Source organism: Sapajus apella, unplaced genomic scaffold (assembly GCF_009761245.1).
Source record: "Sapajus apella isolate SASKATOON/1434 unplaced genomic scaffold, GSC_monkey_1.0 scaffold35, whole genome shotgun sequence".
Classification (NCBI taxonomy): Eukaryota; Metazoa; Chordata; class Mammalia; order Primates; family Cebidae; genus Sapajus; species Sapajus apella.
In genome coordinates, this window is record NW_022436975.1 from 22,295,907 (window position 1) to 22,367,995 (window position 72,089).

The following is a 72,089-nucleotide window of genomic DNA, read 5'->3' on the forward strand; positions in this document are numbered from 1 at the left end:
TAATTTACTTAACTAATTAACTAATAAAATCTTTATTTAAACATTTATGTCCTTAAAGAGTGCTTACAAGCTCCATGCACCCCCAATGCCAGGATTTGTGAGGTTATGCAGCCCACCATTGAGGGTTCACTTTGGCATTGCATCTGCCAGGCACATGAGGCAACCAGTGAGACACAGGGAAACAGGAGAGGAAAAGAAGCTTTATTCTTTTCTACCAAGAAACTGGCATCCCACTAGCCTGTGGGTTGCATGGTTATTCAGGAAATGGGCAAGATGAGATAAACTGACCATTCCTGTTATGAGCATTGGCATGAATCCCATCTCCGTAGGTTTATACATATGACCTCTATAGTTTGTCATCAGTTGAAGCGTGGCCTCTTCTTTGATATATTTTATCAGTATAACAATGTATTAGTCATAAAAATTTAAAAAGGAATAATCCAGTAGAAAAAAAACAGGTAAATTGTCATAGACAATTGCTCAAAGATTATACATGGCCAACAAATAAATGAGAATGATTCAAATAATGGAAGCATGAAAAACATGAAAGAAAGAAAATAGAAAAGAAAATTTTTTAAAAAGAAAAAAAATGACACCCATGGCTAGTGAAAATTCCAGAAAACAGGACTGCTGATAAAGTGAATCTGATGGGATCTTTCTCCATTTCAAACTGGCAATATGTAACTAATATCCTGAAATTGTAAATGTACTTTGAAGTAGTATAATACATTTTAAAACTTGGTCTATGAAAATGACCCTGTGGATGTTATCTACACAAACATTCATCAGAACACTGTTTCTAACAGTATAAATTTGAAAACATCAAAATTTCTAATAATAGGAACTCGATTACATGTTAGCTCATCTATGCAATGAGTTAGTATGTTGTCATTAAAATTATAGGTTATGTAATAATATAGGAAATATTTGTGGCATTTTAATAGTAAAAATGCAGGTTATAAAAATATAATTTATATTTATAAACTGTATAAGTTTATATACAACGATGATGCAATCATACAAAGATGCACATGGCGATTTCATCTGGAGATGGTTTTGGTAGTTTATTTTTTTCTTTGTGCTTTTGTTTTTCTTCCCTTTTAAAAACTTTTTCTAAATAATGAGGAATTTCAAAAGCACAGAAAAAAGAAATACAACATCCTTGCCTCTGCTAATCAAAACAAATAATCATTAATTTTTAAAATTCTTTTTCCTAAAGAAATTACAAAGCTTAAGTCCTTTTTGTGTCTCATCTGCAACTTTTATGTTTCTTCTACCCATGGACAAATGCTGTGCTGAGTTTGGGATGTACTCCTTACATCATTTTTCTTCACCATTTTATGTTAATGCACACACTCAAAACAACTTATGTTATTGTTTTTGTGTGTACTATGTTCATGTCAATTACATGATGATTTCAGCAATTTACTTTTTTTACTCAATATGGTATATTTTTGAGATGGATTTGTGGTGATGCATAGATCTAGTTTATTTCACCTATCATTCATGTGAATTTCTTTAAAAATTTTTAACCCTTTCTTAGCCATATTTAGACAGTCTGTCTTTTTATTTTGTAAGATATAAATATCTGAACAAAATCAAGGTTTGTTTGAAGGAGATCCTTTGTTTACAGAGCATTAACAATGTTCAACACACATCTTTTAATCAATGTGTTGTTCAGTAATATGTTTGTTGCTATTCCAAATGGGATTTTATTCCTATTACCTTTCGTCATGAAATTCACATCATATAGAATGGGGTCTCCAGTCCGCTGGCTGCAGACTGGTACTGGTCTGAGGTCTGTTAGGAACCAGGCTGCACAGCAGTAGGTGAGCGGTAGGTGAGCATTACTGCCTGAGCTCCGCCTCCTGTCAGATCAGTGGAGGCTTTAGTTTCTCATAGAAGCGTGAACTCTTTTGTTAACTGCACACACAAGGGATGTAGGCTGTGTGTTCCTTATGAGAATCTAACTAATGACTGATGATACAGGTAGAACTGTTTCATCCCAAAACCACCCCCACCCAACATCTCTGTTGAAAAATTGTCTTCCATGAAACCAGTCCCTGGTGCCAAAAAGGTTGGGGACCGCTGGTATAACATTACAGAGGGATAGAAGTCTAGTATATTCCTACTACCTAGATTAAAACATTGCATTACTAGTTAAACATGTTTGCTTTTGATTTTTTTAAAGGAAATAGTACTTTGTAGAACTCGTAATTGAACCCTGTTTTCATCCCTCCCTAAATCTATCTCCTCCCTTCTACTCAAATCGTGGTACTACTCACCCGTGATTTCACAATTGTACTTCATGTGTATGCATTTGCCAACCCTATATATTATTACTTTATTTAAAATTTTACCTAAAGGATATAATTCTCTCTACATTTTGCTTTTTATTTCACTCATCCTTATGGTTTTTTGTATAGGTATAAGTATAGATATCTTTTATCTCCTTGGTTAGAAGACACTAGTATAGATATAGATTGCTCTGTATCATTTTATAAATGTTTTTCAATTTATTTACTCCTTTCCTTATTGATGGATATTGATTTATTCTCAAATTGTCATTGCTACCTTACTGCAAAGAAAATCCTTGTATAAGTCTCCTTGTACATGTTCAACAGTCTCTTGATGCTGCATATCAAGAAGTCTAATTTCAAGAATCCTTGAGTGTAAATATTTTTAGCTTTACTTGATTTTGCCAATTTACAGTTCCACTATATATACTGCATTCTACTAACTTTATAGAAGAATGTTCGTTTCACAACATACTTAGTGTCTATACAGTGTATAGTGTGTGTGTATAGTGTGTATGTATATGTATACAGGATAGACATACATAGTACATAAATTTGGGCATTTACCCCAAAATGTAATAATCCTAATTTTTTAATTCTTTTCCTTTTTGTCCTCATCTTTTAGCTTATCTCTTTAAAAAAATATATATAACTATATTTTTGAAAAATTTCATCTATGACTCCATTGTCCTTTATCAAACAAATATAACCTGTCTACTTTCACTGGGATTGCTAATATGTTTAGATTTATTTCCACTGTGTTGTTTGTGCATTCTATTTACATGCCTGAATTGGCCTTTTACTTTCTTTTGTTTTTATTTCCTGCTTTTTATTGAATTATTGAAATAGTCATGATTTCCTTTTATTCCTCACTATTGGTTTCAATATTTTTGTTCTCTTAATGGATATAACATTACTTTTCTGCAGCCAGTATTTAGATTTACACATTTCTTTGCTCACTATCAGTTCTTGTACTTGGGTTTCTTCTTGCTAAAGTCATCCTTTTAAAAGTTATTTCCTGGAGGGCTTATGTATAACAGACTTTTGTACTTGAACTATGGTTTAGTTGTATATAATTCCATTTTAGGTTGACACAATACTACCAACATTATTATTATGCATGTGTATGTCATTTACCTTTTCTCTTTACTGGCCTTTAAGATTTTCTCTTTATCTTTACAATTCTGTATATTTAATACATTGTGTCTGGTTGTAAGTTTTTATTCTTTATCCTGTTTTCTAACTAGTTTACCCTTTCAATCTAAGGGCTTCTACCTTGCTTCTGTTCTGGTGAATTCTTAGCCATTTATTTCACTGAATATTACCTTAGTCTCATTCTACTTATGCTCTGTATGGTTTAGGGTTTCTCCCATCCTTTGTTCACAAATTTTCTCTTCAACCCTGTCATGCTAAGGGACACAGGTTTGGACTAGGAGCCAGAAATGGGCAGGGGAGTTGATGAGACTGGTCCTCAAGTGCAGGCAGGGGAAATAGAAAATTAAAATTTCAATTAGATGTTTCCTGTATTTTCCTAGTGGAAAGCCTTAATCTATTTATGAGGGTTCTACAGGAAAGAGACAGATTTCCATTACTACTACTGGGGCTGTGGCTTTCACCACAAATTACAGATACGACTCCAATGTATTCTGTACATTATATTCCTTCTCTGTGTGGTGGATTCCCTGGTCAGGGAATATGTGGTCTAATGAGGAGGGCAGGCTAAGTTTCCATTAGTCATATAGAACAGGTGCACATAGAAGAGTGGGTACATTGGCTTGGAGGGTTATTAGTGTGATCACCTCTGTCAAGTTGAAAGTCCCCAGATGATACACTTTCAGCTTCAGCTTCTACCGCCAGGGCATTCTATGTATGTTCTAGGAAAAAAGCCATCTGGCATCTCCATCTCAAATATTTTTTCTTCCCATCATTTGTTGCTCATTGTTCTGGTGCCTAATACACTGGATGGTATACTAAAAATCTGATTGGAGTTCTGTAGTCTGCTTACATACTGACTTCTGTCTGGGATATCAGTGTTGTAGAGGAATCAAGTAAGTAGTGAAAGTAGAAACAATAATGGCAATGGTATAGTGTGTTCAATGCAGAAGAACAAAGCATGTTGAGATACCAAAACTGTAGGGTTAGACTTACTTGACTATTGATAGAATATGTAGCAACATCAAAGTAATTTAAGAGCTTGCTGTTCTGTTTTGCTGACACTCTGTGGATGATGATGGTATATAGGTGATTGTGGAGTTGAAAAGATTTCTATTAGAGTTCTTAATTTTTGAGAATAATCTGTGGCTAAGTACTCAGTGTGGGTCAAAGATTATGCTAATAAGTAGGCTGGCAGTTACTTGTAAAAAGAGGGACCCAGTGCAAGGGATGAAGCCTGCCCTTTTGGAGAATTTATCTGCTATCACCAGGCTGGCGTTTTATCAGTTTGAAAAGATAAACAAAAGATATAAGTCAAGGGTGTTATGTTTCAAGGGTATTTGAGATAGAATGAAAATACAGTATTTTTTGAGGATGATGAAAATGGTCTCAGGTAGTTGCAGAACACACACACAAAATGTTACTCTACAAGATTGCTAGAGGTCCCTGAGCCCCTGCTCAATTTTTTCAATAGGCCATAGTAGCAAGCTGGAGTGGCCTCATATAGTGCAAAATGTCCACAGGTAATTCCACCTGAAATGTACCTCTTCAACACTTTCAGCAATCTGAATGGAACACATGTTCTCTACCTATTGCCTAAGGTCGAGTGGGATTCATCCTTTGGACTCGTCTAAAATGTACCTCTCTCAAGGAAGCAGTCTCTGACTCTGTTTCTCCTGTTCCCCCCCAACCCAGAATGTGAAGCTGCCTTCCTATGTGAACTTCCAATAAACCCTACTTTTGTTGCCTTTGAAATATTTATTATCTTTCTGCTTATTTGTTTCATTTCTGGCTTTTCTACCAGACTGTAAGCTCCAAAAAGGCAAGGACAATGCTACAATGCTGTTGGTTTTTGACTTTTCAATAATAGACATTTTTGCTGGTGGGAGATGGTGTCTCCTTATGACTTAGATTTGCATTTCTCTGATGATTAGTGATGCTGAGCATTTTTTCATATGTTTGTTGGCTACTTGTATGTCTTGTTTTGAAAAGTGTCGGTTTGTGTCCTTTTACCATTTTTTAATGGAGCTGTTTTTTGCTTTTTGACTGTTTAAGTTATCTATGGATTCTGGACATTAGGTTTTTGTTGGATGTATGATTTAGTTTGGCAGTTTTTAATAACGATAACCTACACCTATTGTGTGACTCAACAATTTTACTCATAGGTATTTACCCATGAGAAATGAAAACAGATGTCCACGAAAGGATTTATACATGAATATCGAAGTATATCCAGCTTAATTTACAGTAGTAAAAAACTAAAAACAGCCCAGTAGCCATCATAGTTGAATGGATCAACAAACGATGATATATTCACACCATGGAATACTAATCAGCAGTAAAACAAGGCAAACTACATTTATACAAAAACATTGGTGAATCTCCAAAACATTATATTGAGCAAAAGAAACCCAAATGAATACATTCAGTGTGGCTCTATTCATATAGAAACGGGAACAATGGTTGTCCCCCGGGCAACCTTTATAGAATGATGAAAATGTTCTGTATCTTGATTTGGATGATAGTTACTTGAATACAAAATTTGTCAAACTTCACCGAAATGTAAATGTAAGATCTTTGCATTTTATTATATATAAACTATATCCCATTAAAATTTTTAGAAATGGTAATTTGAAAAGAAGAAGAGATCCACCACCTGTCTGTAATCAACTGAGTTTCTAGGTAGTTCTAGCTCAATTATCTGCAGTGGCAGAACATATTACCCTTAAATTATGGAAACCTTCAAAGGTACAAGTCCTCTTTAAAGCAAATAATTCCCATTTTTCACTGGGCTAGTTGATCTTTCTGGAGACCACTCTACCAAAAAAGTACTTATGCCAATGCACTAATGTGGGGACAAAGGTCTCAGCCAGGACAACTTGGATTGTGGTCAGCCCAACTAGAAGAAAGCCACTGGACTGACATAGTGACCTTCAAGAACAAAGCAAGTTCTTTCAATCCACTTAGGGAAAAAGTTCCTTTACCTTTTTTAGGCAAAAAGACTGCCATGGCAGGAAAATGGGGAACAAACATCAGTAGTATACAGGGAAGTCCAGGGTCCATATCCTGGGCAAAGTAGAGACTGTCTGGATTACAGAGGGCAAGAAAAGAGTTAAAGTGAAATGTTAACAATGGAGAGTTAGAAAAAAAATTGAGATAAGAAGCTTTAGGCCCCAGAGTAAGAAATTGCACAGCTCTTAGTGGAGGGGTGTATTAAAATTCCTCATACAGCTGAGCTTGTGAATGAGAATAGAGCTGTTCAGAAGGCTTTAGGTTGTCTTGGATGGTGGCAGGAGGTCATTTTGACGGAACATTTTTTTTTCTTTTAAACCTGTGATTGTGTCATGCTGCTGTAGCCATGGTCTGTGTTTCGTGCACACTTCAAAGTAATATTTTAAAAGGAAAGACTTATACATGCTAGAGATCTGGAACCTTCCTTTGAAAAGTAAGCTAAAAGTAATTTAAATTAAAATACACTGATTAAAATCGCCCTGTTTTAGATTTTAAGGTAGGCTGTTTCTTTCTGATTATTATCTCTCGGTTAGTTAATATAAACCACTCCAAGATCAAGAGAATCAGGCAGAAATTTTGTGATAAAATTCAGGAACTATTCATGAACAGCCAAAAGCAGCTTCACAGATAGCCTTCTGAAGACATTTAATAAGTCCACCATAATCAGCACATGATCCTCAAGAAATAAGAATAAGAAACAGCTGCTTTGTAACAAATCCCAACTACAGTAGGGATTAATTCTAAACTCATGTCACATTTAGTCAGTTTTCATTTGGGACAACAGGGAAAATCCTTACCAGGCTAAGGGCAATTATGTATTTGTCAAAACAGATGAAACATAAATTGTTAATTCTGTTTTTCTCTCAGATAAGTATTTCTGTGGAACATGGAATCTTTTAATGTTAAAATAATCAGTGAGGAAAGACTCTTGACAGTTCTTTCTGTGTCTTGCCTTTTCTGCCTTAACTCACTGTTATAAATCTGGTCTTAACTCCTTTCAAAAATTCTTTGATGGTGATGATAAATCTTCTTTCCTTTTTATTTGCTCCATAACATGTTCATTCTTCATCATTAAACATAATGCTACCAGTGGTGTTTCTGCTATTTCTAAGAATAAGACAATTGTAATTAACAACTCTTATTTTAGCATTCTAAGGAACTGGGTTTGAATCCCATTTCTACCATCTGTAAGCTGTGTGATTTTTCCATGCTTTCATTTTTTTGTAATTAGCTGTTTCATCTCTTAAATGGGAATAATAGGGCCAGGCACAGTGGCTCACACCTGTAATCCCAACACTTCGGGAGGCCAAGGGAGGCAGATCATTTAAAGTCAGGAGTTCGAGACCAGCCTGGCCATTATGGTGAAACCTCATCTCTACTAAAAATACAAAAATTAGCTGAGCATAGTGATGTGTGTCTGCAATCCTAGCTACTTGGGTGGCTTGAGTTGGGAGGATCGCTTGAACCTGGGAGGTGGAGGTTGCAGTGAGACAAGATTGCACCATTGCAACCCAGCCTGGGTGACAGAGTGAAGCTCTGTCTCAAAAAATAAAAATAATAAATAAATAAATAAATAAATAAATAAATAAATAAATAGATTTAATTGAATAGGAATAATAATAGTGATTTCTTTGCATGGTTGCAATCAGATAATTCATGTAAAGCACAGTATTAGCCCACGGTAAATGCTAAATAAATGGTAGCTATGCCGCTGGTGAAAGCTCTAGGAGTGCTTTCATGCCTTAATTGCTGCTGAATTGCCTGGGCAGGGGTGGTGGAATGTGTTTTCATGCAGTAGGTCTAGTGATAGGCCTGAGATCAGTATACCTAACAAGCTCCTAGAGGACGCCCAGGCTGTTGGGTCATGAACTATACTTTGAAAAGCAAGAATCTCTTTTCCTTCTTTTGGTCTGTTTTCTGATCTAGTCTGTTTCTGATTCTTGTAAGTCATGTGCTACTTTGCCTCCCAATTCTTGATTGTGTGATTTAGTAAGCTTGTGTCTTCATGGGACCAAAACAACCAATATAGAAGTATCGTTTTTAAATTACCCAGATGTTCAGTCTATCCCATGGGAAACATGTTTAAAATTTTGAATTAGATGTATTGGCCTTACCTAAGAAGAGACTGAGTACTTAGCCATTTTTTTCCCCACTGATCTGGCCTATCACAAACTATTTTGCTTGCTCTCTAATCTAAGTTTATAGTTAGCAGTTCACCCCTCTGTACTATCACCAACTAGCCCAAGTTTCAAAAAGGCAAAACCCAAGTTTCTTCTGGTGTTAGAAGAGCCCCATAGTCAAGTCAGGCTCCCTTATCTCTGCTTTAATCAGAAATGTGTTGATCCTGTCATCCCTTGACTGTTCCCCTGATTGCATTAGGCCCTTTCGTCCCACCTCCTGCTGGTCCCAACTATCACCTAACATATGGAAAGAAGAAATAAGAGGGCAAACATCCTCTCTGTCAGTCAGGCTCATCCATCTCCTCACTTCTTTCTGGTGGTGCCCTGTCTACAACCCCACAGCTGTGCTCTTGCCTACCTTGACCATGGCATCTCTAATTCAAAGCCTACAATTGGCTATTTATCACTATAGACTCTAAACCTTCCCCAGCCTCCCTCTTGACCTCTCAGAGCCTTTATGCCAGCTGCAGGAACCTACCAGCTATGTCCTGATACCGCTGTCTAGATAGCGTTGCTGGAAGATCTGGGCCACAGTAGACCAGCTGTTGGGGAACCACAGGGGTCTGGAATGCATTGTCTCTAGAGAGACATCATCTGATATGGGGCAGTTGTGGGTGGTATGACAAACAGCCATAGACCCTACTGGTATCCTCTGCAACTCTGACCAGAAATTCCATTAGGGAAGACATCCTGTCTCTTTTAGAGTCTGCCATTGATAGCTTGGTGAGGTGGAATGAGTTGACAGACTCTGAAGGGACATTTCTCATCCATGTTTAGAGTCATTATAGCGTATTCAATGTAGAGAACAGGGAATCTGGAATTAGATTATAATTTGAATTTCAGCTTCATTCCTTGCTATGAGAACTTACACAAGTTATTGTATACGTGCACATAGATGTATGTGTGTGTATATATATTCTTTTTAAAAGGAAAACATTCTCATAATATAAATATTTTTAAAATGTGCAGCTAACAAATCCTAAAATACTTCCGTTCTCATAACTGTTTGAACAATTATCAGCTTAGGGCCAACCTTGTTTAATTTCTACTTTCATCCATTCCTGTCCCTGTATTATTTAGAAGCAAATGTAGGGTATCAAATGAGTTCATCAATGAATATTTTAGTTTATCTCTAAAAGAGAAAGACTCTTTTTAAAAACAAGCTTAACCATAATATCTTGACTGACAAAGTTTAGAATTCTCGAATTTAATCAATAGCCAGTAAATGTTCAAATTTTTAATTATCTTTTAATTTCTTTATATTTTCTTGAATGAGAATCTAAATAAAATCTACATAAACAATAATCCTTTCTTTGTTTCAACACTGAATTATGAGTAAACCTTTTAAGATATTTTAATAGCCTGAATCCAATATGCTACACAGAGCTCACCTGAAGCCTGGAATAGCTATGACCACGTTTTTACGAATGCTGGTAAAAACAACGTCACATGTGACAGTGACTGCAAGATGACATCATGGGAAAGCTGCATCCCAATCTCAGGGATGTGAAAATATGTGCATCTCAGAATTGATTAAATACAATATATAGCCTCACTGTGCTGCTATACACAATTCCCTATCTACCTCTACATGCATATTTCATCCATTCCTTCCCTCGCCCCTGTATTCCAGCCATGGCAAATCTGCATATTCAAGCTGTTTGACCCCTCTGTGCAGTTCCACATGAAGTAGCCACTCTCAGAGTTCCTCATCCTTCTTCCCCTTGTTTGTAACCACAATTCTTATTCATCTCTCGAACTAGATCTTATGTATTTCCTCCCTTATCCATTGGCGTAGTCCACCTCTTTCATGCTCCCCATCAAACCTTGAACCCAAATCTCTTTCTGCACCAACACAAAGATGGGGACTTTTTTTCTGCTCCACTGGAGCTCCTTAAAAGCAAGAGTTGTGTTATTTATTTTTTGAGCTCCTGATGCCTTGTATTATATTGTTAGGTACTGATATGTAATGAGCAATAAAAAGAGCTTCCATAAATGACTGGTAGTTACTTAGACAGCCATCCTCCAACGAGAAGGGTTAGTTGTAGAGGGCAGTAAGAACACATGGAAGTCCTGTGTGACAAGAATGGGGAGAACTGTGAGAGGTTAAAAGACAAATTGATCTACAGACAAATATTTCAACTTGTTCAAGATATACATGAGTCAACAGCATTCTCTTGGGTCTGATTTCAGCAAAATTGCTTTTAATAGCTAAGCAATTACTATTCTGGGCATACTTAGTGGCGAGGTTAGGAAAAAGAGAGGTTACAGTGTAATGAAATCTTATCAGTTAAGATCTTCTGTTAAGTAGGACATGTTTATAATTCTGATTTTCATGCATAGTTTAATATCGCCTTCATTAATCTTATCAAGTTGTTTTCCTTGACCACCTGCTTGCTGTAAAAGAACTCTAAATGGACAATGTATTTCCACATCCCAGAAAATGTTGTTCTTTTGGACGTAAAGTGTATGTTTCAATGTTACTTCACTGATTGGAAAATGGTAATATCAAATAAGACCTAAACAATATAAATGTGAATGATCCCTAGTTTATAATAAGTATTCTGCATGTTATTATGAAGATCAACTGACAGACCAGTATTTATTTAAAATTTTCATTGACTGTTTTTTATCCACTTTTGAAGGGTCCAAAGTGCTCAGAATATCTGCTGTTAGGTCTGGTGTCTCTTTCAAATAGAAATTGCATAGTACAGATCTCATCCAAAGTAGCTGTTTGGATGAGATAAATTGAGTTCAGAAGAGTTTATGTTTTCTAAGCTATTCTGTTCTGTTGTATGTACTAAATATGACAAGTTTAAGTAGATCCAAAGTGGATAATATTTTTAATCTTCTGGCAATTTAAGTAGAAACTTTACAGCCTGTGTTTTAATTTCAAGCAGAGAATAACATAAAATATAGATTTAATTTACATTTATTACCATAAAAGCACGTATACTTCACCAACCCATTTTATTTATTATATGGGATAAACATTTAGGAAATGCTTTTCTCAGTACTATTGGTACGTATTAATACTTGCATCCCATAGATGACTTAATGTATATCATACAACCATTTTCTTTTAGGTGGTTAATTACATAGACAGAACTAAGTTTTCTATATCCCTAAAATAAAGTTATTCATAGGTATGCAATAAATATTTCATTTGTCTGCTACTCTTATATGGGCTTAACTGAATTGAATTTAAGAGAAGTCAACTTAAAACATATGAATGAATTGGGAGACATGTGATGTGATTTACTGATGTTTAAATCTTGTGTACCAATTACACAAAGAAAAAGGCAGCACTGGGTTGTCAATATTGACAGTCTGTCTACAGACCCTGTGTAGAAATGCAGAAATGAACACAAACGCATGAACACAAATCTCTGACATTGAATAATTTTAAAATGCAATTAATTACTAGCGACTATGCAAAAAATTTATATTATGGTATAATACATTTATTAAAAAATTAAGTATACATGCATAATGTTTTACATAAATGTAAAGAGAAGTAGATTGAAGGAAGTGCAAAAGGTCTATGTAAGAGTTTAAGGTGAGGACAGTGATGGAGAGGATCACTTCAGAATATAATTATCATCACTGTTATTCTTTTGTCAGGTATATATGAAAAATGTAAACAAAAGAATGGTAAAGAAAGGTAATAACAATATTATTAGATGATAAGTGATGCTATTATTGAATATAAATGCTATTATCTAACATATGCTATAATTTAGTGACACAAAGCATCAATATGTGCTCTGGCCCATATACTGGGTGACTTGGAGGCTCCCATTTTTGAGGGGTCACAAAACATTAAAGTGCTGTAGCAGCTGTAGGCTGTGGTACCATCAGCCTTGCCCCTAGACCGTACAATTTTGAAGTCCCTATGGTGTTAGACGTATCAGTAGTTGGAAAAGATGCAGTATGAAGCTCTTCTAAATACTTTTTTCTTGGCAAAGAAAATGGCAAAGATCTTTGCAAATCTAAGCAAACATTGACTATATACACAATAAGAATTATGTTCAATATGGGAGGGTTAAGAAAATATGTGAGAACCAAAAGATTTATGTAATAACACGTATGCTGGAATGTAGATGATCAGAGTTAACCCATTTTAAAATTATCATATTATTTGGTATGAGAAGAAAGGTTTTGAATAATTTTATATTGACATCAGTGTTCATGTTAGAATTTTAAGAATAACCACTGAAAAAATTATAATAGATATGAAACTTGTTTACTAATAGAGCAAAAATATGAAATAAAAAATGTAAAAACTCTATATCAGAGAATAATTTAAAAGTAGGATAGATTTAAAAACTGCAGTAGAAACAAATCAAAATATATCAGTAATTATAATACATTATTTTGAGATATACATACACATACATAAAACTATGAAGAAATCAAGGGAATGATAAAATTGCATGATAATATTTTCTTGGGAGTGACAAACTTGAATGCTATCAAGGAAAAGTACAGAAAGAGATTCAAACATTATGGGAAATCTTTTTTCTTTTTTTTTTTTTCCCCTTTATTTATTTTATTGCATTTTACATTTTGGGGTACATGTGAAGAACATGCAAAATTGTTGCATAGGAACACACGTGGCAGTGTGATTTGCTGCCTTCCTCCCCATCACCTACATCTGGCATTTCTCCCCTTGCTATCTCTCCCCAGCTTCCCACCCCCCACCCTCCCTCCCCTATTTCCCCCCAACTGACCCCAGTGTGTAGTGCTCCCCTCCCTGTGTCCATGTGTTCTCATTGTTCAACACCCGCCTATGAGTGAGAACATGCGGTGTTTGATCTTCTGCTCTTCTGTCAGTTTGCTGAGAATGATGGTTTCCAGGTTCATCCATGTCCCTACAAAGGACCCAAACTCATCGTTTCTGATGGCTGCATAATATTCCATGGTGTATATGTGCCACATTTTCCCTATCCAGTCTATCGTCGATGGGCATTTGGGTTGGTTCCAGGTCTTTGCTATTGTAAACAGTGCTGCAATGAACATTCGTGTACACGTGTCCTTATAGTAGAACGATTTGTAATCCTTTGGATATATACCCAGTAATGGGATTGCTGGGTCAAATGGAATTTCTATTTCTAGGTCCTTGAGGAATCGCCACACTGTCTTCCACAATGGTTGCACTAATTTACACTCCCACCAACAGTGCAAAAGTGTTCCTATTTCTCCACATCCTCTCCAGCATCTGTTGTCTCCAGATTTTTTAATGATCGCCATTCTAACCGGCGTGAGATGGTATCTCAGTGTAGTTTTCATTTGCATTTCTCTGATGACCAGTGATGATGAGCATTTTTTCATATGTTTGTTGGCCTCACGTATGTCTTCTTTTGAGAAGTGTCTGTTCATATCCTTTGCCCACTTTTGAATGGGCTTGTTAGTTTTTTTCTTGTAAATCTGCTTTAGTTCTTTGTAAATTACGGATATCAGCCCTTTGTCAGATGGGTAAACTGCAAACATTTTTTCCCAATCTGTTGGTTGCCGATTCACTCTAATGATTGTTTCTTTTGCTGTGCAGAAGCTGTGGAGTTTGATTAGGTCCCATTTGTCTATTTTGGCTTTTGTTGTCAATGCGTTTGGCATTTTGGTCATGAAGTCCTTGCCTACACCTACGTCCTGAATGGTTTTGCCTAGATTTTCTTCTAGGGTTTTTATGGTGTTAGGTCTTATGTTTAAGTCTTTAATCCATCTGGAGTTAATTTTAGTGTAAGGTGTCAGGAAGGGGTCCAGTTTCTGCTTTCTGCACATGGCTAGCCAGCTTTCCCAACACCATTTATTGAACAGGGAATCCTTTCCCCATTGCTTGTTTTTGACTGGTTTGTCAAAGATCAGATGGTTGTAGATATGTTGTGTTGCCTCCGAGACCTCTGTTCTGTTCCATTGGTCTATATCTCTGTTTTGGTACCAGTACCATGCTGTTTTGATTACTGTAGCCTTGTAGTATAGTTTGAAGTCTGGTAGTGTGATGCCCCCTGCTTTGTTCTTTTTGCTTAGAATTGACTTGGCTATGCGGGCTCTCTTTTGGTTCCATATGAAGTTTAAGGTGGTTTTTTCCAGTTCTGCAAAGAAGGTCATTGGTAGCTTGATGGGGATAGCATTGAATTTGTAAATTACTTTGGGCAGTATGGTCATTTTCACGATATTGATTCTTCCTAACCATGAACATGGGATGTTTCTCCATCTGTTTGTGTCCTCTCTTATTTCGTTGAGCAGTGGCTTGTAGTTCTCCTTGAAGAGGTCCTTTACATTCCTTGTTAGTTGTATTCCTAGGTATTTTATTCTCTTTGTGGCAATTGTGAATGGAAGTTTGTTCTTGATTTGGCTCTCTTTAAGTCTGTTACTGGTGTATAGGAATGCATGTGATTTTTGCACATTGATTTTGTATCCTGAGACTTTGCTGAACTTGCTTATCAGTTTCAGGAGGTTTGGGGCTGAGACGATGGGGTCTTCTAGATATACAATCATGTCGTCTGCAAATAGAGACAATTTGACTTCCTCCTTTCCTATTTGAATGCCCTTTATTTCTTTTTCTTGCCTGATTGCTCTGGCTAGAACTTCTAATACTATATTGAATAGCAGTGGTGAGAGCGGGCATCCTTGTCTGGTGCCACATTTCAAGGGGAATGCTTCCAGTTTTTGCCCATTCAGTATGATATTGGCTGTTGGTTTGTCATAAATAGCTTTTATTATTTTGAGATACGTTCCACTGATACCTAGCTTACTGAGTGTTTTTAGCATAAAGGGCTGTTGAATTTTGTCAAAGGCCTTCTCTGCATCAATTGAGATAATCATGTGGTTTTTGTCTTTGGTTCTGTTTATGTGGTGAATTACGTTTATAGACTTGCGTATGTTGAACCAGCCTTGCATCCCCGGGATGAAGCCTACTTGATCATGGTGGATAAGCTTTTTGATGTGCTGTTGCAATCGGCTTGTCAGTATTTTATTGAAGATTTTTGCATCTATGTTCATCATGGATATTGGCCTGAAGTTTTCTTTTCTTGTTGAGTCTCTGCCGGGTTTTGCAATCAGGATGATGTTGGTCTCATAAAATGATTTGGGAAGAATTCCCTCTTTTTGTATTGTTTGGAATAGTTTCAGAAGAAATGGTACCAGCTCCTCTTTGTATGTCTGGTAGAATTCAGCTGTGAACCCATCTGGACCTGAGCTTTTTTTGGGTGGTAAGCTCTTAATTGCTGCCTCAACTTCAGACCTTGTTATGGGTCTGTTCAGGGTTTCGGCTTCTTCCTGGTTTAGGCTTGGCAGGAGGCAAGTGTCCAGGAATTTATCCATTTCTTCCAGGTTTATTAGTTTGTGTGCATAGAGTTGTTTGTAATAATCTCTGATGATAGTTTGAATTTCTGTGGAATCTGTGGTGATATCCCCTTTATCGTTTTTTATTGCATCAATTTGGTTATTCTCTCTTTTCTTTTTTATTAATCTGGCTAGTGGTCTGTCTATTTTGTTGATCTTTTCAAAAAACCAGCTCCTGGATTTATTGATTTTTTGAAGGGTTTTTTGTGTCTCTATCTCCTTCAGTTCTGCTCTGATCTTAGCTATTTCTTGTCTTCTGCTAGACTTTGAGTTTTTTTGATCTTGCTCCTCTAGCTCTTTCAGTTTTGACGATAGGGTGTCAATTTTTGATCTCTCCTTGCTTCTCATGTGGGCACTTATTGCTATATATTTTCCTCTAGATACTGCTTTAAATGTGTCCCAGAGATTTTGGTATGTTGTGTCTTCATTCTCGTTGGTTTCGAAGAACATCTTTATTTCTGCCTTCATTTCATTGTTTATCCAGTCAACATTCAAGAGCAAGTTGTTCAGTTTCCATGAAGCTGTGCGGTTCTGAGTTAGTTTTTGAATTCTGAGTTCTAACTTGATTGCACTGTGGTCTGAGAGACTGTTTGTTACGGTTTCCGTTCTTTTGCATTTGCTGAGGAGTGATTTACTCCCAATTATGTGGTCAATTTTAGAGTAGGTGTGATGTGGTGCTGAGAAGAATGTATATTCTGTGGATTTTGGGTGGAGAGTTCTGTAAATGTCTATTAGGTTTGCTTATTCCAGGTCTGAGTTCAAGTCCTGGATATCCTTGTTAATTTTCTGTCTGGTTGATCTCTCTAATGTTGACAATGGGGTGTTAAAGTCTCCCACTATTATTGTGTGGGAGTCTAAGTCCCTTTGTAAGTCGTTAAGAACTTGCCTTATGTATCTGGGTGCTCCTGTATTGGGTGCGTATATATTTAGGATCGTTAGCTCTTCTTGTTGCATTGATCCTTTTACCATTATGTAATGTCCCTCTTTGTCTCTTATGATCTTTGTTGCTTTAAAGTCTAATTTATCAGAGATGAGAATTGCAACTCCTGCTTTTTTTTGCTCTCCATTTGCTTGGTAAATCTTCCTCCATCCCTTTATTTTGAGCCTTTGTGTATCCTTGCATGTGAGATGGGTTTCCTGGATACAGCACACCGATGGGTTTTGTCTTTTATCCAATTTGTCAGTCTGTGTCTTTTGATTGGGGCATTTAGTCCATTTACATTTAGGGTTAATATTGTTATGTGTGAATTTGATACTGCCATTTTGGTGCTAGCTGGCTGTTTTGCCCTTTAGTTGAGCTGGTACTTGTTGTTCCTTTATATGTGTAGAGCCTCTTTCAGGAGCTCTGGTAGAGCTGGCCTGGTGGTGACGAAATCTCTGAGTACTTGCATGTTCCCAAAGGATTTTATTTTTCCTTCACTTATGAAGCTTAGTTTGGCTGGATAGGAGATTCTGGGTTGAAAGTTCTTTTCTTTAAGGATGTTGAATATTGGCCCCCATTCTCTTCTGGCTTGTAGGGTTTCTGCTGAGAGATCTGCTGTGAGTCTGATGGGCTTCCCTTTGTGGGTAACCCGACCTTTCTCTCTGGCTGCCCTTAGTATTTTCTCCTTCATTTCGACCCTGGTGAATCTGACGATTATGTGCCTTGGGGTTGCTCTTCTTGACGAATATCTTTGTGGTGTTCTCTGTATTTCCTGGACTTGAATGTTTGCCTGCCTTGCTAGGTTGGGGAAGTTTTCCTGGATAATATCCTGCAGAGTATTTTCCAGCTTGGATTCATTCTCTTCGTCGCATTCGGGTACGCCTATCAAACGTAGATTAGGTCTTTTCACATAGTCCCACATTTCTTGGAGACTTTGTTCGTTCCTTTTTACCCTTTTTTCTCCAGTCTTGCCTTCCCGTTTTATTTCATTGAGTTGATCTTCGACCTCTGATATCCTTTCTTCTGCTTGGTCAAGTCGGCTGTTGATACTTGTGCATGCTTCACGAAGTTCTCGTGTTGCAGTTTTCAGCTCCATCAATTCACTTATATTCCTTTCTATTTTGTCCATTCTTGTTAGCATTTCGTCAAATCTTTTTTCAAGGTTCTTAGTTTCTTTGCATTTGGTTAGAACATGTTCTTTAAGTTCACAGAAGTTTCTTACTACCCACCTTCTGAATTCTGATTCTGTCATTTCATCACACTCATTCTCCATCCAACCTTGTTCCCTTGCTGGCGAGGAGTTGTGATCCCTTTTAGGAGGAGAGGTGTTCTGGTTTCGGGTGTTTTCATCCTTTTTGCGCTGGTTTCTTCCCATCCTTAAGGATTTATCCACCTGTCGACTTTGTAGTTGCTGGCTTTCAGATTGGGTCTCACATCTTTCAGATTGACGTTCTGTTTGTTAATGATGAGGTTATTTCTGCTTCTTGGTTTTCCTTCTGACAGTCTGGCCCCTCTGCTGTAGGTCTGCTGAGGTTCACTCCAGGCCCTGCTTGCCTGGGGTTCACCTGCAGCAGCTGTTGAACAGCAAGGGTTGTTACCAGTTTTCTTCTTCTTCTATCTTTGTCCCAGAAGGATACCCGCCTAGTGTCAATCTGATCTCTCCTCTATGAGGTGTCTTTTTGGATATATAGGGGTCAGGGAGCTGCTTGAGGAGATGGTCTTTTCTTTATAGGAGCTCAAATGGTGAGCTGTGAGCTCTGTTGTTGTTCATTCAGAGCTGCTGGGCAGGTACTTTTAGGTCTGCTGCAGCAGAACTCATAAACTGCTTTTTGTTCCCAGGTGCTCTGTCCCAGGGATTTAGGGTTTTATTTATGAGTTTCCGTTATGCTGCTGCCTTCTTTTTTTTTTTTTTTTTTCTTTTTTTCCTTCAGACCTGCCCAGCCCAGCAAGGAGGCAGCCTAGTCACTGTCGGCCTATAGCAGCTTTGCTGAGCTGCTGTGGGCTGCGCCCCGCTGCCGAGTGATCTTCCCTGCAGTCCTGTTTATATGGGTGTAGTTAGAACTGCTTTGGCGATGGTGGCCCGCCTTAGAACTGCTTTGGCGATGGGGCGGAGTCTCTGCTGTGGCGTGTTGCCTTGGCAACGGCGGGCTGCCTCGGTAATGGCGGACGCCCCTCCCCCACAGAGCTGGACTGTCCCGGGTTCAGCTGTGCTCACTGTGAAATTCTCAATCCAGAGTTTCTGGTTGCTGTTCTTTTGTGGGGGTGGGGCCAGCCGAGCCTGATCACCTGGCTCCCTGCCTCAGAGCCTTTTTTAAGTTGGTGTTCCAGTCGCCTGTTGAAGAGGCGCCGGGGTCTGTTTGTTTTCCCCTGCGGCCACTCACTGCGCTGGCTTAAACAGCGGCACTGAGGTTTGTGGCGCTTTTTTTTCTTTTTTTTTTTTGCCCTGGAATCTACTGTCCTGGTTCTCTGCTCAGTCCCCTTTTTGAACCAGCATATGGGTGACTTCCCGTGGCTCCAATCGCCAGCCAAAAGGGCACCCGGACCGGTGTATTTTGTACGGAGAACCGCGGCTCCGCGGCGCCGACAAAGCAGCCGCGCGGGGCAAAGCAGCGGCACCAGCCGGCACAGCCGCGCTGGCCGAAACAGCCGCGCTGGCGACCGTGGAGCACCTCTGCCCGGGAATTTCCTAGTCTGTGGGCAATAAAAACGCGGCGTCCACTCACCCTCTGCGCTTTCACTGGGAGCTGCAATCCTGAGCTGTTCCTAAACGGCCATCTTGCCGGGAAATCTTTTTTCTTAAGCTAGGTAGTATATGCATAGATTTTTTTCGCTCTTTCATTATATATAGATATATACACAAATTTCTTTATTCTTATGTGTTTTAAAATATTTCATTATTTTACAATGCATGCACATATCATAATCACATTGTATCCTATAAATGTATAAAATGATCATTTGCCAACTAAAAAGAAAATAAAATTTTAAAGATAGATTAAATACAAATGGTCCAAGCACATCAATTTTAAAAATTGTCAGAAAAATATAATAAATGTTAAAAAAGAAAAACTGTGGATACACTTCAGAGAAAAATAATCATGCAAGAATTAATACAGGATGGACAGCTCATTTTATGAGGAACGTATTCAGAATTATCATTAAGGGAAATAAGGCTATTTTGGTCCTCAGTGAAGAGTTATTAAACTTGACGAGCTTTGTTTGTTTTGGGAGTTGCTGTTTTAGATCTTTCTTAGCTTCTCTTCCAGTGTTTATTTATACTTACTGTCAAGAACTTATTCTATAAATCTAATTGAATCATCATCTTAAGGCATCTTATAACATTTTATTGTTTGTAAGAAGAGCAACTGAAATATCTCTCGTTAGTCTTTCACATCAAATCAGTGGCATTTCCTCCCTAAGCTGAAGCTCTCCTGGTCGCTGTTGCCCAGTATATCCTAAAACTGCAGCTGGGGAGAGTTGAGACATAACCATACCAGGCAATTATTGTTTATATTTAAATGCCATCTCTTTCTTCACAGAGAGGTAGAAGTGTTCACATAAATATCCCTTATTTTGTTTCTGCTCTGCCCATTGCCTGCATGGTTTTCCCCTCCCCTAAGATAAGCAAAATTAGAAGTCCTTGTTATAGTTTGGACTTCTCATGGTTTGATAAGATGAGTCTTCTTGGCCTTCTGTGGTCATGGAGTGTATAACTAGTGTCTGAAGAAACAGCAGTAGTGATAGTCAAAAGCAGTTCCACTAATAATCTCAGCACTTTGGAAGACCAAGGAGGGAGGATTTTTTAAGCCCTGGAGTTTGAAACCTGCCTGGGCAACATAGCAAAACCCCGTTTCTTAAAAAAAAAAAAAAAAAAATAGCTGGGTGTGGTGGTATGTACCTGTAGTCCCTGCAACTTGGGAGGCTGAAGTGGGAGGATCTCTTAAGCTCAGGAGTTTGAGGCTACAGTGATCTATGCTGGTGTCACTACACTCCAGCCTGTATGATAGAGTAAGACTCTGTCTTTAAAAACCAGACAAAAAAAAGGTTTGAATGCAGCTGATTTTAACAGTTAAAGGAACAGTTCTCCAAGGTGAAACCCATGAGGATAAATGATAGCAGTAGCAGAAGAGTGGCAGAAGTGGAACCTAAAACTACATAGATGAGGCCCAGGCCTAAATGATGTGCAGATGTAATGCTGCCCGGGAAATCACCCGAGACTTTGTGAGGTTTGCTTCTCTCTGAATGGTCGCTTCTCTGAAAGAACCTCCCTTTGTCTATGCTTTGAGGAAAATCTTTCTGCTCTTGGTGATGCATTCTAATTCCTCATACCTCATAGTTATAATTATGTGTGTGAAACTCAGGGCAGCTTCTTCTGAATTGTGGGTCCAACTTGTCTAAACATCTTTTTCCTATCAGTAACATGGGCCAGAGACAGCACTTATGATGTCGTGTGCTGGGAAGAATTTAAAAAGATAATGTAGGCCTGACCAACATGGAGATACTCTACTAAAAATACAAAATTAGCTGGGTGTGGTGGTGCATCCCTGTATGCCCAGCTACTCGGAAGGCCGAAGCAGGAGAATCACTTGAACCTGGAGGCAGAGGTTGCAGTGAGCCAAGACGGCGCTATTGCACTCCGGCCTGGGCAACAAGAGGGAAACTCCACCTCAAGAAAAAAGCAAAAAAAAGATAACGCAGGTAGAATTCACAAAAAATATAAGCTAATCTCATCACTAACCTGTTAGGGCAGTGTTTTCAAACTTCATATATAAAATATATAAAGAAGCATTTCAAAGAAAATCAATTCTGACAGACTCCACATTTTTATTTATATTATTTTTATACGTTTCAAATAGGTACAAATATAAAAGTAGATATAAACTCTGTATTTCTATAGCTCTTACACATCTATAAACAAAATGTGTTTATAGATTAAATTCAAACCCATAAAACAGTAAAATTCAAATTGATGATACTCATTTAATGTTGTTTTGTTGAAAATGATACTGGGTGCCATAGCACCAATTCTTTTGACATGTTTTGAGTTTGGCATGCTTTAATTACCATGTGCTGCATGATACCTCAGTTCTTTCATTATTTAAAATCTGAATTATTTTTAAACTGCGTGTCTGAACACCTTGTTAGCGTACACCTTTTCTTCCTTTCTCATTAGCCTGAAGTTTAGTTTTAATGCATTGAGTACTGATGCTATCGTACAAGTGAAGGCAACCAGGAACACAGACACTGAGAGCTGCAGATGCTCAGTGAAAGGCGGTCCTCTAAGTGATCCAGAAAGTGCTTCATTAACTTTCTCTATATTCAGATAAGTAAATGAAAACACAGAATTAAAATATTTTCATGGAAATTTTGCAAACACCCTAGATGAGCTACATGGATCTCAGTTGAGAAATTGTTTTGAAATGATCTTATTAATTTTATTATTTATTTACTTATTTAGATTGTACTTCAGGTTCTAGGGTACATGTGCAGATCATGCAGGATTGTACATAGGTACATGCATGGCAAGGTGGTTTGCTGCCTTCCTCCCCCCATCACCGATACCTGGCATTTCTCCCCACATTATCCCTCCCCACTCTCTCCCCCTCACTGTCCCTCCCTTAGTCCCCCTACAACTGACCCCAGTGTGTGATGCTGCCCTCTCTGTGTCCACATGTTCTCTTTGTTCAACACCTGCCTATGAGTGAGAGCTGTTAATATTTATTTGTTAAAGCTGGGTAATAATTTCTGAAAGTGCTGGAGAATAGTGTTAAGAGAACAGTTAAGCAATTTTCCTGGTAAATTCACTAAGATCTACCAAGTGGAAAGCATCATTTTCTGTTTTATACCTTTTTACTGAAGGCAAGAGATATTTCCTTCCCAGGGTAATAATAGCTTTTCTGGCATAAACATTAATCTGAGAACTTAGAAACTTTGGCTGGGAATTCTGAATACTAATGGTCGTGGGTGTAAAATGAAGTAATTTATGTGTCATAGCTAATTAAGATTACAGTATTTCAGGGCACTTAAAATTCAAGTTCAAAGAAATCTTAGTGCTTTGGTCTGATAGGTGGTGTCAAGGAGTCCTTGAAAGGGCTTCCTGCCTACAGCAATAGGCATGCAGTCGCTCATTTACCACATCCTATAATTAAAATAGAATAAAACTTCACTCATACTTCTTTTGGGTACTAAATATTTCAAAGAAAATTTAGTCATTATTTGCTGCAATTTTGTTTAGAAATAAAAAGCTTTTGTAGGGTTTATTTTATTAGTAAATGGCTTTGATTGATTTGAGCTATTTTTCTGATGTAGGTGAAATAGGAAATTATGAGGAGAAAGGAACAGAAAACAACCACACAGAAAGCGTAGCTTTATCTACTAGAACTGAAGACGTTCATATTTATGTTCTAACAATTCTACTCCGAAGTGGAGTATTGTATTTACTGCAACAATGTGTACCCGTGTGCCCTGAGAACTAGATATGAAAAAAACCTTACAGCAATATGCATAATAGTAAAAAAAAACTGTAAACAAAAACATTCATTGACCATATACAATGGTAAACGTGGTACACTCGTAGAATGGAAAACTACACAACAATGAAAATTAGCAAACTAAAACTGTCCACAGCAACATGAATGAATTCCACAGACAATTTTGAGTGAAAGATACCAGACATCAAATAATATCCCATATGATTTCATTTATATTAAGTTGTTTTTTTTTTTTTTTTTTTTTTTTTTTGAGATGGAGTCTCATTCTGTCATCCGGACTGGAGTGCAGAGCCACAATCTTGGGTCACTGCAATCTCCACCTTTCAGGTTCAAATTATTCTCCCACTTCAGCCTCCCCAGTAGCTGGGACTACTGGTAACCACCACAACACCAAACTAAGTTTTGTATTTTCAGTAGATATGGGGGTTTCACCATGTTGGCCAGGCTAGTCTTGAACTCCTGGCCTCAAGTGATTCACCCGCCTCAGCCTTCCAAAGTGCTGGAATTACAGGTGTGAGCCACCATGCCTGGCCTCATTTAAATTAAATTTAACACAGGCAGACAAATTCATTATGCTAGAAGTCAGGAGAGTGGTTACTTTGAGGAAGAGAGGACTGATGGATCAGGCTTGAGAGGGTTCTAAAGTGGTGGCAGCGTTTGGTTTGTTGACCAATATTACTGAGTATTCATTATGGAGCTCCTTAAACACTTTAAATTTTACTTGTGTAATGGGATTATGTCTACTTCAAGTGGTTACTGTAAGGATTAAATAACAATGTACATAAAGTGCTGTGCATTGTACCATGTATAATAAATACTCCAACAGCTGTAATTGTCCTTGCTATCATTATCACTGGTAAGCTGTGCCTATAATAAGTTTTGAAAACGTACCTAGTTAACCAAATTCAATCCCCATATTCTAACTGTGTTAGACAGTTCTCAAACATTGAGGTGCTTTCCTGGAAACAGCCCTATTGAAAGCAGCTGCTCCATTATTGTGAGGATGTTGTTGAGAGCATTGGTGTTATAGCACATGTGTTCTCTTGGGAAGGACTTACAGAAGAAATAGCTTTCTGATCTCACTTTGGAAATAATCGTCCTACTCCTGAGCAACAGATTTTGATTATTCTCCAAGTTTAATCTTATACACATTGTGAATCCTATAGGTACATGTATCTTTCTTCTTGGCTTTCTGTTTGGACACTGAAAAACTTAGAATCAAATCTGTGCTCCTACTTTATCAAATGTATACAGATCATGCATTTTCTGGATAAACTGCTTTTTTTTCTTTTTTACTTGTTTTTATCTGATGTTTATGTAAGCTATGTTAGATTCTTTTGGGAGCAAGAAGAAGAAGCATAAGCATGTAAATAAAAAACAAATGATATGTTGGATTTAGTTACGGAAATATCTGCCAAGACAGTAGTATTCAGCAAGTTGAGACTCTGTTAAAACAATGTACTTAGTAAATGAATACATGAGTGATTTGGCATTTGGGGATGGGTCCATTAAAAACAAAAAAGAACCTGCGCAAAGTTTTGGGAAAATTGAAGCCTGCGGCGTGAATAATGGACTGGGGCATATTGAAAATGGTAGTATAAAATGGAGTGAAATCAGCATGGCACTGTGGTCCTCAGAACATCCATTCAGGGTACAGAAGTGTTGGTGATAGGGGTTGATTGATGACTGTGACGTGGGACCCTTTCTTCTTCACAAGAAAATAAAGAAGGAACAAATCCAAGTGGAAAAATGAATAGCCTTAGCAAGAAATTACATAGAAAGTACAGAAAATGAGAAATTAGGAGTCTTTTCAACATAGCTTTTTGCTTAGCATAAAAATGAAAACTTGGGGGACAGCAAACTAAAGAAGCTACACTCAAACAGCTCATGAGACACACTTAGAAGTCTAGGCAATTAATTTATTTATTGTAAATCATTTACAAATTTAGAAGTTGTGAATTCTGGTGATGCAGTTTTGCATTTCATACATTAACAAATCAGTGGAATGTAACATTTCTCCTTTGAGTTTAGTTGTAAGCAAAGGCCACGTAGGACTTGACCAATGGATAGAGCAGAAGGGATAAAAAATTCCATCATGGTTTTAGTACTTTCATAACAAAATATAAATGCATGATTTGTATAAAAAATGAATAAAAGCATTGTAAAAAGGTCTACATTAAGCATTTTTAAGTTATTTATTCAAAACTATTAGTATAAAGTACAGGCAAGACACAGTGGAAGATAAGATAAACATAAACTTTGGCCTATCAAAGCTTATATTTTTGAGAAACATGCCCAAATAAATGCCTGTATCAGAAAATTCATGCAAAATTTCTAGTAAGACATTAGAAGATACTGATAAAATGGCTTCCTATCTCTCTGATGCTATAGGAAATTATTGCTCACAAAATACAAGTTGCTATTTCTTCGTGACTTTTTTGTAGATTTAAAAATCACATAGTTATTTACAAAGCAGCATAACTGAAATAATGAGTACTTCTTCCTTATTGATTTTTCTGAAAACTGCCTTCCTTATTTCATTCACACTTCATCTATAATTGGGAAAGGGAAACTACTAAATTGATAAATTCAACAAAGGGGGAATATATCTTGAATATGAAGTGTTATTACTGTTGACAGTCCAATAAGGGAGACACCATGGAAAAATTTATGGGTGTTCTTGCAATTGGCTGAAGCAATTTTCAACACACTGTATTTCATTCTTGGAAAGAACCAAAGCCATCTTTCTTACACATTTTTTTAGAAGTCAACATCTAGCAGGCAGCGGAGACTTCTCCAAAAGTTATTTAGCATTACCCAATTCTATCACCTGTTTAAATCTCAGGTATTTCAGTATTGGGACCTCTAATTGGGATGTCTATCCATTGAATAATTCTAAAGTTTATTTTACAGGGTATGTGCCTGGCAATAACATTCCATAGTTGCTAACATGTCTTATCATTCAAATTGCTTGTCGAGGTACCAGGCAGCTAGCTACAGGTTACTTGGGCACTGCCCACTTGCTGGGCAGATAAGGAAGCCTTAATTGGGGAAGCCTGGATATACTCACCTGCCCCGGCTTTCGGCTTCCCTACCTTTCATTTGATTTTTTCATCATCTTAGTTTTTTCACTGTGAGGAAATTTCCTCAGGAAAAACTGGGGTTACTCCCTGTGGTGTCTGCTCACCCCAACAAGTTTTTCCTTTCCTTTTACTTTTTTTTCTCCTTTGTTTTTTTCTCTGAAACACACATATCAATGAGTTTTTTCACTTGGTAAACTTGAAAATCCTGGGTCAGAACTGCAACGTGAGGCGGAGATGTGTGGAATGTATTTTTAAGTACATTATCTTCATTTTGAAGGTGAAGAAGCCAACTGTAGGTGAATTCCCCAGGACTGAACAGAGTTGAGAGTTCAGAAATCATACAAAAATGGCCATGAACAGAGAATCCTGGCCTCTTGATTCCTACTCTGACTTCTGCAAGTTTTCCAACTATGGCCTTTATCTCTTCTCTCTACACATCACAATTGTAACCCATGTGTATTTGAGGTCAAATTTGGCCAAGAGTACCCTATAAGTTGAGAAAATAATCCTGATGCTCTGAGCACAAAATAGTGTTCTTTGTAGCATTAAAAAAGGACCTTGACACACTATTAAATTTTAAATTATTTTAGTACATATTTTTATGTTTTATTTCCTTTTTGAAAACAATATTTCTTGCTCAAATACATTTGTCAAGATAAAACTTTTCTTATGATAATTAAATTATGACAAGGATTGGATTATGTGGAAAATTATGGTGTTTTATTCCTTTTTAAATGTATGGTAACTTCCAGCCTGTTACTCCTGCAAATACTCCAAAACAACCCCAAAGCATGGACACTATCCAGTACGTTGCTGATGCTGTGTATGCTCCACAAGTGCTTGCTTAGTCTGGTAAGGTAAAGGAAATACCCAACTGCCCAGCTTAAGGAAAGAGGTTGTCCTTCAATGGTTGGGAATGATTTTTGTTCATGTCACTCTCACACTTGGAAAGACCTTTGATGGGGCTGCACAGAGCACAGAATAAAGCTCAAATCTGGCTCTGACTTAGCTTTCCAATGTAACTCTTTGCCCCATCTGCCTCTGTTTATCCCCACCCTGCACCACACATGGCAAATCTGCAGACTGGTGGTCTTGCCAGGTAACACCCATGGGTGTTATCTGGCAAGTGGTCCAGGGACATGAACACATGCTTGTTTGGGTGATGGCTGTGGAGAACTGGGTAGGTCCACAGTCTAAAGGGTGCTGCTACTCAGCTCCACCTAGCCTTGCCCTGCTGGAAGGAGAGGGTCTGATGTTTCCAATTCCCCTGCTTTACATTAGGAAAAGTCAGAAAGAGGCCGGGTATGGTAGCTCATGCCTGTAATCCCAGCACTTCAGGAGGCTAAGGCGGGCAGATCATGAGGTCAAGAGATCGAGACCATCCTGGCCAACATGGTGAAACCCTGTCTCTACTAAAATTAGCTGGGTGTGATAGTGCATGCCTGTAGTCACAGCAACTCAGGAGGCTAAGGCAGGAGAATCGCTTGAACCCAGCAGATGGAGGTTAAAGAGAGCCAAGATCGTGCCACTGCACTCCAGTCTGGGGCACAGAGCAAGACTCTGTCTCAAAAAAAAAAAAAAAAAAAAAAGGGCAGAAAGATGGTTACTGAATCTTGAAATGTCCTGATTTTCTAACATTTTGTAGGGTGTGCTTTTATTCACTCCACTGGTCATATTGGTGAGCCTTTTCCCATCCACTGGCTGATAACTATTCGCCTCCGAAAATATGTACTCTAAACAACCCTGACTATTTGCAGTTTTCTCAGAATATGGCATATTTTTCACCCCCCTCAGCTTTCTCCCCTGCTTCAGCTCATGCTGCTCTCTGTCTCAATGTCCTCTCCACTCGTCCTAACAAGGCTCTATGCAGCCATTTTTAAACACTGCCCAAAGACAGTCATGGAAAGGCCTTATTCAACCTCCCTCCCCCATGTTGTTCAACAACCCAGCAGAGCTATCCCTTTTCCCCTGTTTCACTTAACATTGCTCATACAATATAGGAGGTGCAACACTGAAATATATTTAGCTGTGACTGATAGCCATTTCCTCCATTAGCATGTAAACAACGTTCTTATTCCTCTTCATATCTTTGATGCTTTACATGAGGAACAGCCCCAAGAATGGTCAGTGCTTGCTGAAATGACACATAGAATAGTTTCTTGCCTGCACCTTCACTAAGAATCATTTTTAACTTGTACCAGAGCAAGAAAACCCAGAAAGGTTTCATGATGATATGGAACCCAAAGTTCAGATTTCAGAATTATGCATGCTCTGAGACTGTATCTTCGGAACCCGTGGGGCCACCTGCTGCCATCCCCTGCAGAAGTGAATGCACAAGTGATCCTGCCCTCAGGGACCTCACATTCTAGGGGCAAGCAGGAGCATTTCATTTCAGTACTGTCACTCAAGTGCCTACTCAGCTAGTTCTAAAAGCAGATCAGCCGACATTCTCCTTTTTCTTCATTCTAGATTTTAGATGCAGAACCTCAGAAACAGAAAGTGATGATATATTAAGCACTTTATCCAAGGACACACAGCAAGGTAGTGTCGGACATGTCTGTAGAGATCATTTTCTAGCACTGAGTGCAGTAAAACTTGCTGCAAACATCTTGCTTTCCTCTCTCTTCAACTTAGTTGATAACTTCCAATTACTACATGCCCTATACACAAAATTGGCATATACAAAACACACCACACACATGAGCGTTTTTAAGAATTAGGAGTCAGCCACTCTTACCAGATTCAAATTTGTTTTATCTTTTAATCATTTTGCTTAGCACCTTAAGGTTTCAAGGTGAGCTTGGCTTTCAGGCTACAGCAGAAGGTGGGGAGCCAGAAAGCCCCTGCCTGGAGCCCTGCAGTGTGTCCTTCCTGGCCCCTCTTCCTTCTGGCTCTCAGCTCCTTCCGGACAACCCTCCATGGATCTTCTCTCCTTCTGGAGTTTCCACATTCTAGCACTTTCCTGACCTGTTCAAACCCCCATGCTGCTTCCTGTCCACATCACCATACCCTTAATCTCATGTCCCAGGCCTTTAGTTTCCTCCCGCAAAGCAGAGGGTTGCAGCAGAAAATGGGAAGGCGTGGCTCCTCTTCACATTTTTGTACTTATCAGGCCTCCTGCTAGCTATGTCTAAGGGTAAAGCAGTGAGGAAGGCACATGTATTGAGGGATTTTAATCATGTAGGCAAAGCAGCATTTGATGCCTCTGATGCCAGCCACATTCTGTGTCCAGCCACTTCCATACCATGCCATTCTTTGAAATAAATTAGATGACATATCAGGTAGCCAGGACTGTCATAACAAAGTACCACAGACGGGGTGCCTTAAGCAACCAGATATCAACTTCTCACAGCTCTGGAGGCTGGAAGTGCAAGACTGAGGTGTTGGCAGGGCTGCTTTCTTCTGAGGCATCTCTCCTTGGCTTGCAGATGACCATTTTCTCTCTGTCTTCACTTTGTATTTGCCGGTGTTCTAATTCTGTCTTATTATAAGAATACCAGGCTTCTTGTGCTAGAACCCACCCTAATGACCTCTTTTTAACTTAATTTTCTATTTTTAAACCCTATCTCCAAATAGAGTCGTATTCTATAGTACTGGGAGTTAGGACTTCAACAGATAAATCTGAAGGTTGGTGGGTGGGGAGGTGGTAATTCAGCTCATAGCAGATGTGAAGGTCCTACTCCAAAGCTCATCTATCCCCTCTATTCCACTTCATATTATGGTAATATAGGTGGTGACCAAGAAGGACTTTGGGTCATCAGGTGATGAGATGAGTTTCATGTATCTTTGCAGCCCCAGACACATGCACATGTATGCCTCAGAAACCACCCTGCTCCTTCGACATCATGTTCCATGGGACTAACCCCAAGGGGTTGGCCTACACAGTTCATGGGGATGAAACTTGACTTATGCTTATTTTACATCATAGAACTTCTCTAAGACATTTTGTTCCTAGAATGAAAAGTAATACAAATCAGTTAATTGAAGTTTGTGTTAACACAATTCTTTCTGAAATAATTCTATGGGAATCTGTGTTCTAGAATCTGTATTAGTGTTAGCTCTATTGAATAATCCCTGAAATCTGCTGTAAAAAATTTTCTTCTAAAATAAATTATCTGCAATAAGAGTCCATGCACCTTCCCCTAAAAATATAATTAATATTCTCTTTACTGACAATAAAAGTAATATTGCTATTATGCAGGAATATTTTCCTTTATGTCTTTAAAAACTTTAAATGCTTAATTGTATTTGTAATATTAATAGTACAACCTTGTTTAACCCATTTGAATTTTCCCCTTCAAGTACACCCATAACTACATATGAACATGTTAATATCCACAGTAAATCATCTTTACAATTAAAGAAAAAATTGAAGTTGTGTGATTATTTATTGCTTCTGCAATGGTTTGATAACAGACCGATACAGATCATTCCCATGGATCTCTAAGTCATCATGGTCGTCAGTTATTGAATAACCAATGAAATGTTACACTGATGAACAACCAATGTAGTCTTCATTAAGATACATGCAATCTCCTCCAGGTAAATAGGTAGCACAATTGCCTCCAGGTAAAATATATACACTTACCTGACTGGAAAAAGGATAGAAACATAATTTTAGTTTTTTTCTTCTATGCTTTACTATAGTTTTGAATAGAACAATATGTTTTATTTTTAGAATCAGAAATAAAACCCAGAAAAATGTGTTTGAAAAGAGAATAAAACTGTATAAATGGTCGGTCAAACTTATTAATGGCCAAATAAAATGAATGATTTAATGTATCATTCTATGGTCTGCTTGTTTTTTAAGTGGAAAAAACTTCATATGGTCTTAAAATGGTTGAGTTAGATTTTATTGAGATAGATGATACAAAATATTTAAACACCAACAAACATACATGAGACATTGTGGGAAAAGAAAATGTGTCCACAAAAAGCCCCACAGATTTTCATAGTTTGCACAAAGTCAACTGTGCTCTCATTCAAAGAAAATTTTTTCAGGACATGCTGTATGATTTCTTGTCAACAAATTATACTTACCAGATTTATAGACTCAAGTCCCAGTTTTCTCATTTATAGGACATGGATAAGTTCTGACTCTTCCTTTTCCTCCATATTTGTTAGACAGAGCCACGCCAGTTCCTCAGAAACAAAAAACATGAGACAGAAATAGAAGGTTCTAGAAACTAATAGCCTTAGAAAACATTTACTTTGTGTAGACCTGACTTAGTGAGAAAGTGTTTTCACTATGTAGAAGAATTTGAGAATGGTAGAAACATTTATTCAGTCATGCAATAAATATTTTTAAGGTGGAAAAAAGAAAAACAATTTTTGTCAATTGTGAAATATGTTCAGATCCAACCTTCACTAACTCCATTGTGTAATCATACAGTAGGCCCTCGGAATAGGACCAGGAATAAGGCAAGGTGTCTGTCCTTGTGTGGCCTATAATCTAGTGGACAAGATGGTAAATAAGGAAATAAATAATAGGCAAAATAATTACCCAATTAATTCAAACAATAGCATAATCACAAAATTATTTTACATAGTTTTGAAAAAGTAATAGTGTTTAGTGCTATGAAGTAGATTGGGTTAAGCATAAATATTATGTATTGTAGATCTTATATAGGTTGGGATATTTATGTCTTACTCCTTTAATACAGGAATTGAACATTCAATCGGAAATTCTAATAATACAAAATTAGCTGCAATATGAAGAACTAATTACCTAGAAGGAAGCACCTTTTAGTATTAGGGACATCTTTATTTCTTTAGATTCCTCTCATCTTTAATCACTTGTCTATACACAATCACTTTACTTTTAGTTTCTGCAGCATCTTTGACCTTGTTGGAAATGTCAGAAAATTGCTGAACCTTTACTCAGCCCCTACAGAGCCATTATAAACCTATTTTTTGAAAATAGCCAGTAGGAGGATGGGTGGAAAAAAGAAAAACAAATTTTGTCACTCGTGAAATATGCCCAGATCCAACCTTCACTAACCCCATTGTGTAAAACATTCAGAATATTATTAAGAGAAAGCTTACAAGTGTAAATATACTTATTCTCAATGAAATCAACACCATCTGACTGATTTGTAACTACTCCCTTAATGCTGCCATAAACTTTATTGCAGTGAAAACACTGGTTCTACAGATTGCTTTCCTCTTCCTCAGGATGTGTTTGACCTTTGTGGCATTGCCACTATAAATCTCATGGCCCAACAACCCCTTGTCTGCAAGTGATTTCAAGCACTATCATAAAAATGAAACAGACAGACTTAATTTGAGTTCCAGACTTGAGGAAACTCAACTAAAATATTAGCATAATTTCACTGAGGACAGAGGAAATTGTTAAAATATGTGTATTAGAGAGTGTCTGCAATTTAATCCATCCTTTTTTCTGGCTCTTGGGTGCCACCCAGTGATTAGCTTAGCCTCAGGTTGCCGAAGGCGTCCATGGTGCACAAACAGCCACTGGTCACAGGAGAGCCAGGACAAGGATATTAGTGGTAGTTAAGACGTTGCAATATGAAATTAAATTTAGAAATAATGATTAAATAAAAAATATGTTCCGAATCTACATTCTATCCAGAAAAACCTGATCATTGACAATGTGCTCCTTCCAGACATCCAAGTATTGCAGATAATCTGTTCTGTAAATAAAGAAAGTTTCATCTTTAGAGCACAGGCTGGGTTTACAGATACACAGTGAAGATGAGCAGCAGGAAATTCATCAGCACAGTTTATTTCTCCTTTCCTGATCCTCTTCCCTGTCCGTATGTCACACCACTCAGTCCCTTTCCCATATCATAGGCAGAGCTTGAAAAACTCTGCTTTATAACCACAAGGGCAGGTGGCTGACTCAACCAAGTTATTATTTTCATCTCTCAAACCTACTAGACTGTTTCTTGTCCTTATAATTCACAGGTCTTGGCATAAGAACCAACATTCCCTTATGCTCACCCTCCACACAGATCAACAGGCATCCGAGGGTTGTTTTTTGCTGCTTAAGCAAGGTTCTCACTTTCACTTTCTCTCAATAAGTGTGTGACACATATAATAACATTTTGTCAAAGATTTGTGCCATTTTTGGAGGAAAAGCAATAGATACTCAACCCGATGGGCTTTCTGTTTCCTCTACAAAAACACAATGAGTGCGTAAACTCTCTTTCTCTCTCTCTCTAGGGAGACTATGTAACATCATCTACTTATTATCTATCTTGTCTCCCCTGAACTAACTTCTTAAAGGTTCCCTCAGGCCATCCTTGGGAGAGGGGAGCTCCCATGAGACACATGAGTGTGAATTGGCTCCCTCAAGCCAAGACGCTTTCTCCTTGCTCATATACTATGGCAATTTCTCAAGGAGGAAGCTAAGAAAGAAAAAGTTGGGAAAGAAGAAGGATATGCTCCAAAGGACTAAGAAGGTCCATATAACTGAGGCGGGGGGTAGTTCTGGAAGGGGAAACAAGTACCTGCACAAATCGTCCACCTTTCTCAGAATCTCCTCCTCCTCCTCCTCCTCCCAACCACTGTACTCGCAGCCCCTTTGTACTCTCCCTCTGCCCTGGATCCACAACTTGGCTGAGTGAAATGAATGGGTTGGTGGTGGTGGTGATGGTAGCAGGAGGTCCCACTGTTGGCTGGAGGCAGATGGAGACAGCAAGAGCTCATCTCCAAGAGCTGGGAGCCAGCAAGGAGCCCATGGGTGATAGATGCTGGGCAGACCTGAAATAGACACAAGGTCACTGCAGAAGATCTCCTCTGGCGCAGACAACAGGACTTGGGATGGCCTGTCACTTAATCCTGCATGACTGGAAGGGGCTGGGGGATCCTTTGCAGCCCATTCACCATTTACTGCTGGTGGTTTTCATACTGCCTTCCAGAGGGAAGCAGGAGAGAAGGAAACCACGTTCCCAGATTCTTGGATTACATGCTCCCTTCTCACAGAGAGGCTACTTTGCCAAAAACAAATTGATGTTTAGGTCCTTACATTGGTTCATTAAAAACACTATAGGAGCCCCCTCCTGATTCTAATTTCTCATGGTAGTATTGCAATAGGAGGAAGATTACAGTGGTCTATGAGTTTATATGCTTTGGGCAATTTTAATCATTTATTGACTATTTACATACACCAGGCACTGGGCCTATGACCATTGGAGCTTGGAATCTCTAAATAGATGTGATTATTTTCCTCATTTTACAGTCATAGACACTGAGGCACAGGAAGATAAGTGCTTGCCCAAGGTCATATTGCTGGTAGCTAGAAGCTAGGATCCATCTTCTGGCAATTTGACCCTAGAGCCTGTTAGAAATTGATATGGTTTGCTTGTATATCCACCCAAATCTCATCTTGAATTACGGTCCCCATAATCCCCAGGAGTTGTAGGAGGAACACAGTGGGAGGTAATGAATCTTGGGGGCAGTTACCTCCATCCCGTTCTTAAGAGAGTGAGTGAGTTCCCATGAGATCTAATGGTTTTATAAGGAGCTTTCCCCCACTTAGCTCTGCACTTCTCTTTGCTACTGCCATGTGAAGAAACATGGTTGCTTCTCCTTCTGCCATGATTGTAAGTTTCCTAAGCCCTCCCAGCCATGCTGAACTGTGAGTCAATTAAACTACTTTCCTTTATAAATTACCTAGTCTCGGGTATATCTTTATTAGCAGTTTGAAAATGGATGAATACAGTAATATATCATTTGATACAAAACCCCAAATGGCATATATTATAAACTTTGAAAATTACAAGAAAAAATTATTTTAGTCTCAATATAAATTAAACAAGGTAACCTAGTCTCAACATGGATTAAATAAATATTAAATAAGCTAATTTCTATGTTTGAAACACCATTGTTTTTTTGGAAATGCATATTGACTTTGTATCAATTTACAGATATAACTTGGGAACACAACCAGCTTGTAAATTGGGTATTAGCTGGTATATATGTAAATAACTTATTGGGAAAACTTACCAAATTTTTATACACTGCAAAATCTGATATTTTAAATCTATAATTTCGAAGTTTCATTCCAGCTTTGTTTATTTGCATAAACATTTATGAAGGTTAATTCTTTTACCTTATAACTGCTGATAGTCAAACCTTTCTGAAATAGAAGCTTTAGATTCATCCAATATTCAAACAAGTACTTCACTGAAACCCCAAGATTCTGCATTTTAAAGTATGAACTAAATAACCTTAGTCAGTGAGATTTTTAGCCTAGGCACTAGACAGTCACTGCTTCTCCAGGAAACATCCCAGGAACGTTTCATTTTGCATGTGAACTTGCATGGATGCATCAGGTTTTATCCTGATGCATCCACTAAAATAAACTGGCCTCCAAATCCACTCTTAAATAATGAATACATCAACATATTGAATGGAATTGTTTTACATTATCAACTGGATGTCAAAAATAATTCATTTGACTAATGCATAATTATCATCTGTCCCTAATTATAATAGACCAAAATGTCCATTTGCTGGCTGACCATTGGCAAAAGTGGCTTTCCTGGAATGAGATAGAAGATCCAATTATCATTATATTAATGAATGAATGTTTTTCCTGTTTGTTGCAGGAGGAAAGTGTGATTTCAGTCCATCAAAAAAGTTTTAGGAGATTGTTGTACTTTCAAAGGAAGGGCTAGACAAAGCTTTATTTTATGCCATTTAAATTCAAATTTACTGTGTCAAAAGGCCATTGCTGCTATGTTAATTCTCTGTTACATTGCAACAGGAACTGTAGCAGAGAATGACGTTTACTGGATAGCTGCTGAATGCCACAGCTTGACCTGTAATCAAGGACCACTATGGTGGTGCCTGAATGTTCCTCTGCAATCTGGAAACAGATCCATGCCTGGGCAGGAGGGAGGCCAGGAATGGCTCCTTTTGGAGATGGTCAGATCTTAAGAGCTCAGCTGGATCTTTGCAAGGCAGTCAAGGATGTTCAGGAAATACAAATTCAATTATCAGCAATGAAGCCCAAAGTTCACAACTTTGGTGTCAGGTGATACTGATTTGCTATCCTAAGTCAGCCACTTTCTTACTGCTTTGGAGAAAATATTTACAACCTCTCCAAAAATCACCATATCAAAGAAGCCTTCCTTGACATCCTTTCTCCTCCCTTCCAGTCTCTACTCCTTCTTCTTCATTCTTCTTCAAAGCACTGATCAGAGCTGGGTATGTTCTTTATATGTTTTTTTCCTAGCAGTTTCTATCAGTTAAAATGTAAGCTCCATGAGAGCAAGGCCTTTGCTGTTGTCACCTAATAAGCACTCAGTAAGTAACTGGTGAATGAATGAGTTTTGGGGAGTCCTAATTTATTTCTCTGTAAAATCTTGTTTTTCAAGATTAGATGAGCTTTGTTCCTCATATACAGTAGGTACTTTTCTGTGCATTTCTCATGCTTTTTAGAGGGAGAGTAGCTTTGCTTCTGGGCGGGACTCAATCTCATATTCCCCAATGCACGTCCATGCAAACATCAAAACCACAATCATATTCTTTCATGTTTTGTGAATGGCTAGGATGGTCTGTTAGATTAAGTAATTTGTTCATTCAACATGTATTCAGCATATGAAGAGGCTACTCTGATACTCTGTGAAAATGAGGTAGCCTTGTTGTCTAGGGAAAAACCCAAAGTTCCTCATCTGGTGACAAGAAGATTAAGGACACGGGGATACACACACAGAGTGGATTTAAGAATGTAAAGTTTAATAGGCGAAAGAAAGAAGAGAGAGAGAGAGAAAGCTTCTTCGTGCAGAGGAAGCAAAACACTCAAGAGGGTTTCCAGGATTGGGGCAAGATGTGGTCTATTTCATAGAAGGGCTTGAGGAGATGGTGTTTGATTTACATAAGGTATAGGGGATTGGTTTCACCAAGTGTGTCATTTACATAGCCCACGAACCTTTTATATGTAAATGGAGTTTACCTGGCCTGGCGCCTGGACACCCATACGTGTAGTGACAAAGAGAAGGGAGGAGATACCCTCCATGTTGCATGTGCCTGGCTTCCAAGTACAGCTGCCAGCGTTTACCTATGCAAGTTTCCAGCTTGCTTATCTATGCTTGCAGCTTGATTTTTCAGGCTGCTTTTTATTAGAAAAGAAATGATCTGGGGGCTGATTTTTATTAAAGAAAATTCCACTGAGAACTCTTTTACCCTTAGTAGCTGCCTAAATAATTTCTTACTAACTTCTATATCAAAGATTACTTTTCTCTCTAGGTCCTAGGACCTTCATTGCTCCTAAAGTTAGACTGCTCCCACAGCCAGACCACTGAATCTTGGTTGAGAGACTGCAGCGGGCTTCTTCTAAGGGGCCTTCTTATTTTCTGTAGCTTCTTGTTGGCATGAGTAATGTGCTATTTTGTCTTTTCCTGACTCAGTCAGGACAAATCTCACCTCTTTCTTGAGCTCTTTCATCTAGAAAATTATTTTCCTGAGGAAAAATTGCAGCAGAGAATTTGATTTTAACGATAGTGGCACAAACCTTTGTAGTTCCATAGTTCTTAGCAAAACCTCTTGTTTGTAATTGAAATAGGCAAAATTAGTGAATAAAGCAGCAAATAAGATATGTTCCTGTCTTGTACACCCAGGCTCCCATAAATCTGGAGAAAGTTAACCAAGGTATTTGCTTATATGAATCCCCGTAAAATTATTTTTTTAATTTCACATATAGAGAGACATAGCACAAACTTCTAATAATTGTCTTCACAGTGTCCATAAGTCAGTAGCATTGTCTCAGGTGGCTAATTATTTGCTTCAAAAAGATAAGTTATGATGGTGACAATCCAGGTAGGCTCTACCCACAAAGTCCTGAAATTCAATTGATGATGGTCAAAAGCAATGTGCCTGGAAATCTGCATGTGGTGGATAAGTGGCCCATGACTTCATTTTAGTATCTTAAATCTGAGATGGAAGGACAAACTCTATGAACCACTTTAAACTGTTTATCAGAATCACAAATTCCTTCTGCAAAACTCATATGGAGTCTTGCTCAAGCTCTCTTAATTCACTCTCACAGAAAAGAATGCGCCTTTGACAAAGTAATGATGCTTTCTATCCTTCCTTTTAAGGTAAGAAATCCCAGCTACCAAGATAATGCCATGGTCACCTTCAGCCAATGCAGTTTGTCTGCAAATGGAAGTTTTTGTGGCCATAGCAACTCATGCTTATTTTTTTTAATAGCTTTAGCCTCTCTGGCAGTTTCTTTAGTACACTATATCTCCATAGAAAATTTAAGATACACATCTCACGTCTTGAATAATTGTGTGACACAGTTTACCACAGAGATGGAACAGAGTTTACTTTAATATTAGCATGTCCATGATAGTGGCAGAGCATGACCTTGGCTGTTTAGTGGCAGGCTGATCCAGTGCATTTGTATTTGTCATTGTTCTTTAGGGTTGTGGGTGGTTATGCAGTCAGAAGCCCTTAGTCAAAGATACAGCAGACAGTTTGGGATAATCCAGATACAATTTTTGGTTACTATGAATTTCAAGACAAGGCCTTAGAAGTAATTGTAGAACTTCCTGATTGTGACAAAAATAGTTTCTTTAACTTGTGTTTGGGTCTGTGATTCTAGTCTCTCTCTGATTTCTCTGAATAACAAGTTACATTCATTTTTCTAGCATTGTGTAGCAAAACATAGTTCCAATATGCCAGTGCCATAGCCCTCCTGTACTTACTTGGTAATGCACAAAGCCATCGAGTTTTACATAGATCTTTACTGGACATCAATTTTTATTTTAAAATGGTTTTATATTAAAACAAAATTATTACAGAATAGAATCCCAATTTTAAAAATATTTTAAATATTAAACATGAGATTTCAAAAAATTTTGAGCCTGCTGTGCATCGCTTCTGGCCATGTTCCAGGCCTAGGATCTGTGCGGCCCTCTCTGTCACTGGAGATACGTAGTAGGACAGGCTGAGAAGTGCTGCTTTACACTAGAGTAACAGGGAGAAGAAATATTAATGTGTTCACAGACTTAGAAGTGAATGACCTCTCACACTTTAGAAAATTATCATTAGACTGGGCTGGGTGCAGTGGTTCACACTCATAGTCCCAGCACTTTGGGAGGCCAAGACACGTGGATCATAAAGTCAAGAGATAGAGAACATCCTGGTCAACATGGTAAAACTTATTCTTTGCTAAAAATACAAAAATTAGCTGGGTATGGTGGTGTGCACCTGTACAGTCAAAGCTACTTGGGAGGCTGAGGCAGGATAGTCTCTTGAATCCGGGAGGTGGAGGTTGCAGTGAGCTGAGACTGCACCACTGCATTCCGGCTGGCCACAGATTGAGACTCCTTTTCAAAAAAAAAAAAAAGAAAGAGAAAAAGTAAATACCCTGTTACTAAAAAAAATACAAAACTTAGTCAGCTATTGCAGCCTGTGCCAGTAGGCTGAGGGGGACTGAGGGGGACTGAGGGGGAAGGATCCCTTGAACCAGGAAGGTTGAGGCTGAAGTGAACCATGATCTCGCCACTGCACCCTAACCCAGGTGACAAAGCCAGACCCTGTCTCAGAAAAAGAAGAAAGAAAGGAAGGAGAAAGAACATAAGGAAATTACAATTAGACTGGAAGTGCTTTGTTCGCATTTGGGGAAGGTATATCCTGGTTTACCCCCTCCCTTCCTATCTTCAATGAAGCAAATATCAACTGTTCTGGGGCAGTGACTAATAATGTCACTAGTGCCTTTTTTATTTTATAGTTTTGTTTCTCCAATGATATGTCAGAACAATGTAGGACTTCCTAAAATATTTCCATGAGTTTATTTCCAGTGGATGCCATAACATATTTACCCAGTTGTCTTTGTAGAGACCTGGAATTCATCAGAGCCCTAAACCTTTTTGTCTTCTATGTTAAGGAGTTAGCAATTTTTGTATGCAAGGGACCAGATGATTAATATTTGAGGCTTTGCAAGCCATGAGGTTTCAGCCACAATTACTTAATTCTGTATCGTAGCAGGAAAACAGGTATGGCAATACACTAGTGGATATGGCTGTGTTCCAATAAAACTTGAACAAAAATGTGAGGGGCAGGTAGGTAGAAGGTAGATTTGGAATGAGGGCTGTAGTTTGCTGATCCTTACTCTATGTTCTTGCTTGGTGGATTTCACCACATCCATTCATTCCCCATATTCAACATTCTCCCTCTCCATTCCTATCTAAACAATCACTAAGTCTTCCTCATTTTACTTCCTATGTTAGTTTCCTAGGGTTGCTATAATCAATTACAATGAACTTGGTAGCTTTTAACAACACAAATGTATTTTTCACTGGAGGCTAGAAGTTCAAAATGAAAGCATTGGCAGGGCCATGCTGTCTGAGAAGGCCCTAGGGAGAGGGTTGCCCTTGCTTCCTCCTAGCTTCAAGTGGTTACTGGCAATCCTTGGCTTTCCTCGTCTTGCAGCTGCAGCATTTCAATCTCTGCCTCTGTTGGCCCATAGCTTTCTTTCCTGTGTCTTTGTCTCTGTGTCCGAATTTCCTCCCTTCTTATAAGAACAAAGCAGTCATATTGGAATTAGGGCCCAACCAAATCCGGTATGACCTCATCTTAACATTATTACATCTGCAAAAACCCTATTTGTAAATAGCATCACATTCATGGGTCTGGGTGAACACAAAGTCGGGGGGAACACTTCCTATTTTTCCTATCTGTCCTCTACTTTTCTTATCAGCTTCCACTGCCTTAATTCAGTTCTTTATCATCCCCCATCTCTCATCTGACTATTTCAGCTGCCTCCTAACAGGTCTTGCCCTCCTCCAGTATCTGAGTGACCATTCTGGAATGCAGATTTCACCATCTCTCTCTCCATTAAGAAATCCTTCTTGTCCTTTGTCACCTCAGCAGTGGTTCCCAATATTTCTGCATAGCACATATAGGCTGAGTTCACTGTGGGACGATGACTTATCGGAGTGCCCAGGTGATGTGCACACTGGCTATAACTTCACTCCTTTTTCTCCACTCAGTTAACCGAATAATTCATGTAATCAAGTAAGTCATTTACATGATTACCGTTGACATACTACTTTCAACTAACTGCTGATTGGACCAAACAGTACTTTTCAACTTTATGGCAGAAAATCACTGGTGTTCTGGCTACAAATGCCCCCATGGTGGGAGCTTACCAACCCCTCATTTTGCCCTTTGTTCTCCAGCAACTCACCTGCTGTGCTACTTCCCCTGATTGCTTTACTCCTACAATTCTTGCCTCTCTTTTTGGAATAAGACATGAGTCTGCCTACAAAGAACTTCAAGCTGACAAGGCCTCCCCTTCTCCTTGGGCATTTGAAGGAGTTCAGTTGGCATCATTTGGCAAGTGTGACAGATATAAGTGTACTTTTAGGAATAATGGACATGATATTTGAAATTAGGTCTATCCCAGAAAACCCAGGACACATGGCTGCCCCAGAGAATATAACAAGATACTAAAAGTTATTTGCTTTTGTTTTTTTGACACAGAGTCTCTCTCAGCTGCCTAGGCTGGAGTGCAGTGGCACAATCTTGCCTCACTGCAACCACCCTCTCATGGGTTCAAGCGATTCTTCCATCTCAGCCTCCCAAGTAGTTGGGATTACAGGCATCCTCCATCATGCCCAGCTATTTTTTGTATTTTAGTAGAGATGGGGTTTCACCATGTTGGCCAGGCTTGTCTTGAACTCTTGACCTCAGGTGATCTGCCTGCCTCAACCTCTCAAAGTGCTAGGATTATAGGTGTGAGCCACCTCGCCCAGCCTAAACTTTTTTTTTAAATTGTATTTTTTAAATTATATGTAATGGAGCAGATGCCATATGAAGGAAAGCAGTCTGTCTTCTGGTTGCTGTTGTCATTATGTTGGGACAGTCTCTCTGCAAGGCAAATCTTATCACTTGCTCCTCAGTGCCTTTTAAGGAAGGCCCTTCATGTCTTGCTCTTATCAACCTGTGGACCATTTCAGAGTCTAGCCCAGGACCTGGCCCTTAGTAGTTCCTCAGAAAATACTTGTTGAATGAGTGGATAAGCGAATGAGTAAATGGAATTCATACAATTTAAAGAAAATGCTTCTAAATAAACTACAGTTTAGTTAATCACAGAAATAAGTTCCTGTAGACAGACGAGAAAAGTAAAGCACAGAGAAAAGCCACACACATGAACCATAGGTATTCTGACTTCAAATCCTACTCCACTTAAGAATATTGCATCTTCTTCTACTTTATCATTTTGAGTTTTCTAACTGAGCTCTCCTGTCATAGTCAACTTTACAGTTTCAGAAGCCACTGGTTTGATTGGTAAGTTTATGTGAGGACATATAATTAACATCTAAGGGACCCATAAGCTCCATTCAGCACTTTAACTATCAAATACGTGGAAATTAGCCTTCTACATTCATTTCATTATTTTTGTTGTAATATTGTGAAAAAGTAAATGATTATCTCTCCATCTGGCCTTTACAATGTATAAACATCATAGCTAAGGTGCATATTGTTCAAAGATCTGAAAATATAGTACACAAAGTGCATTTTTCTTTTTCAGTTTCTACTTTAGCACCTGCTTGATAGTGTTTTCGTATTGAGTATCATTATTGTTATTATTATTTGAGACAGGGTCTCACTCTCACCCAGGCTGGAATGCAATAGCTCCATCACGGCTCACTGCATCCTCAGCTTCCCAGGCTCAAGCGATCCTCTCGCCTCAGCCTCTGGAGAGCTGGGACTACAAAAGTGTGCCATCACACGCGACTAATTGTTTTGTGTCTTGTAGAGACTGGGTTTTGACACATTGCCCAGGCTGGTCTCACTCCCCTGGGCACAAGAGATCCCCCTTCCTCAGCTTCCCAAAGTGCTGGGATTATAGATGTGAGCCACCATGCCCAGCCATTTCTTAGGTAAAAATATTTGTGCACATCCTTCTAGGTGCAATTAATACTCTCTACTAACAATGCCACTAAGAAATGCAGAACTTGTCTGAAGAAGAAGACGGTAATGATACAAAGATAAATGTCTAAAGACTTGTCAAATTAAAACAAAAATCTTGTAGACTCAGCTAAATTATTATACAAGCATACAAAAGAAATTAAATCCAAAATGATGACACTTCTCTTTGCTACTTAATGCTAAAACGACACAGTCATTGGAAAAATATAAAAGTAAACATTTAATTCTAATGTTGGAGGAAAGTGAAAGGAACTGGTCTGGCAAACTTGTTTTATTTTTTATTTTGAGAGGGGAACAGCACACACAAATCCACGTTATTATTCTCATGCCTTGATATAGCAATCAAACTGCTTTGTGCTGGTAGACGTAAGCTGAATGTCAATTTGCCAAGAACATATAGAACACCATAGGGAATACTGTAGAAAGCCTAGTTCTTGTGGGTAGATTAAAAAAGGAATGTCAGAGTCCAAACTCCCTCAGCTTTTCTTATTACTTCCTGTTCTAAAAATTTCCCTACCTCTTTATCCAACTTCTCCCCCACTTCCACATCATTCCTCCTATTCCATTCTAATCCTTCTACTTAATCCCTTGTTCACATCCTGAAACACTGTAGAATCCATTAACTGGCCCCCCACCCACCTCCACTAACATTTGTTAATATCTCTGTCTTCACAAGTCCCTTCATTTTAGCCTGCCAACATACTATTTTTTTCCCATGCAAACCCAAGTCTCTCTTGATCCTGCCATTCTCTTTAGCTTTCCCATATTTCCCATTTCTCCTTCAGGCAATTGCCAAACTTCTGGAAAGATGATTGGCCACATTCACAGACCACAATGCTGAGCACCTACTCAGGCCCCTGATGTGATCCTCCCCATTTCTTGGAGCGTCTCTCTCCAACACTCACATTGGCTTGCATGACTCTTATTTATCTCTCCTGGTTGTTCTCTTACTGCACCTTCTCTGTGTCTTCTTCCACCTGCCATTCCCTACATAAATATAGTCTGCAAGAATCTGTCTTGTCCCCTCCACTCCTGTCTCTGGGATTATTTCTCTCCTCTGCCTCCTCCTCCTCTTCCTCCTCTTCTGTTTATTGGTAATATCATCCATATTAATCTATACAGGTAAATACCAAATCTTTTGCTTTAGCTTCAAGTGCATTTCTAGCCTTTCCATTGGCTTCTGGGTATCTTTATTTTAAACTTCTAAGTTGGTTGTTAAGCTCATTAATTAATTAGTTTATTCACTTAATGTATATTTATTAAATATCCGCTATGTTACTAAGATGAAGGTTAAGTTGCTATCCAAATGCAATGGCTTCAATAAGGCAGAAGTTTATTTTTCTCTTACTTTATAACATGGCAGAGCACCTGTTCTCTACAAAGTCATTCAGGGAACCAAGGGCCTTTTGAATTTGTGGCTCTGATGTCCCAAAGTGTGTCTACATCAGTATGGCCACAGCTGGATAGCATGCGAAAAAGAAAGAAAATGGAAAGGTGTATAATCAGTGTTTTAAGACCAAGCCCCAGTGTGGTCATCCTTCTAGCTCACATCATCACCCCAACTTAGGTAGCCATGCCTAACTTGTAAGAAAGGCTGAGACATGGAGTCTTTAGCTATGTGGCCCTGTACTCTGCTATACTCTATTGTCATGGAAGAAGCGGAGAATATATTTTGGGTGAGGACCAGTAGTCTGTTGCTCCTACCAGGACTACATATTCTGTCAAGCATTGACATTCACTAACATTGAAATAATACTAATTATGTTTTTATCCAAATCTGTTTCCTGGTCAGTATTCTACAGTTCTGTAGATGGAATTATCATTCTTCCAAGCCACAGTGTTTTAAAACAGCCAAGACATCTTTAATTTTTAACTAATCTTTCCTATTTCCTCCCTCCTGCAAAAGCCACAATTTTCCTAAGTATAACATAGTCTTCCTGTTATTTCCAGCTTGACCTCATCTTCTTCCACTTTCCCAAACACTTTTGTAAGGTTGGTGTCCACTACCACTTGGTTGAAAGACAGACAGTGCCTACTCACTGGTTTCTTGTGTCCAGGCTTGCTCTGCCCATTACAAATCCCTCAGCAGTCTTCTGAAACATGTCAGGCCTTGTGCATAAAGGAAGGAACTGTGGACTCCTTAGCATGACATTCAAAGTTTATAAGAAGGATGGTGTGCCCTTGTCTAGGTTTGGTGGGATTGGCTATAATCATCTTCTCCATCCAGTTCCCTACTGCCTGCTCTGTCTGACATATTCTACGTTTAGCCATGACATACTTCACATTTTCTTTCTCTTCACATTTATTCATATTTTTCTCCTGGTTGCAATGCCCCTCTAGCTCCATAAATCCAACTGCTATCAATATTTCAAAGCCATGCTTAAATTCTACGTTTTCCAAAAAGCTTTCTTTATCTCTTTTATAATGGGAAAAAAGTTATTTCTCCTTCCTTTGATCTTATATAAAATTGTATCTATACCTCTCTTGTAATACCTAACTCTTTATTTCTTGTATTATAGCTGATAAGGGTATGCCTAATCTTCCCTAGTAACCTCCTTAATTCTGGGACCAAGACTAATTCTTCTGTATATTTCACTTAGGCCCTAGTATAATGCATGATGCATAGTGGGTATTCGACAGTTATCAATTTAACAAATAACTGTTTGAAGAATAAGTTAAAGGAAATCTAGAATATGATAAATACAAAGCAGAGAGTCTATTAGAAAAACACATCATTTTCACTGACAAATTAAGAAACTATTATTGTGGAGTGAATTTTCACTCAGTTGAAAAATTGGTAAGGCCTAGTCATTAATTTAGGAAGACACATTTGGAATAATAGTAATCAGTGTTTTGGTCTGGTAAGGTTAACTGATAGTGATACAGGTTTAAAAGAATTGTCATGAAAATGCAAGCATTTTCTTCAACAAGACACATTTTCCTTAGGATTATCTAAAGCACTTCTGAGTTCCTAAGTTTTCGAAGTATTGTGGGCTTTTGTTCTACATTTTCCAGTGAATCCTATGAATATTGAAATAATTTTCATTCTAATTATTCTGTGGTATTTTCAGTCATAGTCAAGACTCTGAAAACTTCTACTAGAAAGACATTTTTCATAGGATTTTCCAGTTGAATTTTATTGCCTGGAGATATTGCAAATCTTAAGATAATTTCCCCCAAATGTCTAACATTTTCCAAGCAAGAACTCCAATTCTTTTTACATTTGTGTATCTGAGGCACTGGTAAAATGAAACTAGCATTTCACTTCTAGTGATTCTACATTTGCCTTCTGGAATTAGGACAACATATTAAAGTGGCGGGATCTCATAAATGTTTCATGGAAAATAAGAAAAACATGCTATAAAAATCACCTAACCGTGAGATAATAAGGAAGAGGAAGGAGTGGGTGATCAGTGAGGCCCTCTGGGATGGCTGTGGAATAAGTTCTAAATCCTGGGTAAGATTTTCACAACTCATAAGCAACTTCTGGCTATAGGTCACACAGTTTTAGAAATTGCTTTAACCCTCTCAGGAACCATACCACCATTAAATTTGGTCATTTCTATGTCATCTGCATTTTATTCTGGAGTCTCATCAACTTCATTTAGAAGCGGGTCCTTATTAAGGGTGAAATCTTGGCGAGTTACTTTACCCTCTGTGAGCTTCTGCATCATTGTTATTTAAATGCTCATAACTGGAGATTAAACTGTATTAGTGATGCTGGACACATGGGCTTTTATTATTTTTTGAGTGTTTGAAATATTTTATTGTAAATTGAATATGCACCTAAAACATGAAAAGTTTTTAGAAAATAAGGAGATGAATGTAAACCGCTCAGTTCAGCATCATGTAATAATTGACAATTATTGCTAATAATGATGATGCTAATGATGCAGATAACAATTATGGGGTGTGTGTGTGTGTGTGTGTGTGTGCGTGTGTGTGTATTTATACAGAAATTTGAGGTTGCAGTGAGCCACTATCATGGCACTGTAACACTAGCCTGGGCAACAGAGTGAGATCATGTATATATACTAAAAGTAATGGCAAAATTGCATTTACTTTTGCACCAACCTAATATATATATATATATATGTAAGACTATATATATATGTGTGTGTGTGTATAGATATATGTATATAAATATATATATATACACATATATAAATATTTATATTATATACATAATTATATAAATATACTGCATATGTGTGTGTATACATATATATGATACTAATAATGATGCAGATAACAATTATGGAGTGTGTGTGTGTGTGTGTGTGTGTAACACACTCTAAATAAAATCATACAGGACTTTAAGAAAGCAGAAACGTTCACATTTCAGGCAGAATAATAGAGTGCCACCAGAGTTTGTTATTTAAGATGAATTTTTGCATTTTCACAAACCCAAGGACCTGTTTCTGACAAGTCTCTCCCCTCCTGCCTACAAATGCCCCCAGTGTTCCATTATTCTGACATATATGGCAAAGCCTGAAATAAGCAGAAACCGCTGAATTGATGAGTTAACAAAATACACATGAGCCCCAGGAAATTAACAGGACAATGGTCCCAGGTTAGCATGAGGCACAAGAGTGTTCTACTCCATGCGGTTTCCTGGCATGCTTATTAGACTCCCAGGCAGGGAAATGCCTCTACCTGGAGATTTAGATATTAGAATTGATACTCCCAAGCTAGAGCATTCTATTTGAAATAAAAGCAGTCTTTGTGTGGAGAGAATAAAACTACAAGCTTTGTACACTTGTAAACCACCACTGACTCACAAATTATTCTTATTTTACTCTCAGATTGAGAAAAAAGACATTGAATCTGATATATTTTAGTCTGTAAAAAAATCAAAAGAATAGAGTTCTGTCAGCCTAATCTCATTACACACGTAGCCATTACAGTCAAAATGAGTTTCCTCTGAATAATTTTGGTTGTGTTTCAAAACCAATTCTCAGAGGAAAAGAGTCATTACGCTCAAGTAGTATGTTACTAACTGGAGCTTCTATTATACTGGGGTATTCACATTCACGTTTGCTGAAGTCATAGGGTCACAAGATGAATAATTCAGGTTTTGATCAATATAAAATTGAACTGAATGAAAGAGAAAGAGACATAACATTTAAAATGCATAATGTTAATACTTTGTTAAAGGTTTTATTTAATAAGGAGAAATAAATAGCCATGGAAACACATGTCTCAACACTTCTCTCTTGCTTCCATCTCATGTCCTTTGAGTTCCTTTATTGTACACATTATAGTCAGAATCATCTGCCAGTTGACTACCTACTTCACTTTTATCCCCTTCTTTCCTCCTGCACATAAAAATGGGTGCTGTCAGAATATAAGCTTCTCCATGGTGGGACTCAGCTTGTTTTTACTGTATCTCTAGGGATAAGTATCTTGGACACACAGGAGGTCTTCAATAAACAGTCATCAAATGCTGTTTTCTGGAGGCTGTTTGTGTCACCTTGAGAACTAAATATCATAAAAGATGAAGCCCTCTGTGTATGTATTAATAGATGGGGACAGTAATAGCAAGATGTGTAGTAAGAGGAAGCTGATAGAACTCTGGATTCTAAAACAAATGTCCAGAAAGAACCCTCATAGCAAGGCAATGTGGCAGAAAAGCCAACTGACTTGTGAAAAAAGAACCTTGATTTACTAGGAATTCATTCTTTATGTGCCAATTTTCCTCGAAAGTCCATTAATGTGAGTTTTCTTTGTTGTTTTTAGAATCAATATGATCTTGAGGATTTAAATATATTTGATATGTTTCAATCCATTCCTGTTACTCTTCTTGATACTTAGTTGTCTCTTCCTTGGCTAAGGAAACCGTTTTTACATTTTTTATTACTATCTATTTATTTTGAAGACAGAATCTTACTTTGTCACACAGGCTACAGTGCAGTGGCACAATCACGGCTAACTGCAGCCTCAACCTCCCAGGCTCAAGTGATCCTCCCACCTCAGCCTCCCAAGTGGCTGGGATTACAAGTGCACCACCATGCCCAACTAATTTTTTGTGTTTCTTATAGAAATGGGGTTTTTTCCCCATGTTGCTCAGCTGGTCTCAAACTCCTGGGCTCAAGCAGTCCACCTTCCTTAGCTTCCCTAAATGCTGGGATTGCAGGTGTGAGCCACCATGCCCAACCAGGAGAGCCTTTTTAAGTTGGAACTTTGGTCATTTTGAAAAAACACAAGATAGCATTTTTGCTTTTTAGTTGTGTCAAGCTGTAGTAGTCTCATTTTGTTCATTGTATGCTCTAGAACAAGAATCAGGCTATTTCTCTAAGGCGCATTCGTTCTTTTCAGCAAAAAGAAAAAAAAGATATTTGGAGGCCACAATTTATGCACTAGGGACACTCATTGTTCCTGTGTTGGTCATTGTTCCTAGGTTTGTTCAGTGAACAGACTAGGATGTGTGTGTGTGTGTGTGTGTGTGTGTGTGTGTATAAATCATTAGGTAACATTGATACCTCCAATTCAAATTCAGGGATTTAGGGATTTTAACCTCATCAGAATTGCATCTGTACTTGCTTTACCACACTACAAAACTCTTGGTTCTCAATGATGCCAATAAAATATCCATTTTTTTCTTTGTTTTCTAATACACTCAAAACAGTCTCAGAATAAGAGTATCAAGGATATAATTACTGTAAAGATTAATATTTGAATTTGTTCTTTTAGATATGCCATAGACATGATGTAAGTTAAGTAATTGTATAACAAAGTCACTTGCAATACTGCCTCTTTCTGTGGTTTTGCTACCAACTTGTTACACAGTTTGGTTCACTTGCTTTATATTTTTAATTTTTAGGGATTTAAAAATGTATCAATTTAATGTGCTTTATAATTATGCAAAATATTTACATCGTTATAAAATCAAATCTACAAAATCAAATTATATACTTTTTCTCAATAAATGATAGCATGGTATATACACATTTTGCTACTTTGTGTGTTTTTTTAACTTAAAATAGTCTACTTTCATCACCCAGTAACAGTCTATAGAGATAATTCTTACTTCTTTCAACCGCTTCATAGAAATCCAATGTGTATGTGTAGCATAGGTTGCGCAAGCAATCACTCAATGATGAATTATTGGACGGTGTCTAGTTTTTTCTTGTCCCTGTTACAAAGAGTGCTGTAATCAGTAGCCTTGTGTATATATGTTTTTGTATGTTTGCCTGTGTGTCTTTGGGATGAGTTTTGGGAAATGTTACTAAGTCAAAAGATAAATGCTTATGAAATTTTCTTACATATTGCTAAATTTTTTTCTATAGAGGATTCTAACATTTTGTTTTCCTACCAAAATTATATGAGAATGTTTATTCCCCACACCCTTGTCAATAGAGAATGTTTTCAAAACCTTTAAATATTTCCCAATATGTTAAATGAGAAATATTATATCTAAGTATAATTTTAATTCCCCTTTCTTTCACTGCGTGTACGTTTGAGCATCTTTTTATGTGGTTAAGACACAGTTGCATTTCTTTTCTGGGAACATGTTGTATCTCAAGTCAATTTTTCTATAGGATGAATATTTTCTTCTTCTCTTCCTGGATTAAATATGAAATGGAAGGCCGGGCACGGTGGCTCAAGCCTGTAATCCCAGCACTGTGGGAGGCCGAGGCGGGTGGATCACGAGGTCAAGAGATCGAGACCATCCTGGTCAACATGGTGAAACCCCGTCTCTACTAAAAATACAAAAAGTTAGCTGGGCATGGTGGCGCGTGCCTGTAATCCCAGCTACTCAGGAGGCTGAGGCAGGAGAATTGCCTGAACCCGGGAGGCGGAGGTTGCGGTGAGCCGAGATCGTGCCATTGCACTCCAGCCTGGGTAACAAGAGCGAAACTCTGTCTCAAAAAAAAAAAAAAAAATATGAAATGGAAGGAAGGGAAGTATGGCAAACTTCAGTTGTTTAACAGAAAAGTTTGATATATTTCTGCCCATGATTCTTAATCTGTAGTGCTAGGCAGATAAACTCAGCTAGAATTTGGTCAGGAAGACAGACAAAACTCTAGGTATTCCAAACTGAAAGAACTAACACAAAGAATTGGAGGCTTATATAATTCAGAAGGTTTGAAGCGCGAAGGTCAGGAGAGCCATTTCCAGTGGTCTAAGCCTGAAATCAACCTTCCCAAAAGCTCACCTGGCTAAATTCAAGAATTTCTGGGAAGCTTATTCTGTCAATCAGGCAATCTCAGCTTATTGCCCCAACACAGTAATTCCGCGAAGCCCTCCTGGAAGTCACTCTGAACCTCAAGGCTGCCTCTGTGCTTCCTGAAAGGCTCTAGAGAATTATTACTTCTTCTGTTCGTCTATCATCCAATCTTCCATAAGTGCTTTTCAGTGTTACAATCTAAACTAGAACTATGGGGAGCAGGGAATTCTGGGAAATGTAATTTTCAGATCTCTTCAATGACATAGCAGTGGAGGCAGATTCTAAATAGCTTTTACTTGGCCTTTGGGGAACACTTCCCCAAAGTGGGGGGAACATTTCCCCCCCTTTCATTTGAATTCTTTTTATTTTCTTTCTATACTTTTTGAATAGGAAAAAAAGAATTGAGAATTCAGTTAATAATGATAAAAACAATAGTGCTAGCCTTTATAGAGCACCAGCATTGTACTGAAATCTTTACACGTGGGGACTGAGGAAGGAGGAGTAGGACAGTGTTTTCTCTCTGAGTTCCAGCAATTAGAAGACTCAGAAAAAAATACCTTAATAGACCAATCTTACTAATACTAATTACTGATATGTAATTAGACTATGCTAAAAAAGCCTTCCTCGTTTTTCCTAGCCTCTTTTCTTGACCATAAATTAAATACTTTCGTTGATCTCTTGCAAATTCTAGCAGTAAAATACCCATGACACTTTTGAAAAAGAATAAGAGTGCCCATTTTGTAGTTCCTAAAAGGTACCAGGCTGACACAAATGGACAGAGAAAATATCTGGAGTAAGAATTGTACAAGATTGGTCTGAAAAAGTCTTTTTGCATCAGAAAGTAAGGAAATAATAGAAACTTTTGCAGTGGCATCAAAAGGACTCAGGAGATAATTTAACAAGGGTGTCATTGGCCAAAGATTGAATAATTTGAACATTAATAATAATAAATGGATGGAAATATGTTTAAATCTATAAGTTCACAGTGATATAAGGGGGAAAAGTTCTAATAGTTATCTTTGGAGGGTGCTAGGGAACTAACTTATTAATCTATAAATTAACAAAAGAAAAAGGTGAGCATTTAATGTTCCTCTTCTATATGAACTGTATCTCAGGGTAATCAAATAGTTCATGAGGAGAATTTTTGTTTTATAGAAATTTTGCACCAAATAAATGAAGACGGAATGATAGAATATCACCACTTGTCAAAATGCTAGTCGATCAATGGATCTTAACAATGATTATCAATAGTTGCAATATCACAAAAAGAGAGAGAACTCAAAATTATGTCCCTACTGATAGAAGCACATAGCATCACTTGTAACTATTCTTACACACACACACACAAATCTAATCGAGGTCTAAGTACTTTTTTACAGGAGACAGAGGAAAATGTTAAATGACACTGCAGTGATGCAATCATCAAAATTCAATAGTGGGAAATTCTGTAGGATACATGACCACTTTCATCAACAAATAAACTATAAGGAACAAAAAAAGAATGGAAACCTATAGTTCCCTTGGTTAGTTGATTTTTGGAAAAATTCATTCACACATAGCCAATAAACACATTAATATCTTGGCTGGATTAGGAGACATAAAATGTGGGAGAGCTTAGCTGACTAAATTGCACAAGCTGTGGAACATTTCCTTGTAGTTCCACTGGGCATAAAGTCTCTTAAAATATCCTTCGGAATACAATGGCACATGTAGTGATGTTGGCTTACTATCACTTCATTGCACTGCAAATAAAATTAAGTAATTGGTTTATGATATTTATTATGGCTCCAAAATACCTTCAAACTGAAAATATCTCACATTTCCCTTACATGTGCTGTTTGGCGTAAGTAGTGGTAGATTTTCATTTCTTGATAAAATGTATGGGGCACCTTTCCAAAGTTGCTCTCTACTGAAGCTTATTATTTTTAACTAATGGTGAAAAGAATCAGACCCATAAATCAGAAAGAAGTGGAAGAAAAATGAAAGTAAAGACAGTATAGTTGCTGCTTCATAAAATATTTTTCATTTTTTAATAATTTAGTTCCCAATGTTTATAGTAAATGCTTCAGCCTGTGTAAACTGCCATAAGGTAAATACCAAGGAATGAGGAAGCCTTTACAGTATGAGCTTATTGTACTACTTCCTAGTTTCCGGTTTTGTTTAGAAGCCAGTAGAAGCTCTAGACTTTTTGGGAGGCTTCAAAATTTACTAATCAGTGAGATGCCACTGAGGAATATTAAAAATGCTCTTAGACTTACACTTTCTTTGAAACATGTTTCTGACACCAAAGGTCAACTAAAAGTCTAAGATTGATTTGTTTCAACTAACCACGTTTAGAACTAAGAAACTGCAACTACTGAACATATTTTAACATGTTGTTGAGAAGAGGAGAACTCACTACATGAGAAGAGAAAGCAAGTTGGCGAGGAAGGGACTCTCCTGTCTTTAAAGGAAGAAAAAAATTAGACCACAGTTTCGTATATGAGTTTGCCTTACGTGGATGAAGGTTGACAGAAGATCGATTTCCTACAGGCTTTGAATTCTATCAGAATGTCTTTATTAGCATCTATGATATTGAAAAGAAAGGCATTCAAAGGGGTGAGGCCATAGGGATGGCAACATTGTGCTACCCAATTGGGTGCATGCCTGTGGGGCTGCATCTGCCCAGAGGAGGTGCTGATTTCTAATTCTCATATAAGCTGGCAGCAGCCATGCTTTAGGCTGGGGAAGGGTGAACAGGGAGGGGAGGGCGAGGTATTTTTCTGGGACTCCACAAAATAAATTGTTGAGTCAATTTTGTTGGAAAGGGAGGGCAAAGGAAGAAAGTTTCTCCAGGTAGTTCTGAAAATGAGTGATCTCATATACATACAAAGAGTTCACAAACTTGATCAGTCTCAATTCAGTTTAATTTTTGTTTCAATCACCACCTTCACACATGTTCTATAAAATGTTCTTTGTTCTTTAGTGATATTGGGCACATTTTATTGCTTTGGGGTCACTTTCAATTTTCATGAAGCCCTCTTTAATGCATACAACTCATATCCTACTTGATGTTTGTTTCCTCTTCTACTCTCCTTCCCACTAGGCTGGAGGGCCCTGCAGTGGGCATGGACAGTAGCCTCATTTTCTGAATCGTTCTTTTCCTCTTACGGTTCTTGTATTGCATTAGGGAGGGGAATAAAGATGGGGACATGGCTCTCCTATTTGGCCACAGATAAAATCTTTTCATTGTTTCCTCTTCTTTGGATAACACTGACGGCAACCTGATACACTCTCTGGAACTGATGTTGATCTGCCGGCTCCACAGGGCACAGAGATGGGGCTGTGAGTGGGAGAAGGGTGTTTCTCTCTGCACAGTTGCCTGTGTAGGAGTTCTGCTATCGCCCTGTTATTTGCCAACTCATCTCCAGCGCCTGACCCCAGCAGTAAACCCCACAGACTCTTGGTATTGGAGCAACTCCCAGGCAGCCAGTCTTCGCAAGTGGGGTTCCAGTAAGGTAGTTCCAGCATGGCTCTGAGGCAGGCTGTTCATATTCCCTTCCTTTGACCTTCTTGATATCTTCCTTTCTTTCCCCCACACCCGACTTCTGAAAAGGGAAGACCCACTAGTCTGTTGATCTGAATAACAATTAACCTTGTTGTCTGTACAATTGGTAAATGACATGATGTTCTTTTCTTCTTGAAGCTCCTTCAATGCTTACAGGCAATTCACTTCAAGTTTCTTTCATTTGCATTGGGAGAGGTGGAAGCACTTCCTTTACCCCGTGTTTTGTTCAAAGATAAGTGGCAAATGGCCAGAACTCTCAAGTCGACAACTAGTGATTTTCACAATTGTCTCTCTTTTCCTCTCTCCTGAATTTCTAGTCTTCTGCTTATATAGACTGAGATGTGAAGGAGCTGTGGTTAAGAAGAGGCTGCAAAGTACCAGACTTGGCAAAAACCTCTGGTTCCAATTGCTTGCAATCCCCTTTACAATGTGGGTCCTTTGACTCCTCTTTGGTATTATATATGGGTCTCAGATGCTAATTATGGATCAACAAATAAAACCTCACTCAATGTGCTATTGTGTTAACTTATTTTAGCTTGCATATATTATTTCTTTTCCCCTTCAGTATTGCCTTTGATGAAAATTTTAACCCGATTACACTGGCCTAAGAGCATTGGCAGGGAAAGCAGATAATATTATCTGTGTACAGACATGGCTAATCCTGTTAAGCCTGGGTGTAGAGCCAGATTTTTACATGGATGAGCTGGTTTATATGTGGGGGGTGGGTTGGGCAGGGATCATCTTGTTGAAAAGGAGAGGATATTGAATTCTCATTTATGAAATCCTTTATACTTTGTTGAGATAACATCAATTTTCAAAGAGGGGGAGGATCTATGGAAATTATGAGGGTAGGGGGAGGGTTGTAAAGCTTCCTAATGCCCTTATGGCTACTGCTGAAGCCCCAGGCAATGAGAGAAAAGTATCTCTGGGCACCTATATTAGTCCTATATTAGAATAAAAGACATCAAATTCTAATGGGTAATTGAGGAGACTTTAATAAAGGAACTATTTATAAGATGTGGGAAGCTAACAGGCATGAAGGAGAACAAGATAGCCAGCCACAGCAGGAAACCATTAGAGGAAGGACAGGGACGGTTTACCAGTACCCAGAGAGAGCCACAGCCAAAGCTATACAAAAGAAATTGAGTCAACTTATGGCCTAGCAGAGAGAGAACTGATGCCTTGCCTTTCTCTTTCTTGCCTCTGATTTTCTGCTGGCACCTCCCATTGGATGAACCGGACTTGAAGCCGACTGGAAGCCACAAGGCAAGAGAAGCCACGGAGGCATTCCATAAAGGTCAGTCCCCTAAGGGGGCTATCAGCAAGCCAGCAGGGTGGAGATGAGTGGAGACTGAGTCTGCAGGGTCATGTGGAGAATAACTGCCGTAGACCTACTCCTTGCCTAGAGAAAGCCTGTTTGCTAATAGACTATCTTATCACATGTTTCCTGCTAACTTGAGTCTCTGACTTTTATACCACCTTCAATCAGGCCAACTTTTCATGATTTTATGCTTCTAGGCAGAAATTTTCACAATTCGGCACATCCTCAGCTATTCCTCATATACTCATTAACGTTCTGGAAAAGAAAATAGAGAATGGGCCACTCATCATTTGGGTGAGCTCAATTCTGCTCTCAATTGACCCTTATTTCATTCATTTTATTCAAGTTTGAACCTCCATTCCATTTTCCCTTTATTTGCCCAAGGCAGCCATCATCAATTGATCTTTGCTTCCTTTCCCAATGAGCGAAGATACAGCCTCAGACTCTTTCTTAACTTACTGTCTAGCAATCAATAAATCAATTGGAGTTGGTGTAGAAGGTGAAAGCATCTTTTGATCCCTGTTCTATGGCTTTCTTACATCAAATGTTTCTGTATTTTGCTGAGCAGATTCCTTTCCATTTACCCTGGAAAACATTTACTATACCTGCTGGGTTTGTTTGTTTTGTTTTGTTTTTACCATATGGAATAACAGCCAGATTGTCATTAATTAGAAAACCTTTTTTTTTTTTTTAAGTTTTCTAAATAACAGGGTCTTACCACTTCACTTTTACTATAAGTTTCTTTCCCTTTGTCTTGCTTAGGCTCAGAATTCCATCCTTTGTTTTCCTTTCCTCACTATCAGACTATACTTTCCCTGCCAGACTCTGATTGGTGTTTTGATTCTCTCGCCTAGAAGAGGCTGTTTCCACACTGTGGAAATAATAACCACATTGTCTCATATTTATAGAATTCTTCGAAATGCACAAAATCCTTGCATATATATTTATGAACTTCTTTCTGATCAAAGGCAACATTTGTGATATAAATAGAGGATCTTGGATTTTTGATTTACGGGACTATATTACTCTTCAGAGTCTCTTATTATCTGACTATGGCTTCTAGTCACCTTCTTGAAAAAATACCTTTCTACCCACAAAATCTTTCTTTTTCCCTCACGTATATTTCTTCAGTTACATAGGTAATTTTGGCTTTAGAGAGTTAGTCAAAGGAAGTAAGCCTTTAGAAAAATAAATGTGTAAAACAAACCTCCGATTTAGGAACCAAACTACGAAACTTCCTTCTTCCAAGATGATATTCAACAACTGAACATACGTAAACCAAAGTTCATGTATGCATTTTCTAGCAATTTACTCATGATTTCAGAAACTTAAAGTCACTTTTAATATAGAAACTTACAGTCACTTTTAATATGTGTGTTTTTTTTTTGAGAAGTGTTCTTTTTGAGGATATTAATGTTCTAATCCCGTCTTTTTTCTTAAAGAGGAAATAGCTTGACACCTTTCAGCTGGTCCTTAGAGAATGAAATTTACTACATTTCCTGTGGTATATTTTATAGGGGTCTTTTTTAAGAAAAAAATCTTTTTTACCTTTTTAAAGCCTGCAGCATCAATGTCTTTCCTCCTCGACATAATTTCTCCAGGTGTTCAGGCTGAGCTTGTAAAGCCTTCTACCTGATGAGCCTCTCTTTAAACTGGAAGCCTTCCTGAACTTTTTAAAATAATGAGACCTCACCAGGCAAATTTATGATAAGGTTCCTTTTCCTCTCAGCCTAACCCACTGAACCTCCCATCAATTCATAATTGGTCATTGGCCTGTAAGACAATGGTAATAAACAACAGAAAGTGTTTCCTAGGTGTTCTGATCTTTTTATGAGAAAGAGGAAATGACCAAGTGGTTTCACCATAGTCTATGAAGTCATGGGATATCTTTGTGATGACATTATTAATATTGAGTCTAGATTCTGGCTTCTCTCTGCCGCCCCCCTCATCTCTGCTTTTTCCCCACATACCTTTGCTTAGAGGGGATTTTTTGTTTGTTTGTTTGTTTTTCATCTATGAGTGTTTTTCTGTTTTGTTTTGTTTTTTGATGGCCTTCCAGAGCATGGTTAGTATAGAGTCTGCAGCTTTACCATTCTTATGGCATCTTGTCTTTTCTATAATTCAGGGCCACTAATGCCCTAGGGAGTGTCTTTAAAACAGGAAGCTGCTCAAGCAAATTATTATCTTTAGGAGGACAGATCTATGGTCAAAACGTTGCAAAGGCCAATTGCCTGTTCTTCAGGGAGGCCAGCAGACAGAGGCATACTTCAGGAGCAGAGAAACTAAACATGCAAGGCTTCTGCTTTCTCTCATCTCTCTCTTACCCCTTAGAGAAGCCACTGGCTGAACTAAAAATAAGTCGCTTAAGCCAAGTTGTTAAGGAGTCGTCATATTCAATTGAGTTTGCTCATATTTTTCAGTAAAGCCGTAAATGGTTATAAACACACTCTTCATTTTCCCTCTATGCTCCTACCTTTCTCATGGTTCAGTGGCGAGCTTCACGAAGGCTTTTCATTCAAGTTTGACTTCTTTTTCCGCTTCATTTGTTGCCAAGAGCTCCAACTCATATGTGCTCATGCAGTAGGCTCCTGCTTTTCAGGGCTGTCGGAGAGGCAACCAGAAAGCTCAGGTGAGGAGTTAAAACATTTTGATTAAGTTTAGCCAATGCCTCTGCTGCCCTTTGCCTGCTTTGATTTAAAACATTCCTGAGTCTTATTTTCTATGGCCCATGACAAAAATGGGATGTACAGGGAGATCCAGAAGGCCATAGTGAAAGTCTCTGTACTAAAGTTGGGAAGGATATAAGTGGATTTAAGATTCAGTGTTAAAATTTCTTCCAGAGTAAAATGGAAACATTTTATTTCACAGAACCTTGACAGAGTAAACAACAAAAAATATGATTTGTCATAAATGCCTATGTTGGCCCCCTGATCTGGGATGAACATGCTGTGTGGCTTATGTGCTCCTGGAGTGCAAGGGCATGCTGTAGGTTGGATTTCTGCTGTGGGGCCACTATAAGGCATGGCACATAGTGGGTGTGCAAGAAATGCTTGCTGAGTAAATAGCTGCATAGCAAAGTGAGTTAGTATTAAACCCCAAATGCCTTTAGGTAATGGTTATAAGAAAGGGAAGTAAAAAAGTAAGAAGTGAAAAAAAAAACCAAAACCCTCCATTCAGTTAAGTTTCTCCAAGATGAGTGGACAAGTGATCTTCAACAGAAGATGAACCTGAGGTTCCAGATTCTTCTAAGGTACTTCCACTTATAATTTTTGAGGTAAGAAAGCTTCTTTTAAAAACAAAGTATAACACTATGAAAACACTAAATGTTTGATGTGGAAGCCTTTTCAACATCAGTAAAAAAGAGCAAAATCTTTCACTATTTCAAAACAGGGAAATGGTTTTAGATTTCCTTGAACATTTTAGAATTTAAAAGAATTGCCCATACATGCATAAAATCAGATTTTCATCAAAAGGCTTTTGAGCAAAACTTCACACTTTTCTCCATAAAACAAAACAAATATTTTTCAGAGTAATATTCTCTTACACAAAAGATTTTCACAAATCATTAGAGTGTTCCATGTGAGGAAAATAAAATTCAAAATTATTCAGTATTTTTCTTTGATTTTTTATTGCTACTATGAATAAGAAAGCATTAAAGAGGATGAATGACTATAGATGAAAGTTAGCCTGCCAAACATAAAGAAAAAAAATTCTTTTTATGTTTTGGTCACGAACTCTGACAATGATAAATCACTTTTCAACAGCTGCAGACAGCTGTTAAAGTCTGGAGCCTAACAGGCTTAATTGGGGAAGTGTGTTAAAAGTTAAAGGGCCAGAGTCCTTCTAGGTTATGTGAAGACTTTCTTTGACAGACTAAAATAGTGAATTCCAAGGTTATGGAAAGAACATTTTTTCTCTACATTCATTAAACTTAAAACTTTAGATTACCAAATGTAAAGCATGATAGATATAGATATATAAATATATAGATATTTACATAGATACAGATTGGAAATAAGAGGTAGTGAACCATAAAAGAAGGCACTCAAACTTATATTTGGTGATGAGATCGAAATTCGTGGTACTCTTTTATTTCAGATGTTTGAACTGGCAAATCCTAGTCAATTCAACGTGGGCATTTTACAATTAATAAATTTGCTCAGGTTTAATTATTTAGTGATGATTGCCAACCCTACTCAAGTTAGTAGAGCAGGAAATTTAAACATTTTGAAAACTATCTTTTTGTGTTGCTTGGTTTTTATTCTGACAAAGTTTGAGCAGCGAGATACCCCAGTTAGTTTAGAGATTTCTTCACTTCAAATCTTTCTTCATTAGGTTATTTCAAACCCATTTACAGACAATATTTTTCAAAACTCACAATTGCTGAAGTAGTGTCCTTTCAAAGTAGCCTTTGTTGATTGCATGTGGCTTTTATTTCCAAAGTGTATTCTGAAGTACAATACATTTATGTAAATATATATGGTTATATATTTATGTAAATATATATAAATTATATATTATGTATATATAAATACATATGTTACATAGAATATATTTATACTGATTGCTATATATATACTGATATATAGGTGATATATATAATAGATATATATAATTTATATATAATCATTATTATATATAATTTATATATAATATATATAAAAGATATATATATATATATATAAAATATATATATATTCTGCTAAGCTCTGCAAGAGCTAATCTGATAGCTTTCTTTACTTATTTTTGCCATGAGTACCAAGTGTGTAAGTTAAATATCATATATCTGTTTGAAGAGGGACATTCCTTGTTGAATAACTGTTGGTAGGTCATTTCTCCTCTGTAAAACTCCTGACATTCAGGAAAGGGAGTAGTTCTGTTTCACACTCTGTAGCAAAGGTGATCTCTGGGAATTGTTTGCTGAGTAATTTGCTGTTACACAATACATCATTTTTATTGGTAATAAGGCAGATGTCACCAACAGCGTAGTTTGTCCAAGGCTAGCTCTGAAATTTCCTTTAAGACATTATGCTTCCAATCAGGCAGAAAATTGGCGTCAGCTATGGCAGACTGAAAGATCACATTGCAGTGTCCAAGGACTGTTTATGACTTTACCAGCTATACACAGAGTGGGTGGTGAAGAGTGGCCTCGAATGAGAGTATTTGTTCCAGTTATGATGTATCTGGACACACTATTCCTGTCTGTAGTGTATAAAATTTTAGCAGAAATGCACTGTAAAAATATGTCATGTAAAGTTTGTATTTTGTAAAACAGAGGGATTGATATCAGGGATAGAAAAATAAAAAAGACTCATCCATACATCAGTAAAGTTCTTTATATAACATTTTCTCTTTGAAGCAATTCTACGTATTGCACTAAAAGATACCAGGATCAATGGCTTTAAATTAAAACTCTTCATTGCTAATTTTAATTAAGTTTTCAGATTTTGTTCATAAACTCTCATGGGCCATTCTGATGTGCTGGTTAATGACAATGGTGTCATGATTTCCACTGTAGCACTTAAAAAGCTCAAGCCTACTTCAAATTTAGGATGATATTGTACCAATATTCTGCACTAAATTTTAAACTTTACTCTTCCATAAATGTGTGAGGAACTTATACCAATACTCAACTAATTGCAGCAGAGTTGGATTATAAATTTCATGTATTGGAATCAACTTAAATGCCCATCAGTGGTAGACTGGATAAAGAAAATGTGGTACATATACAGCATGGAATACTATGTAGCCATAAAAAAGATTGAGATCATGTCCTTCGCAGGAATGTGGACGGAGTTGGAAGCTATTATCCTTAGAAAACTAATGCAGGAACAGAAAACTGAATAGCACATGTTCTCACTTATAAATGGGAGCTAAATGATGAGAACACATGGATACATAAAGAGGAACAACACACACTGGGGCCTATTGGAGGATAAAGGGTGGGAGGAAGGAGAGGATTGGGAAAAATAACTACTGGCTACTAGGCTTAATACCTGGGTGATGAAATAACCTGTATAACAAATTCCCATGACAAGTTTACTTATATAACAAACATGCACATGTATCCCTGAACTTAAAAGTTAAATTTTTAAAAATGATAAATACATTTCATGTATTATCACAAGCATGGTAAGATGGCCCATGTCTACCATTGTGCCAAACCATACATTCTCTTGTTGCCTCATTACTTACAGTGTGTTGATGACTATGTATTTGCAAAGTCGACGCTAACTATTGTAAAGGCATCTAACCTAATACTGCAATGAGTTAATAAAATAAAAGTCTGCTTCCTGTTGCACCACAGTTCAATGTGGTTGTTCCTGGTCAAATGTTTCTACCCCAAGTAGTGATCCAGGGGCCCAGGCTTCTTTAGTCCTGCAGTTCCACTGTCCTCAACATGTGGTTCCCAAAATAGCCCAGTAGATGAAATGCACTAAGAAAAGTAGTTAAGTGTGGTGTTTGAGACATACATCCCATTTGCCCACATGCCATTGGGCAGAACTCAATCACACAGTCTGACCTATATGCAAAATATGCTGAAAACGTAGTGCCTGATTAGATATCCATTTGTCAGCAACTCCATACTATGAAAGCAAACAGAAAATTTCAGTGTACAACTGGCCATCTCTGCCAGAGAAGAAAGATTTTGTGTTCTCTCCCTCTCTTTCAACACTCACACTAGTTTACTTGCTATAGGGATCACAAAGTGAGGCAAGACTTTTGATAAAAATAAATGAAAAGAGAAAACTTATTTTGTGGAACTTGCTTGACATTTCGAATTAAACAAAATTCTTTGACTGGTTTAGCTTGTAAGATAGTCAACTTGTTAATGACATAAGGATTTAAGAACTGAACATTAATGAATTTAAGAAAATATTTATACCTGTATCAGTTTTCCCTCCACCCTCCGCAACCACCAACCAGACTGCAAGCTCATTGAGTGAGGCATGTGATTCTTCTTAGTATTCATGGTGTGAATTGATCACAAATGAATTAGTTACAATATTTCTTAATCTGATTTTGTAAAAAAAAAAAAAAGTAGGGTAGGGGTAAAAACTTAAATTTAAAAATAAACTTTTGGCCAATCACAGTGGCTCATGCTTGTAATTCCAGCACTTTAGGAGGTTGAAGCCAGAAGATCACTTGGAGTCAGGAGTTTGAGATTGGCCTGGCCAACATGGTAAAACCCCATCTCAACTAAAAATACAAAAAAATTAGCGGGGTGTGACAGCATGCACTTGTAGTTCCAGCTACTAGGGAGGCTGAGGCACAAGAATCGCTGGAACCTGGGAGGTGGATTGCAGTGAGCCAAGGTTCCAGCAGTGCACTCAAATCTGGGCAACAGAGTGAGACTCTGTCTCAAAAAATAAATAAACCTTTAAAAGATATGTAGGTGCTTGAACTGAAGCTTCCAGGAACAAGAAGTAATGAACGCAAAAAAAATTCGTTTTCATCATGCAGATTACTAATGCCTATCACGTTAAAGAATAAGGTATGGCAAAGATTTTGCCACGGCATTTTTAAGTGCTTAACATGAGAAGACCAATAACTGCAACACTTAGGACAGATGAAAGAATATTTTTTAAAAAACAAACATTTCTACAGCAACAACACATATGATCCAATAAACTAAAATGTAAATATGTATGCCAAGAAGGGAGAAAGTTGTCATTGATTCCTCAAGGATGAGTCTAAAGAGCTAGCTAAGATGTGTAAGAGTAAAGCTACAGAAAATGGAAAGTCATGCTGTGTAGAGCAGGAAAAAAAATGACAAAACACAAATGTTTTTATGTATTTACACAGAAAAAGGAATAAATATATTTTAAATAAAAAATTACCTTAAAAACATACATTAAGGACAAACAATGCTTTTTAAAGGAGAAGAAAAATACTTTGGATAGGAAATCGTTTGATACAATCTAGGTTAAAAATAATTGGCCAATTTTTTTGAAAAGGTGTTGGCTAGAGACAGGAAAGAACCAGCATTGTGTATGGTTTAGAAAAAAAGTGAAAAATCTTATCTTTTATTACTAGGTAAATAGGAAAAGGAATCAAAACAAAATCCATTTGCACTCACAGACATTAAGGGTCTGCAATAACCAAGAACAAAGCCTGGCAGGCTGTGCAAATATCTGCCTAAGGAAAAAACAGAAGCCAGTAAATGACTAAGGGAAGGATTTCACAGCTACTTTACTCAACATTTTTCATTAGCAAACTCAGGAAAGTACCTGAGACCACTTAACTCAAGTATTTTCACACCTACAAAGCATTGCTTTTTGAGAAAATGAGTGGCAGCAGATCAGTATCAATCTTAGAAATATCACAGTTGATGTTTTGCAGGTTGGTCCTGCAAAACTCATACCATTTTCAAATGATCTTCCAGGCTACTTTTATGGAGAAAGCACAGACTAGTCTCACTTGATTTCGAAGCTACCCCACCACCACTCCTTCATGGCGCTTACCTTGATTGTAATTTAAATCACTGTTGGATATGTTCATGTGTTTAATATCTATCTTTCCCACTAGACTCCTGTCTTTTTTATTGCTACATTTTCAGTACCAAACATGGTCTCTGGCATATTATACACTTCCAGTAAAATCTTCTTAAGTGGGAGAATGACCTGAGGGCTGAAAGAATAGTCTACCCTTCACTTCGTTAGCCCATTCTCATCTCTTAGATGTTGACTTAAGGGTGGCTTTCTCAGGGAAGCTTTCCTTGCTCCTCTCAACTAGGCCAAATCTACTTGCAACATGGTCCCTTAGCCCTGAATTCTTTCACTGCTCTTATCAAAGTTGCAGTCTTACATTTATTTATGTAATTATTTGATGATCTTTTTCTTTAATAATCGATAAGCTTTATGAGGGTAACTTATTTTAGTCCTAGAATCTAGCATAGTGGTCAGCATATAGTTGGCCCTTATAATGTAATTCTTACATTACAAATATTATAGAATCCAAATATTATGCTGAAGGAGTAACTTAAGCACTGCGTTGAATGCCCACTCAGAAAGAAAGATGTCAATATCTGGCTAAACAACTGCAAATAACTAAAGAAAACTTGAAGCCAATTCTATCAGTCAGAAGAATGAATGAGGGCTTGAAAATTAAGCCTTAAGAAAGATGTTAAATAGACTAGTGTAACTGAACTTCAAGAACAGGAGAAAAAAGCAGCACCTTCACATAAAATCTTTTACAGTGAGACTTTAGAGAGAGCTGTTTTCCAACTCCCCTATTGCCAGAGCAATAATGAACAAAATACTGCAGGTGGGATTTCTGTTACAAGTATGGGTAAGTGTTTGAGGTTGAGCTATTCAGACCTTGGACTAACTTGTTAAGGACACTGTGTCTCTCTGAGAAATCCATAGGGACAGGTCTGTCCTTACTGGGATAAAATGATTTAGGGGAAGTCATGAGGGCAGGTCCAGGACAAAGGCTTTGTGATCTCTCTAGTGCCCTCAACCTCTGCACTGAATAATGATGGGAGTTGGATAATAAAAGAGGGTTTTTCAGTGGAAGTCTCAGATTCCTTCATTATAAGTCTGCTCTGCATTCACCCACATGATCTGCCTACTTCGTTTGTGACGCATCTTCTGGTATTTATCACTAAAGAAGAAATCATAGCATATTTATCCAGAATATGAATGACAATGCAGTATTATAAGTTCCTACTGCATCCAATGAGAATTTTTTTAGATTTGGGGTGAGGGGTTACAAGTTGAGAATTGAAGGAAAAATCAGAAGTGGACAAACATTGGCAGCAAGGTCATGAAAAGGAATGTTTTCAAATGTTGACTATCTGTTGATTTAATCTACATAGGACCAAGTGTCTGAGTATGCAGAAAGCTAGAGCTTTTTGTCCTGAAATTTTCAGATATCTTGGGTGGCCTTTATCATGATGGAATCTAGAATTTCTACACAATAAGCTAGTTCACTTTATTCATTCCCTCAGCATTAATTGAATATTAACTGTGCCCTTATAATTGTATGTGCAAAGTGGTAGTGGCACATTCTGTGGGACACAAAAACTTCCAAACAGGAAATCTTCCCTAGTGAGGTTTGTAAAGTAGCCTTTGTTTGATCCACTGTATCAGAGACTAGTTTAGCAAACTAGAAAATATCTATGTTTATTCTATCCTAATGTAACTAAACTCATTTATTTATAGGTTCATTCCACTAACAAATATTTATATCTCCTATAATAAATATTTGTTGGTGGAATGAACCTATAAATAAATGATTTATTTACATATATTTACATCTATAAACAAATGAGTTTATTTACATCTTTTGTCTCAAAGAGCTTTTGGTTTAGTAGGAAAGAAAATCAGTACACACCAATATCTAAACCAATATCTAAAATATCGGGTAACTTAATTTCAGTGCCTAAGCCCAATATTTACTTTAGGTTGGCTCCGAACACCCATTCCCAACCCATTTCTCCTTCATTTTTCTAACCTATCGTAGAAAGCAGAAAACCAAATAATTGATTTTGCAGCCACCATTGCAGTTACGGGTGGCAATAAGACTTTTCTTATGGCAATGAGGCAAAGTCTTCTGAGAGAGATTCCATAAAAATTTTGCTTTCCAGAAGTAAAGTACAGTCTTTTGTTGCCCTTTCTTCATCTTCCTGTCTGGGATGAAACATGATGCCTGGAAATGCAGCAGCCATCTTGTGTTGACATCGTTACGTGCAGCCAAATGCATTGCTAACTGGCACAGTATTAAGTCACTCCAGCACACATTAAGCAATTACAGTAACAAGAGAAAAAGGAGTAACCAGCAAAGCCTTCACAGGGTGTCTTGGCCTATTCATGCTGCTATAACAGTATAGCTGAGACTGAGTAATTTGTAAGTGAGAGAAATATATTTTCTCATAGTTGTGCGGGCTGGGAAGTCCAGGATCAAAGCACTGAAGGGTTCAGTGTCTGGTGAAGAGCTGTTTCTTATTGATAGTACCTTGATACTGCATCCTTATGTGGGGGAAGGTTAAAGAGAAAGAGTGAGGCAACTCTCTGAAGCTTCTTTTATGCCATGAATTCATTCATAAGGGCATGGGCCTCATGGCTTCATCACTTCCCAAAGGGTCTTACCTCTTAATACTGTAATATTAGGGATTATATTTCAACATGTGAATTTGGTTTTTTACACAACATTCAAACAATAGCATGGGGGAAGTGGCATTCATTTATAGAACTTGAAGACTAATTTCTTCTATTAGGCTGTAAGCCCTTTGAGAGAGGCAAATGTACCTTATTTATCTTTGTATGCTTGTACCAAAAAGTTGCCAAAGTGTTTAGCATATAGGAGGTTCTTATAAATGTTAGATAAATATAATCGACATCGTGATACCCCTCTAGGCACACCTCAATGGATCAAGGTTAGATGACCATCTGGAGACATACCTTCTGTACAATCCAATTGTACAGAAGCAATCGATGAACCACATAAAATATATTGATATCTCAAATCAATATAAATTACATATCATTTTTTTCTAAGTTTTTCCTGTTTTATAGTTGTAGGAATTGGTACACAGTGGCTCAAAATAAACAAATTAATAGGTTATTATGAAAGCAGCCAACTAATTTTACCTCTATTTGCTCTGATATAACATGAAATATACCTGAGCATTTATTGAGTCTCTACTGTTTTAGACACTGTGCTAGGTGATGGGGATTTAAAGATTAATTGTCCCAACTCTTCAGGAACTCATTGTTCACTGGCAAAAGAAGCAAGTGAATAAATAAGATACCATAGTTTCTATGATAGGAGCTTGTTCTGATACAACAAAGCCATGGAGGAGGAATTTTGACAACAGCTTTATGAAAGTTAGTGCCCTGAGCTGACAGTGAGGTCATTAAAATGGGGTTTGCAATTTTACTCACTACTTTTTGGCAAATAAAATATTGTTTATACTTTATTAAATAATAATATCTTCCCAAATTACCTTTTATTATGAATAATAACTTTGAATTGCTTTCTATTAATAGGACATCTGCACACTATGTGGAATGGTAGAGACCATTAAAAAATTATCTTGAAAACATACAGCTGATATTTTAGCACAGTGCATTATAAGTACAGGTCAATCCTGGGGTCAACAGAAATTTATTTTTAGAATGGAAAAATGGCCCTTATTATAAGGGGGTCTTAGAAAACATCTAGCCCTAGGGCCTGTGGCATGGCTCCCAAGGATACTGTTAAAATGAAGTTCTGGTTTAGTCATTTACAAAAAAACAACAATATTTTATTCAGGTGATCTACAAATAAAAAGTATATTTGCATATTTTTCTTCTCAAGAAAAAGCAAAATGTAAATGTATTAAAATAATAAAATTGTTTACTTTGTACTGTACCGAAGGAAAGAGATGATAAGAACTTAGAAGTGAATGAATTCTTCATTTCATTTTAGCTGTTGAGCCACCTCCTAATTATTCCTAAAGTGATTCCTACAAAGAACACAGCTCTGTTTTAACATCCCGGGAAGACAAGGCTCTTTGCTTCAAGTCCTTTGACGTCCGTCCCCACCTCCCACCCCTCGACCAACCCCAAGTACCTTTTCATTCAACACCCCGAAGAGCAAATGAGTTTCTTTTGTCTAACATCGTCTAGACGAATACTAGGGGGCAGGGAGAATTCCAGATTACTGTTTTGAGTGTGATAATTGAGTCTGTATTAACTTACTGCACAGCAGTTCTTACTAAAGATTTTAAAATTGCTAATGTAAATCCACTTATTTGAATGAAACTTTAGTTCTTAGTTGTCCATTATCTAGTGGTGCCTGAACTTTATGAATATTTTTTAGCAGAAATAATCTCCTGTGGGGCTTGTGATGAATATCTTTCTGTTTAAGTCGGTTCTTTCACAAAGCCCTAAAAGTACCTGGCACACTTCTGCTACTGGGGCTGACTTAAAAGCAAAAAGCCTCATTATATTCCTGAATTTTAACTAAAATGTGGGCTTTGTTTTCACACTTCTGGCAGAGTTTTTCAGCTCCAACAAGGATTTAATAGTATTTTTATTCACAGGGAGTGCTAAGGATTCCTCTAGGCTCAATTATGGGTGGACAATAATAGATGACCTCATAAACTCTCTGGCATTCTGAATCTACTCCTGGGAATTGTCAACTGGATAATGAAGAAATATGTTCCTGGGTTCAGATGTAATTGTTTCCTGTACACACATACACACGTGTATGTAGCTATTTGGGTATGTATGTGTTGGTGTTACTGTATGTGACTGTGTGTATTAATGTATATTGGTGTGTGTATGTGTTAGTATATGTCAGTGTGTTGGCACATGTGTTATTATATGTGTATCAGTGTGGGTATTAGTGTGTGTGTGTTAGTATATGGGTGTTGATGTGGATGTAAGTGTATGTGTTGATGCATGTATGTTAGTATATGTATGTATATTAGTGTGTGTTGGTATGTTAGCATATGTGTTAGTATGCAATATATGTTAGTGTATATGTTAGTGCATGTTAGTGTTAGTATATGTATGTATATTAGTGTGTTAGTATATGTGTGTGTTGGTGTGTCTGTTAGTGTATGTGTTGGTGTGTGTGTTAGTGTATATGTTGGTGTGTGTTTGGTATATGTATGGATATTAGTGTGTTGATATATGTGTGTTGTTGGTGTGTCTCTGTGTAGTGTATATGTTAGTGTATGTATATATATGTATGTATGTTGGTATATGTATGTATATTAGTGTGTTTGTTGGGGGTGTGTGTGTATGTGTGTGTGTTGCAAAAATGGGGGCCAGGATAAGCTGTGAAACTTGATTGATGTATTCTTTATTTTTATTTTTTTCATAAAAATGTCAGCTGGACCTGTTCACTAAAGCTCTGGGTAAAGAAGTTGGAAAGAGAGCCATGAATTGAGAGAATGTGAGAGCTACAGCGAGGAGAGAGAGCATGACCTAAGTAGGAAGGGAAGGCGGAGAGGGAAAAAAAAAAATGGGAAGATGCAGAGGAAGCAACATCACCTGGGTCCATGGGGGTCTGGCTTCTTCACAGGAGCTACATACCACAGAGGATGCAATGAAAAATGATTGAAAGGTCAGGTTCAGCCACATGGGCAGAAGTCCATCTCACCTCTGGTTCTGTCTTGCTCTGCTTTTCAGGATTGTTAATGGTCAGCCTGATGAAGGGCAGTGGGTAGAACCAGAGTGCTGAATGCTTCTGAGCTGCGGGCTGGCTCCTAGGAGTTGACAGTATCCTCCTGCTCATGCAGCATCAGCCCCAGAGAGAGCCGGGAGAGCTGCCCTGGGGATTCATTCTGTGTGTTGGGGGAGTTGGGTGGGGGGTGGAGGTGGTAGCAGGGAATAAGAGAAAGTATAATTTATAATTACACAGAGAAAAAGAGAAGTCTAATTTATGATTTCCCCTTACACTGAGTGGCTTTGTAGCTGCTGAGTGGTGCTACCTGTTTTCATACTGAGATTTATCTAAAGGCATTTTAATGGCGTATGTACTGGCAAAACATTTTAGTCAAATAATTTGTCTACATAAAAAGTCTCTAAAAAGCCTTGCCTTGCAAAATAAAATAAACTATTAATCACATTTAAAGATAAGGGTTAAAAAAAAAAAGGAACATGTTTACAGGGATAAATGCTCATTGCAAACATGAAAATGTGGTTTCAACTAAAGTAAGGTAATTAACAACAACACAAAAATGCCACAGGATTTGGAGAACCGAAACAAAAACAAAACGCCTTGGAAGGGTGATGCACCTTCCGACTCTCCCTTCCTCGTGCTCAGCCCCCACGTCAATCACCCCCTCTCAGCGGTCACTAACCTGGCTGTTTGTCTGTTTCCACACTACTGCATCACAAAACATCATGCCCACTTGCCTGGAAAAGATAATATCTCACACATATGGGGCCTGCCTTTGATCTCTGTGGTCGAGCTGGAGGTCAGAGGCCTGCCTTCTTCAGGCCCTTACTTCAAATGATTCCTTTCATTTGCTGAGAAGCCAAACGTTAGAAGGGCAAAGGCAGAAAAAATAAAGCCGTGGTTTAATAGCAATTTATGTGTTTGGCCTATTTCGGGTTGGGTTTTATTCTCTTTGGGTCACATCTAATCCTCATTCCTCACTGTTCCCCTGTCCTCCTCCCCCATCATTTGTTTGTTCTGTGGCCTGCAGACAAATTGGCACTGCAAGGATGCTCTCCCCTGGAACCAGTCTTGTGCCATTTTGTCTTTCCTGAAGGTAGCAGTCAGAAACTGAATTCCTTGTCTCTCATTGACCACATATCTAAGTCAAAAGGGGAACAATTATAGAGGGGAATCTTGTACATTTAATGTTTTAAACTGTGCATTTAAGTGGCTTTCTTAAATTCACCTGACTCCTTGAGGGAATGTTCTATTTGAACACCAATGGGGAAAGAAAGTAGATGACTGAGCAAGAATTTGACCCAAAACTGAAGTCGAACTTAGACATGGAAAACATTTGATAATATTTTCTCTTTTGTGGATCTGTAAAATAAAAAATATCATATCTAAGGGTGCTTCAGATTTTAAATGTCTGAATTTCAATGTAAAACAAAACTAATTATTTTACAGCTAGTTTGCAAGGTCATTAATAACCACCGTAACATTGTACTTCACTTGTATGATAACATGGGATGTTCATATGTATTGAGGGCATCCCA

The 72,089-nt window shown here is 37.8% G+C and overlaps 2 long non-coding RNA genes across 2 annotated transcripts; one reads left to right on the forward strand and one right to left on the reverse strand.

Annotated features, from left to right (window-relative positions):
• Positions 1–27,776: 27,776 nt before the first annotated feature.
• LOC116563405 lies at positions 27,777–39,665 on the reverse strand. The gene is made up of 3 exons (XR_004274388.1): positions 39,567–39,665; positions 33,598–33,605; positions 27,777–27,823 (listed from the first exon to the last, which is right to left on the reverse strand). It is a non-coding gene; the product is annotated as an uncharacterized LOC116563405 (long non-coding RNA).
• Positions 27,778–39,687, forward strand: LOC116563404. Its single transcript, XR_004274387.1, has 3 exons — positions 27,778–27,801; positions 34,709–34,712; positions 39,540–39,687. It is a non-coding gene; the product is annotated as an uncharacterized LOC116563404 (long non-coding RNA).
• Positions 39,688–72,089: the final 32,402 nt, after the last annotated feature.